This window comes from Sebastes umbrosus, chromosome 1, assembly GCF_015220745.1.
Source record: "Sebastes umbrosus isolate fSebUmb1 chromosome 1, fSebUmb1.pri, whole genome shotgun sequence".
NCBI lineage: Eukaryota > Metazoa > Chordata > Actinopteri > Perciformes > Sebastidae > Sebastes > Sebastes umbrosus.
Genome location: NC_051269.1, coordinates 12,610,422 through 12,682,510, shown reverse-complemented (window position 1 = coordinate 12,682,510; position 72,089 = coordinate 12,610,422). Strand labels below are relative to the sequence as shown.

The 72,089-nt window shown below is 40.2% G+C and overlaps 1 protein-coding gene and 1 pseudogene across 1 annotated transcript; both read left to right on the top strand.

Annotated features, from left to right (window-relative positions):
* The first annotated feature begins 38,490 nt into the window (after positions 1 to 38,490).
* slc6a1b (solute carrier family 6 member 1b) lies at positions 38,491 to 56,006 on the top strand. The gene is made up of 15 exons (XM_037769265.1): positions 38,491 to 39,072; positions 40,429 to 40,864; positions 41,157 to 41,288; positions 41,543 to 41,643; positions 42,128 to 42,237; positions 42,542 to 42,674; positions 43,433 to 43,567; positions 45,447 to 45,550; positions 46,055 to 46,179; positions 46,614 to 46,726; positions 47,009 to 47,140; positions 49,230 to 49,332; positions 49,514 to 49,614; positions 50,665 to 50,832; positions 53,437 to 56,006. The coding sequence occupies exons 2-15, from the start codon at positions 40,606 to 40,608 to the stop codon at positions 53,548 to 53,550; spliced, it is 1,830 nt and encodes a 609-aa protein (XP_037625193.1). The 5' UTR covers positions 38,491 to 39,072; positions 40,429 to 40,605; the 3' UTR covers positions 53,551 to 56,006.
* Positions 56,007 to 63,995: 7,989 nt separating this feature from the next.
* Positions 63,996 to 64,538, top strand: LOC119484642 (annotated as a pseudogene).
* Positions 64,539 to 72,089: the final 7,551 nt, after the last annotated feature.

Genomic DNA, 72,089 nt, shown 5'->3' with positions numbered 1-72,089 from the left:
AATAATGTATTTTCTTTCCCCCACCCCCTCCCAGGTGTGTTTGCTTAAGGGTTTGTTGATTACCTGGTCCCTAGGTTTGGCTCATTGTTCTGTGTGTGTGTAAGTACATTATATCTGCAGGCTTATTATCATTATTTGCATGAAATGCCTGATGAAGGTCGCTTGACCGAGACATATTGAATAAATTCACCATAAGTGTTGACAGTGTGCGGGAGCTGATTTTTTTGTTTTTAACTATTGCTTTACTTTATTACTTATTTTATTTTTTTATTTTATTTTTAGGTATTGTTAATTTTAATACTTATTTATTCCGTCCTTTTTAATGCACTGACGGGAGCTGAGAGAAACAATATTTTGTTTCCTTCTGTGTATGCAAATACAATAAATGACAATAAAGTGAATCTTGAATCTTGAATCTTTATCTCCTACGCACCTGTTCGTATACAGTAGTGCAAAGACCACGTTTTCTGCCAGCCTCGAGTACCAAAAAATGGGGTCAACACTCATGTTTTCATTATCCTTAGATCTTCACCTAAGCGTTAACTGCTTTGTCGTCATCCTCACAATTTCATAGTTCGATATGAATTACTGTTATAGTACAAAAGCTGGGTCTTGATTTTCTACCTGTGTGCAGCACGCATGGATGAATAAACCATGAAATGGTTAAGTGACTGCTGTGAAAGGTCAATCTCAGCTCTGTGTGAATGTAGGAGGGAGAGAATTGAGGTGGGCCACAGGAAACAAGATGGGTTGCATGGTTGAAATCTCCTTACAGTAAATGTTAATATTATTTGCTATATAAAGGTTTTTATAGTCCATCAACACCGAGTTGTATTTGTCTTTGCTTGTTCTTCGTGTTAAAGGTTATCTCTTTTCTATTTTATGTTCTTATTTTTGGTTTGAATCCTGCAGAGAAGTGAAGAGAGCACTATTACCCAATAAATACTGTGTGGCATGAGGAAAATATATTACAAATGATGAGCACAGGCATGAAATGTGTTAGAGTGACCATGCCTGTGTGTTCTAGTGTGTGATTATGAATCTGTTTAGTTGTGTATTACGGAGTGTATACACACACACGCACACAAACACACATATGTATGTTTATGGGCCCAGATTCGTGTGTTGGTTTAGCACACTCATTGAGTGGTCTATGCCCATTGGGTAGGCCCTGTGTTGCACAGTTCTGCAGTAATAGGTTTTGGCAGCTGTGTAATTTCTGTTGATTTATCCCTGACCTTGGAGAACTCTTCTTCTGCAGTGCAGGTGTCATTTGTAAGGCACACACACACACATACACGTGTATATTCCGTATATATATAATCTACGCACAAGAGCCAAACAAGCAAACTATTTAATATACACAGCAACTCAATTTTGCTCCCACACCTCACATATTCATCCATACATTCACCAATCTGCACACCCATCAGCTCACATTCATACATCAGCATACATCAGCCCCCACCATCCTCCATCTACACACATTCACACACACACATGCACACACTCGGTGTTAATAGGTCACCAGCCAATGACGACGTTTCCAATTTCACTGTCAAGTAATGTTGACTGGTTGAATGGGTCACTGGTTAGGTGGGCCACCAGCTCTGTGCTACTTTAGTAAAGGCTCGGGAGAACATTGTTCATCCCTCTGGGCTTGGTCTCCTACACTGTAGTTAAGGAGCCTAATTTACACTAAAACATGGACATTTTTATGTTAGGAAAGAAAAAAAGTACTACAGTACTATTTAATTTAATGTGTCTTGATTACTAAATATACAGTACAGACCATGCAATGTTAAAGCTAGACTAAATGAATGTATGCCTTCATTTGATAGTATAGATCCAATGTATCCTCATACAAGGGTTTGTATAATAACATTTCATTTTTGAGCGTTTTCCATGTCAATTACCGCTCCAGTCTTTTCAAAATAAACGTCTGTCTTCACAGGAAACCACTTGGTTAGGTTTAAGCAACAAAACTACTTAGTTAGGTTTAGGAAAGGATTGTGGTTTGGCTTAAAATAACACCGTAAGTGACAAATAAATCAACATTATCTTCTGGTTTCACACGGGATACGAACACTGGTTTCCTGGTCTAGAGTCTCCTCGACCTCCTCCCTATGTAGCATTTGTCGCTCTTTATACTCCCTGGTTCACAATTACGTGGATTACATATGAATTGATTTTGTGGGATATATACGAATTACAGTGCATTACTTTTCGTAGGTATAGCTACGACTATTGTATGATAACAGCCTGATAGATTAAAGTGTATATGTATGCACAGTATGTATTATTAATGTATGTTTTAGTTTTACTTCTTCAAGCTTTTTTTTTAGTACAAGTCTTCAATAATAAAAAGTACAGTGTGCATTAGATGTTTATGACTGTATAGCTTTGAAATTAGTTTCCCCGAGACACTTTACTGCCATAAAAACCCCGATGGCACAAACATTGGACAATCGCTATGATGGTGTAAGACTTTAATGGTATGAGATACTCATCAGGGCTGATTGTACTGCTCCCCTGGCTTTTCTCTCACTCTATTACTATTGCATCTTACAATCCTTCTTTCCACTCATCACACCTATCTGTCATTGATCATCAAAACAGTCAATACCCTCTTACTTGTGGTACCGCCATTATCCCACCTCTCACTGCTTAAACGGCATCTCTGTGTGTGTATCATGGAGACCTGAACAATGGCAGGAGAGGAGGAAAAACATCTTTGTACACAAGCTTGTTATTGAGACTGAAGTTGTCTTGTATCTCTATTCTCTTTTTATTTGGATATTACAAGGCATCCAACACAACATATTTGATATATTTTTACACATTGTTTACTATTTTCCAAATAAGACACACGCTACAAAAACTTACTATTGACAATACTAAGCTAATAACAAAATACATAAATTATCTAGGTAGAACTAGAGTTTTAGGTTGTTCAAATTCCACATTTTCAGTTCACTAAAATGCAGTAATAATAATAATAGTACGCAAAGGATGGATGTAAAAGGACCAGAGTCTGTTTCATTAAATGTTTGCATGAGAACCATCTTTTAGTCATCTACGTATCTTCTGTGATGAGCACACACAACTAAAACCAGAAAGAACTAGCATGGCACTCGGAGAGCGCAGACCTCCGCCAAGGTGCCTGACTTTAAAAACAGATCACAGCTCACAGCTGGCGGACCGTGAGGTGGTCGGCTTATTATTAACACGGTGTGTTTCCGTGTAACATATCGTGGATGCCTCTCTCTTTCTGGAGCCTTGTTATGTCAGTATAACGTTACACTGCGTTGTCTCTCATCTCGTCATCTACTGCTTTTTTCTTTCTCACCGTGAACAGCCAGCAGCTCCCGCACCTCGGAGTCTCGCCGCATGTCCACACAAGTATCTCTGCTCTCAGAAGGAGGGGGGCGTTGGTGTTTGGTTATACGTTGGTAGACGCTTCCACGAAAATGTTTTTCAAATGTTATTTTTTGCTGATGGTTCAACTGGACCAAACTGGTTTGTGTTGTTGCATAAATGTGCATGCATAATTTTATATGTTGTGCCTATATGAGTGTGTTTTCACATGATTTTTACAACTCTTTTCCCCCAACATTTATCAATACCTTCGTAAATGTGGTAAATCCCCTCTCGCCAGCCTTTACTGCTCTAATGTTCTTTTTATGGTGCTGCTCATGTTCCACCATCCAACCCTCACAGGAGCATTAAGGAGCTGTAACAGTCCATTGTATTTCAAGTCTTTAGCCCCAAGCGTTAATGATGCTTTCCAGCAACGTTGGACATATGTTTGTGCAGTTAAACTCTGATTTCAATTCAATTTTTATTATCCTGTCACACCAGTATGGCTTCGGTTGCAAATCTGAACCAATTCCCAGTTCCCTGCAACTCAGCAAACCAAAGTGTTTCTTTTCAGTTTTTACAGAATGGTTGGAGCTAGTATCCACTATACAATTAAGAAATCATTCTTATATCAGTCTGTAAGTCGATCAATCAATTTGGTGTTTGTAAAATATACAAACTGGGACACTTGACTTGCAGTTTTTTCTTGAGTTTTCTGTCTTTGCAGTTTGTTTCTTTATGCTGCGTATGTGTTGTCAGAGGGGTGAAGATGTTTTCTTCAATTGCTTGTGTTTTGTCTATTAGCTTGTATTTTCTTAAGTTGCAGTGTGATGACACACTCATATTTTCAACATCAATAATATGTATTTCTCATTTGACTCATTTAACTGCTTAAAGAGCCTTGGAGAGCTATGGAGCATATCAGGGGTAGCAGGACTTTGCCGCTAGAGTAGCACAAATAGAAAACACAACTGGATGAAGACCATATCCTTGAGGAACACCTCAGTGTCTCGAGTAACTAAACTCACAACAAACTCGAATCTGTGTGAATTTGGGTTGCCAAACTTTAAAGTGGCATAGACAAGTGTTTTTCTTTAACTTATCATTATGAAGTAAATGTTGATGGCACAATATAATCCATTTATCCATTACCTGTAACTGCTTATCCCATTCGGGGTCGCGCGGGGGCTTGAGCCAATCCCAGCTGCCATTGGGCAAAGGCGGGGTACATCCTGGACAGGTCGCCAGTCTATCACACGGCTGACACATAGAGACAGACAACTATTCACACTCACATTCACACCTACGGGCAATTCAGAGTAAACAATTAACATGCATGTCTTTGGACTGTGGGAGGAAGCCGGAGAACCCAGAGGAAACCCACGCTAACACAGGGAGAACATGCAAACTCCACACAGAAGGGCCCCAAGCCAGGTTTGAACCTATACGACCCTCTTGCTGTGAGGCGACAGTGCTCACCACTGCACATTATAATGGCTACACAACAATGACACCATCTGCGTTTAGATTGGTTCCCTATAAGCCTCGCTTTCACTGTGCAATTCTGTCTGCCACCTGGTCTTGATCTCCTGGGAAGATGAAGACTCGTTTAATGGCACAAAGGAAGGAGGATAGCGCTGGGGGGAAATGGAAAGCGATCCAGTTGTCTTTGCGACAGTGGCTCCAACAATAATACCATTTGAAAACGCTAGGTATCTGTTGCCACTTTAAGTTGTGTTTAGACTGAACGGGACGCAAATTTTCACCTTGCTTTGTTATTTATGTGAATTTGACCTCTGAAGTATTTTTTAAATGATTTATTATTTCTGTTTATTTATTACACTTAGTTAACATGTTTACATTAGGAAAAGAAATAAAACAGCATTAATGTATACAGCGTGTCTAGCTGAAGCAAATTTTTACCCCACAGCTAATTTGCGTCCCTTGCTAACCTCCTATTATATAAGTACATCATCATCAGATGACCTAAGGAGACCAATGGCAACTCAAAAAAAAGCCTATTTTGGTATGACCGGTAACAAGAAGACACACTGAGACAAGTTGGGGTTTGTCATTTGTTGTTTCTGAGAGGCATCTGAGCTCTGGGCCCTTTGTAAACACGACACACACACCAGCTGAAGGATTGATTGTGGTGGTGGTGATGGGTAAAGAGACAAGACAGGGTAGAATTAGACACATAGAGAGAGAGAGAGAGAGACAGAGAGAGAGAGAGAGAGAGAGAGAGAGAGAGAGATGATGCTATCTGTCCAAAAACACCTCTGGCTATTCTAAAATGAATCTCCTCATCATGGCTGTGACCTCTAGCCCCTGTTGTAAAGCACGGGGTAATTGAGGTTAACAGTGTAATTTGACCTTTGAAGCTTCTGTTGGAAGGTTTCTTGCTAAACTGTGGAAATATAAGAAACAGCCACCTTTTAAATATTCTTATCACCAGCTGCAGAAGGATTGTAATGTGAAGCAGCATATTAAATCCATGCCACTGAGAGCGAACATCACATGGAGGGTACAGATAAAATGTTTTAGAAAAGTAAAACGGACTCTAAACTGAGAGTGTTATGATTATGCCCTCTCTCTCACACCCTCACATAAAACGAGTGTTTAGTGTTAAAATAAGTTTCTCATGTAAATATCCACATCATCCAATGCGTCACATTTTGTGAGCCTACCCCATGCACATTCGCCTCCCTCTTTCTCTCTCTCTCCCCTAAACTACTCCATAGTCCGTGCATCCACCTTTCAGATTCTCTGGAGAACTGCTACAGGAGCCTGGAGCACTGCAAAGCTAACAGCACCACAACACTTCACAGACACACCAGTACACTCACAACGACTGTCGACACCTAAATTACCAATAAAAAAACATAGAAACACCCGGCCATGAATGTGAGGCGCAAAGCACACGTATCCACACTGACACATACACACACACACAGGCACCTTTTGGAGTTCAGGGACCTGAAAACATGCATGTCGATGAGTTTGGCTGCAGGCAGAGACACCTCCCAGTGAGTCACTGCTCCTGCCACTCGGTCCCACCGCCCCACACCTACCGCTTAGAAAGGTCACCATGTAAAGCCAGCGGCGAAAAAAAATAAATGAAGTTGTTCCTTGGGGTGACATCTGTCTTGAGGTTTGGATATGTGCTGTGGTTTGGGGATTGTGTGTGCGTGTGTGTGTGTGTGTGTAGCTGTTCCTGGTAATTTGGTTGTGATAACCGACAGTTAGGTTGATTAATTATGTTGCAATAGAGAATTTGCTTTATTGTGTAAATGTATCTGCATTGCTGGAGGAAAACACATGTCTGGAGGGGATTAATTAATGAAGCAGTAATGTAGCTTACAGCATGTTTAGATATGCACAGAGAGGTAGGCTAATAAGGACATAAACCTTTTAAATCTATGCATACGCAGAGTATTTTTTTTCTTCCCCAAGACATACATTTTAATGTGGCTGATAAACCAACCAGAAAGTCGTCAAAAGAAAATGCTAATTAAAGTGTGTTTCTAGCCTGTTATGCGAATATAAGGAGTTTGTTCATCTAGATAAACAGTAGGTGGCGCTAATCCTAAAGTCGGGCGCCATTAAACTAAGAGATAACATAATTAAAGGTGCTAAATGCAAGATTGAGAGCATTTCTATTGCCTCCGCACGGCTCTCAACATGGCTGAACCGGCGGCTCGCAGCCAACGATGCTAACAGCGCTAACTGTGCAAAATACAGCAACAGTGCTGACAGAGATAACAGTGTTTACCAGGTGGGGAACTAAAGGGTGGGTGCTAGACTTCCGCAATGACACCGTTGGTAGAGACGGCGTTTACAGCTGTAACGTTCGTATGAGAACAGTGCAGAGAAGCAGCTGTGAGCTAGCCAGTGGGGCACGCTCACATGCACAAACATGCACTAAAAGGCACGCACGACCGGCCCGGCTATGTCAACAAAGCACAGAGAAGCTCGTATTAAAACACACACAGAGAGAGAGCGACTTCATTCTCTGCTCAGGTAGACATTACTCTTCTATATCTTTACATAGCAAACAGTTGTTTGCTGCAATATTAATACTCCGGATATCGAATAGAGAACATTTAAAAGAGCACCAGTCACATGATGGAGATGCTCATAAGATGCTCATAAAGGTGGATGGAAACACAGTTATTGTAATGTACACAGGCATATGAGCCTGTCAACCAAGATTACAGGATTATTTAATATCAGATGGTAGTATCAATATTTCAGATTCTGCTCACAGTAAAAATGCCTCATATGTATATTACATGCCAGTGTGAAGATGTGCACCAGTGTGTGAAGGTGAACTATGACTTATATATGTAGGTAATGAAGTGTGATAATGTCAGACTTATGGTCCAGCAGATGATCTCATTTGAACTCCATATCTAATAATTGTTCTGTGTGAGAGCTGATGTAGCTCAGAAACCCCATTATAACTTATATTGCTGAAAATTATATTAATTTATAGCGTAATATAGTGACCTACTGAATGAACCCTACATCCTGTATTTACAATACTTCGTCGTAACGAGAGCCACTCAGCTGCTCAGCGGACAGAGAGAGACAGCAGTTCGAAACAGCTAGTAGACCCGGCATATTTTCACATCAAACTGGGTTTATTTCAACCAAAATGAGTTGGTGATTGTTGGAAAGACTAACCAAGACGGTTTTGGCGAGTTTTATTTTGTTTCTGTTGAGTTTGAATGAAATGTGTTTTACGTTGCTCCGCCTCTTAAACAGCTGATCTCAGCTGAGCTGAAACTACAGTGACAATGTAAACAAATGTCAAGTAGATGATGACTCATGTGTACTCGGGTACGGAACAACATTATCAATGTGAAAGCTGAGAGGCAGGGGAATGGAGAGGGGGCAATCGTACTCGGGCACGGTACATGTACCTAATATGAAAACACCCTAAGACCCATAGAGAATAAATGTTAATGACTTTAATGATCTCCTGTCTTTTCAACTAGCATCACCAGCAGGTCAAAGGTTTCACTTTTCAAGTAAAATATCTCAACATCTACTGGACGGATTAGCACAAAATGTTGTCCAGGCATTCTTGGTGACTTTGTTGATACTCTGACTTTTCATACTGGCCATCAATCTAAAGTCTACATTGTAGACGAAATACTAACAAAACATGTTCCCACCAGCCTCAGCTGTACTTTGTTTTTAATGCTAATTAGCAATTTATAATATAGTAAATATTTCCTGCTAGACATCAGCAAGTTATTTAGCATTTACAAAGCAAAATATGTGCCAAAATAATCAGATGCCATGTACATGGCAATGGAGCATATTGAAGAAAACACTGGAATCAACTTAAAGTAGTTTGGTATTTTCCTTGCTTTGCTTTATATTATAAAACATGTCACAATGTTGTTTATGAAACATTGTCCCAGCTGGTGAGAAGCTGCATCATTGAGGACTCAGATTGATGAGGTCTATCTCAGTATGAGTGAATGTTTCCATGGTGGCCTGCACCTTTTACACCCAGTGTCTCTCTTCTTCTGTCATTCTCTCCCCTTCCTTCCCCTCTATTTACCTTGCTGTCCCTCTCTCTTGATCTCTGTCATCCTATTTTTGTCTCTTTTCTTCCTCTCTGTTTCCCTCTATTTATATCTTACTGTCCCTCTCTCTGAATGAAGTGTGAAATCAAATTAATATCAAGCAGAATGGGTCTCTGAAGCATTTGGCAATGTGATAAGAAACTGCTCTAATTTTAGGATTTTAAGAAAAATATTCATGTCTGATTTATTGTAATATGTTCAGAAGTGCTCTTCTACAGACCTAATTGAGACAAACAGATATTTTGCTAAACAAACAAACAAATTAAAAACGTGTTCTTGTATGTGAAACTTTTAAGAAGATTTTTTAAGGGGTATAAATCTTGTCTTTTGAGGGATGAAACACTAAAAAGAACTCAGCTAGTTGCAGATAGAGGCTTTCTGTCCACCCACAGTGTCTGTGCATAATCCAACCATTATCTGAAAAAAAGAAGTGATAGTGTGTTTGCATGAGAGAGAAAGAGAGAGAGAATTGATAGCCTGAAGATAGAGTGCCTCCCACAGTTGTGCTCAGCAGCCATTCAATCATAATGCATACAGTACAACTACAGTAGAGCGACTGCATCATCGTATTTATATGTAAAACACTCTCTGAAGATCAGTCACAGTGTGTAGTAGACTGGAGAGAGCTGAGCTTTTCAGGGACAAATCTGTGAAACATTCCTGATTTCATTTCTACCAGCAACAGAGATTGTAGAGCAAGGGGAAATGACTAATTCCACATTAGAAGAGAAAAGCTAATTTGGGCGACTGACTGCTTCAAAAAGATAGGGTACGTGTCAAAAGAAAGTCATGCCAAAGTGAACTATCATTCCAAACCACCTTCTCATCAAAGGGGCTAAACTTTCTCACTGGATTAAAATTTTGATTCGGAATTATTTTCCACCTCCCTGAAAATCAGTTTGACTTCAGTTATGCAATTTGAGAAGTAACGGGCCAAAGGTACCTCCGGTCTCCGTACAGTGAACTGGAGTGTGTGGAAACGCCTGTCTGCCAGGTCAGAGGAAGCAGACCTGAATGGCAGCATCAAAGCTAGAGGAACCTCTCCTCCTCCAGAGGTTCATTTTACACTTAATCCATTTCTCTTTCTTGCTCTACCTCTCCCCCACTTGTTTTTTTATTCCGTTTCCGTCCCTCCATTGCCTCCTTCCCCCTTAAAACCGTTTCTCACCAATACGATGCAAAAATGCAGTGGGGGAATGTGGAAAATCTGCATGCAAATTGTCCGCATTGACAACTGGGTCCGGTGCGAATTATCCACGTTGCCGTCTTCCATTTCCGTCAATGAGTTTCCTCTGAAATAGTGCCGTGTCCACTCCACACAACAAAAACCTATCCAGACAGAGAATGTCTAAGGGGCTAACGTTCAATAGACAATACATAAACTAATCGGACCCCAAATTTGATGCTAACACTCGCCGTTGTGGCTAGCCTCATTCGGTGACCAACACTTCATTGTATCCAAGCTGCTGGACGATCACGAGCCATATTTTTGTCCTTTATCAAGTTGTTGAGGTAGTAGTGTTTGTCTCACATTATTGGCCGTTGAGAAGCAGGACGGCCCATTGCTATTAGAAACACCAATAAATAAAACAAAGGCCCATTGTTCCACGGATCTGGAAATACAAGCTCTCTGTGCAACAAACAGAAGCACATGGCTAAATATTGTGCAGAATGTCAGCAATCAGTTGGATTAAAGGATTTCATTGGTCAAACAAACAGTATGTTTCCGCAGGCGGAAATCTGCTGAAATCGAGGTCCGTCTGAATATTTTTCCCCCGCACGAATGTTCCGCAGGGACGTGCAAACATTCAGAAGAACCCACAAAATCAGTTTTTATAAATTTCCGTGCAAATTTTTCAGACAAAAATCCGTGTTCAATGTGAAACGGCTTTTAGTCTCTTTCTTTCTTACTCCAAATCTCACCCCACCTGCATGTTTTTCACTTTGTTTCTCTCCACTTCTTCCACTTCTACCACTTTTCCTTTCGTCAAATGGTGAATCACACAGTGCAGTTTTGCTCCATTAGTAGAGTCCTGTCATATCGCAACTCACCTATCATTATCAAATCAGAATAATGAAGGCTAGAAGTCATTTTTAACAATGCCTTAACAACACGCTTCCGTTAAAAAGAATGGCATTACATGTATACTGTAGTTCACTTCTTCATTTTCACACTGGCTTTGGCGTACGTCCCCTGAGACGGAGAGGAATCGAAAAATGGTGGTAAAGCACATTACCCAAACTCCCTATGCCTAATGGTGTGTCAACATGGATAGGCTATTACCGTATAATGATGTGCTTCATGATAACGAGTGGATTATTTGGTTTACTATGCCATGAGCGGCTGCACGGAAATAACACGGGATGAGAAGAGAGGAGGCTAATTCGGTCCTAATTCAATGCCCGAAGCGATCTTATCTGTTTTGTTCTTGTATGTATGAAGTGCCTCTTCTCTCCTGTGAGTGCAATATGGTGAAAAGCTATTTTAGATCCCGTGGCTGGGCGCAAGCATCACATCCTTTCACATTTCCTCAGCACAGATAGTGGAAAGGATATTCTTTCTGCTTAATTTTGCTCCACACTATCAGCAAGTCACTTCTTCTTTTCTTTTTTGTGATGTTATATGTTGCGTTTTCATTCATGTGTATCCCATGAGATCCTTAATGTGACTCTTTATGAGTACTCATCTTCTAAGGTTAATCACAGTGGAATGTGTTTTACCTCGAGAATCAAACCAAAAAGATTAGTCTTTCAGGGTTGTTGATAAATTTAAAATCATGCAATAAGGAAAAGCAAAATAAGGATATTTTGTTAAACAAAATGGTTTGTGGTATTTAGTATGCATCACCATGTCGGTCTGGCATACTTTTGAGTCATGGAAATGTTTCTGATTTGGAATAATGACTTTAGGAGGCGTTAATTAGATCTTGTTCCATTTGTCAGCACCAGCTGAGAAGCTTCTCACATCTTGTTATCTATAATGTAACTTCCTCTCATTCTGCCAGACAGGTAGGCAGGCTTCACTGGGAACCTTTGGGGATCTTGTGATTCAATTTGATTTAGATGGTGTTATGATTTTATTCTCGATTCAAAAAGTAGAAAAGGGGCACTATTTTCATGCTCTAGAGGCCTTTACACACCAGGGCTATTTTTTTGGTGCGATTAATTGACACGTCAATATATATATATTTTTTTCCAAACTGTTGTTTTTGTCATGAGTACTTTCACACAGAACACGAAAAAAGGAACGTCATTTTTTTTTCGGAACAAGGTTCATTTTTCTGAGCTTTTGCACCGTGAATAAAGGCATCAACCAATCACATTGTACGGAACGAACATATTCAATACAAATGCTCCATAGTCCGAACCAAGATGGCAAACTCTATTGCTCCTTTCAACCTTGACAAAGGCTGCGCAGACCAGATCCACTCCTTCTGGGTTTACCTTTCACAATAAAAGCCCTACTGCGTAACTGTTCACCAGAGGCAAAATCATTCAGAGCATTTTGCTGAAACTAAAACAGTTTACGTTAGTTCAGTCTATAGGACAATTTACCTTAGATGCTCTGGGCCAATAGGATCACAGTTTTGGCCATCTGCCTGCGCAAATCTTTTCAAACCTTTGATTGAAAGCAGCTGTTGCAAATTCACATCACTACCGTTAATAATAGTTTTGATGCAACATTTTTGCAAGCGAGTATTTCATATTTTCATGTTGTTTATCCGTCACGCCCCCAGTGTGTAAAGGCCTTTATTCTTGTACACGGTGTGCCAAATCATTCACTTGTGGTTTTAGTCCACTGAATTGCAATATGAAACAATTGCAATGATTTGTAAACATGTTTGTCTATGGGTGATAGCGTACTAGTATTCATAAAATAATTCACCATCATCTTGTAAAGCTAATTATAACAAAATGATTTCATGAATTGAATTGATTCAGAAACATAGAATTGTTATGTGAATCAATGTTCCCGCTACCCCAGTCCTCATGGTGATTTGGGGATTTTGCATGCATGTATGTATGTTTTAAGTGAGACAGCAACATAAATCCAAGGTTTGTTGAACATAAAATAACTCCAGGCCAAAATATTCCAGTAACCTGGCCTTGCAGAAGATGGCAGGACGATGGATATCTCTGAAAAGATTTCATTCATATTTGCAGTAATATGCTACAATGGCTTTACACACTGCGTCAGAGGTAGAGACAGCTATTGTAGTAATCACTCTCCTTGAGGCTATTCCATATTCGTCGCATCTACAGAGAAGCAACGGTGCACGAGAATGAAAAGATGCAAATGCTACTGACCGAATCCCTCTACTCCTACTGTATGTGCAGGAAGCTCGAAATGTCCTCTCTGCATGGACAAACGGGTACTCGACTGTGACGGCTTGCTCTGTGACAAATTGAGGTGAGGTTGTGTAAAGAGGGGCGGCTTTATCAAGGTATTGTTTCATCAATCACCAGTTCACCGCTTTGGTTGATTGTCAGAGGCAATATCACAGTTTCACGGTTTATCCATTCAGACCCTCTGCCGTTTTCTACTTTGTCGTTCCGGCTCACTGCGGTTTGTTTTATTTGAAGGATACGGAGCGGATATGACATCACGTTACTCTGACTACAAAAATTAAAGCGTTAACTTCCTTCTACCTCCGCATAGACCCAAATGAAGCAAATATATTGATTCTGGCATTGAAAAAAATGATTTCATAATCGTAAAAAAAAAAAAAATCGCGATATAAAGGTGAATTGATTTTTTTCCCACCCCCATTAGCTAATTACATTTTTTACCTTGACTTGGACATAAAGAGGTGGATGATTATCTCAAAGATGTTGGAACTTGGCATGCTTTGCAAATCGGATTTCCATCTTTTACAACAACTGGTCATTGTGTGGATATCCAAAATGCTCCCACACTGCCAATTTAAAGTCCATTTTTGGCAGACATAAGGCTGGAATGTCAGTTCCCTCTGACATTTTTACAGCTCTTCTTCTCAACGCTTCAGGTGAGATGCACAATTCTCTCTAACGCACACACAGACATGACTTGCAAGATTCGTATTCAGGACACCATAGATATCATAGCTTCTACAATTCTTATGGTTATGGAACCGCGGTTATGGCAAAATTGGTTAATCCAGACATCCCTAGTCCAGACAGGAGTCTCTCAACAACTATTTGATGGGTTGCCATGGAATGTTATCTGATGGGTTGCCATGAAATCATTCATGGTTCCCAGAGGATGAAGCCTGCTGACTTTGGCAATCCCCTGACTTTTCCTCCAGTGCCACCACAAGGTTGATATTTGAAATGTCTACATTACTATTGGATGGATTACTGATAAATTTGGTCCAGACATTCATGTCCACTTCGGCATGAATTGTAATAATGTCATCCCATCATCAGGTCAACATCATCATTTGTACTTTGGTTTTATAACCAAATACCTGCAAATGGTAACATGTAAACATACTAAACTAAGAGCTTCTAGTGTGACTGTAGATTCTTAGTCTAGTTATAGCACAGTTGCTTCTCTGTTACAAATCTACATATAAATATAGCACATACAAATGTGTCTTTGTCATCTATTGTTTCATTCTACACAGATCCCCAGGGAACTGAATTGTATTTCAAATCCAAGACGTGTGTCACAAGTCCAGCCTGATATAGACCATCTTTCATGTTTTTGCTCTGTATTTAATATCACTAACTCTCATGTCATTTCAGATCTAGCCACTCCCACCTGCCCTGCTATCATCTCCTTCCCATCACCTGAGACCCATGCCAGGTTTGGAACTGATTAAAAGACCTTAGACTTGTACCATACCTATCTGTCTCTTTATTGTACATTTGAGGAATCTGAATCAGATTTATTTGCCAAGTACGTGTGCATATACAATGAATTTGACTGTTTTGTTTGCGTTTCCCTTACTGTATTTACACAGAAAGAGAAATAACAGCTAGGAACAAGGACAACAAAGCTGAACAAATACAGGTAAAGAATAGACAGGACTGTTATGTACACAAGTATGTGAAAAAATAGATGTATATATAAATATATATAAAAAGCACCAATGACCAACAATAAAATAACAAATAAAACATCTATATACAAGTCAAGCCTGCCTGTGTTTTCTGAGCCATTACAATGTGACTAATGAAAACCACATTTGCAAAGTGATTTAGTCATCTTCAGGCTTCTTAACACTTATAAAATGCAACCCAATGGAAGTGAATTCCAGTTATCTTTTTTATTTTATCAATTTCAGATTATAAAAGTGCCTGCATTTGAACCCACTGTGCTCAACAAGCAATCATGCGGTAAGGTAACCTTTGTTTCTTAGAAAGATCCATCTGAGAGTGTAGATGTCAATCCTTCAATATTCATTTTCAATCGCAGCATAGATCACATGACAAACTAACGCATGGGAATTGATTTTTGATCATTCTATAATTACTTTAAAATTAAGGGCTGAAAGAGAGAAGAAACGATTCCCAATCTGAAGTTCCAGCAGCAGCAATTCACTGTCAATCACTTAGTAGAAATTAGCATTGAGAAATTGATTCTCTGTCAAACTGGGGAACATATGAATTGATCGTAGCCTTTCATAGCATCACGGCTGCTACACAAGAGGCTAGAGGCCAATAAACAAGAAGAAATTACATTACACCGTAGCTGCAAGCAGAAATATGACGACCAGACTCCAGTTTAAGTTTTTATTTATACATAAGATATATATAAGATTTTATTACATATGGATTCTGTCTCATAAATTCATAAAGTTAAATAATTGTTTAAGATTAAGTATCAGTACAGAAGCACTTTTAGATTTGTTTTATTCTTTTTTTGCATTTTTGCCACAATCGACTGAAATGTTTATTTTAAAAGCTTAAACAAGCCTACATTATTTTCTTTTAAATGTTTATTTAAGATATGTTGTTGTTTTCCATGATCTGAGGGAGCATGTAGATGTTGAACAGAAGAGGTCCGAGAATGGAGCCCTGCGGACCTCCGCGCCATTTTTGTAAGCTTAAGGTTTATAGCTGATCGGATCACATTGTGTCATGCCAATTTAATTAGTTTTAAGTCAACACAAGTATGGATGTAACAATACCAAAAATTTAGTAGTCGATATCAATACCAATGCAATTCCACAATTCTTGATACCAATTCGAAAAGAACAAAAACAATAAACACTTAGAGCTAGTGGAGGAAGCTAAACTGGTCATAATTCCCTCTCTCTTGTATATTTCATATTGCTGTGAAAACATCTCCTTCAAACAACTGTATTTATTCAAGTTTTTCACCAAAAACTACACTTTACAAGATTACATTTGAACACACTATGATAACGTTAGAATACTCAATACTAATACTAAATTTTACTGAGCAGAGCCTGAACCCATCGTAATAAAACTCAATGGAAGTCTGTTAACGTTAGCTGTTAGCTCCATTATTTAGCCAAGCCGGACTGTGCTGCTAACAGCCTTAGCGTTAACCAGCTCTGGTCCTGCCAATATCAACACAGATTTGTTGTTAACAATGTAGTGTAAGATTAGATTTATTTTTATAAAGACATATTTTATACAGTATACATATTGTATTCTGCTCTTTAAGTTAGAGATGGAACTATATTATTTGGCGCACCTTACGTGCTTGTAAGATGACTGATGATTAAGATTGGCGGAGGGATATGAAGTGATGTGCCACCTTTTAAGTTATCGGTGTTCAATTGTCCTACACTGAGTTGAGACATTAAAGTGGATCCTATTGCACAGACCAAGCTCTCCCCGTGCTCTTGCTTTACCCACAGCCCTACAGTAGTTTAATTAAGTAATAAGTAAGTTTCTAGTTAAGGTAGCGAGAAGCCTGCCTTACAGTAGCATCATCAGGGAACAAATAGGATGCATCCCTTGGACGCGTTTACTAGGTCAATTAATCAATAGGTACATTTTCTATCGTCCCCTGAGCCCTGGTACCTGTGTGATACTGTAGAAAAACGAGTACCGTCACATTTTCAGAATTTTGGCATCGACTTGGGACCAAAGTATCAGTTCTTGTGACATTCTTCCATGCAGAGACAATAAAGATTCTAAACTTGATATGGATAACCCGTATGTTCTGAATTTTGTCAGTAGAGAATGAGGCTAATTGATTGCATAGTTTAGTGGATAAAGGTTCAGGGTTTGGCATAGGAGGGTCTATCAGCCTGTCAACAGTAGCAAATACAGTGAATAGATTATTATTGTTTTTGGCAATGTCAGAGAAGAAGGACTAACTTTATTTCTAAGCTTCTAAATTATAAATGTAAAGTCCCTGTTTATAGATGTAATAATTAGTGCTGTCAAAGTCAATGCAATAACAACGCTTTAACAAAAATCGTTTTAACAGCACTAATTATCCACTCCCATGTTGATAAGAGTATTAAATACTTGACAAATCTCCCTTTAAGGTACATTTAGAACAGATAAAAAATGTGGGATTAATTTGTGAGATTTTTTTTCGCCACCTGCCTTCAGCTTTTCAACACTCTTTTTTGTTACTACCTTTACCTCAGTGGGGGCAATGGCATCAATAACATTTGTCATTTCAGAACTGAAACTCTCTACAAGCTCATTGACTGAGACCCAAGTGGGGGGAAGTGTGGAAGAGAGGAAGAAGCAAAGGAGAAGGGGATCTAAATACTGCTTTTGTCCTTGTAATAACATATCACCTGAGGATGTTATAGAGACAAAGAAATCACGATATAGATAATTTGGCCAGTGCCAAGCTGACAATGTTACTATAATAGTTTGAATTTATTTAGTTATCAACCATGAAGGGTATATTATATAACTCCCTGTATGAAAACAAAACTTTTTTTCCGTGCCTGTATACAGTAATTGTGTAGCGCAGTTATCAGCTGGGCCAGTTGTCCTCTTCTTACCCTTTCTAAATGGCACTGTGACGAGAGCTGTTACTCCAGGACTAATGATTCAGCATCACGCAGTCAGCTGTGTTGATTTAAGGTCTCCGTCCCCTCACTCCCTTCGACTTTTTGCTCTGTCTTCTCCATTTTTCCTCCTCATTCCTATCTCTTTCACTCTCCCGCCATCTTTCCACCTCCTCAATTATGCTTCCTTCTCTATTCTTGCCTCTTCTGTTTGTTTTCCTTCTTTCCATTTCTACTTGTTCTTTATTCCCTCTTCTTCCCTGTGCCATGAGTAAAGCATGCCAGTCAGAGCCTAGTAGGCAGAACTGTCAGTACTGTTCATGGTAACCTTTCAGTGATGAAGACATGCAATAGTTAAGCCAGCAGCAGCGCCTGGCTGTTGTTAATTCTCAACTGTCAGATCCCCCTCCAACCCTTCCTCCTATTCTCTGTTTGCCTCTGTTTAGCATTGGTCCTGCATCTCTTCATAAGCCATTTTTGTTTTACTTTGTCTTTCATGTCCCTTGCTCTAATTCTCTTTTGCAAAAATCCCTTTTTCATCTCTCCATATTATCCTGCTTTACTCTTTCTCCTTTATCATCCATTGTATCTCTGTACTGAGGACCACAAAGGGTGAATGGGCGTAGATATCCCCAGCATAGGAGAGATTTCTTTTGCAGTATCTATAGTGCTCCTCCTAAAGATTCACGCTTCCATAAATACAGCAGATTAAATCAGACATGTTTTTGAAAATGCGCTGCTGAGCACTAAAGTCATTAAATCCTCTTTACCGTAAAGGGTCAGAGCAGAAACCGTGCGGTGTCATGCATGTGGAGCCGGTAATGAACCAGTAAACAGGAACAAGACCCACGATAATTATTCTCCTCAATCACCCCTACCTCTTACAGTTGGACCAGAAGAAGACATGTCTTGTAGCTGTGCTCAAACAAGAAATGTGCAATACAGACTAATTTTCAAGCAAATGGTGTGACAACAACTAATGAGCCTTTGGAGAACACTTGATTATTTATAGTTTAGTAGATAAAATCATTATTATTTATTATATATTTATATTTATTTATTATATTTTAGATCTGTTTATCCTTCTTTTCTATTCTATTCTATTTGACACATAAAGGTACAGTGTGTAGGATTTGGCAGCATCTAGTGGTGTGTTTGGAGAGCCAACTGAGTAACCCTCTGCTCACTCCCCCTTTCCAAGACTGCTGTAACGTGAGCCGCCGAGTGCAAAATCGTGGTAATGCCGTTCGCCCTGCTCAGAGGTCATCCTTACCATAATAACACTACTTTAGGATCATCGGAAGTCAGACGGCGGCTGAGGGTACCACGGTTTTGCACTCAGTGGCTCATGTTACAGCAGTTTCACAAGTGTGTTGGAGAACTACAGTGGCCTTCAGGGACGTTTGTCCGTTCTAGGCTACTGAAGAAACATGGCGTGAACAGGACCGCTCCCTATGAAGATATGAACGGCTCATTCTAACCTAACGAAAACACAACATGTTAGTTTCAGGTGATTACACACTAATGAAAACATAGTTATGAATATTATATTCTATTTCTTCTAAATAAACTTTGGTCTTCACAGGAAACAACTTGGTTAGGTTAAGGAAAAGACCGTGGTTTGGGTTAAATACTATGTAAGCGGCGTAATTTACAGAAGTTACGTGACAAATAAGTCAACATTGACTTCTGGTTTTACACCGGTCTCCTGGGCAAAAGTGTGGTGTTTTTTGACCCACCCGTCCACCCTGACCTTTTCTCTACGTGGCGTTTGTCGCTCTTTATACTTCCTGGTTCACAATTACGTGGATTAAATATGACATTATTTAATTTCCAATTTCATTGGGTTTGAAATATTACCAGATAGGCGCTTTTGCTATTCGCTTCGACACCAAATCTTCCGCCATCGTCTTGTACATCAACTCTCTCTCGTTCTGTGTGTGTGAAATATTTCACCTGCTGCTCTGTGCAGAGACTCCGTATGGAGCAAACACTTTCACTTTTAGTTTGTAGCGTCCGTCGTCTGACTATATTTTGGTGCTGATACGCGAAAATGAACTAAATGGGTTTTATTTCTGTAAAAAAAAAAGCAAAACTACGGTGGAGGCGGTGGGTACGTAATGTAGTCAGTGTGTGGCTCGCGACCGTGTAACACCGGTAACACCGACTACCACGGCAAGCCCAACTACTACTACTACTACTACTAATACTATAATATGTGGGGCAGCACAGTATTGCAGTGGTGAGCTCTACAGACCTTAAACAGGTTATATAGGTCCTAAATGTTGGTTGTTCCAGTGTACTCCTGTGAGAATCACCACAGTTGTTGTTCAAATAAAACCATCTCTAATACCTAACAGATAATTTGGGCTTAAAAGAGTTAACTTGCTTAGTTTCAGATTAATTTAAGGGCTCAGTGTTGTAATATGTCACAATATATTATACTTAATCTGGCTGCGTCCCTTCATAAGCCTGTAGGTTCTTCAGGCAAGGTTAGCTCAGTCCCCTTGTGTGTTCCGTTTCAGCAGGTGGTTCAGCCACGAAACACCCGCTGGATCCTTTTCACTTGTCATTGTCAGTCTAAATCACAAGTTAGCCAAACAGACAACCATCCAGAGAGCCATGTCACAACACATCTGCTCCTCATAGTAAATGTCTATTTAGAAACACCGGTATGAAGAAATGCCCGTCTTTTCGTCAAGACAGCCAAAAGATACAGCAGCAGAGGGGAAACGGATTTCACCGGCGTTGACAAAGATCTTGTGGTTGTCTTTTGGAACCGATGGTAAGAAAGTGGCGCAATGTAACATCTGTTTGCCACGGGGCTGCGATGCGCTTTAATGCACCCTGTCATCATTCAGGGAAGATCATTGCGCCTTTGTCTCGTTGCTCCTTCATTTTTATGATGTGGTGGCTGGTAATTGTTAACATTAGCATTACCTTATGAAAACTGTACAAAAATCAGAACATAGAATCAGAAAATAATCACAACATGACTTAAAATCAAAAAGTGACCACTATATTATAAACTAGACAGATGATAAAACTCAATTTCTTCATTGTTTCTTAAGAACAGTTAATTTTTTTCATCATTCAATTTCAATTTCGCCTGTGAAATGAATAAAATCAAGTGAAGGTTTTATAAGAATATGTCTTGTGGGGCTCTGAAAGTATAAATAGATTTTGAAATATCCATATGGTAAATACTGAAATAGGGCAGAAAGACGATTATCAAAGAAATAAGTGTCACGCCAATTTTCTTTTATCTGTGTGTGATCTCTTTTTGCCATCAGGCTATTACACATGATCATCTTTGATCACAGACTCAGGGTTGTTAAATCGCTGATAAGATTAAAACCTACCGAAGATCCAAGTGCTTTTTCTCTATGAATTCTTTCCTTTCACTGCTTCTTCATACGGAGTTAATTTACCATTTCCCTCACAAATACAAAACTGCAGTGCACTACATATGCTGTTTCTTTCAGTACCTTCAGTTTTATCCAGGAAGAAGCTTGACGAAGACAGACCAAATTAACTTAGTGGGCATATCCATCGCTACTACGGCAAAACTTGTTTAACCAACTTAACCATCTCATAATCAACGCTGCAGGGGAAAGGTTTTGTATTTAGGCAAGCTGCAGCAGAAGTTAAAGAAGGATCTTGGACTGAAGAGCACTGACTGCCACTCGGGCTGAGGCTCTCTGAGGTGAAGCATCAATTCAGGCTGCAGCCAGGAGCATGTAGCCTGAGTGAAAAGCCTGACATTAGCGTTAAAGATAGGCTACAAGATTGAAGGAGACAGTTAAAGACAATGTTTGGATTGAAGGGCAAGAACTGAGGCAAAGTCTTAGTCCTGGAGCGGAGGAGTAAGGGAGACAGTGCAGGAAGGCTGTATCGGATATGAAGGAGGAGGCTGAAACCAGAGGATGAGGCTACAGGAGGTCTCAGAGCTGCTGTGCTCCTCCAGCTCCTGTGGGCGGCTGCTGCTACTACAGCAGCTGCTGAAACAGGCCTCAATTTCATTTTATAGAAACACGATTATGAGTCCTCAGATGAGGTTTTTGGGGGTTAATTTGAATTTGGTTTGCTCCATCAAATGCTTTATGTTGTTTTGCAGCTTAAAGCCTGTGGCTTTCATGGTCTTATGGCTGCTATACCAGCAGCACTGTATACAATCAAAACAATCTGTCAGTCATTTAAGCAAATTATACGTGATTGTTAATTTGAACAGCAGATTTGTTTTTCTTTATTTAAAAACAATAATGTTTTTGGAGAATTAATGTCCATACAACAGAATAAAAAATGAGCGAATGATATACAATACAATAATTATCATGTATTACGCTTAGTATGTGTTATTTTCTGCAGTTTGGGTTCATTCCATATAAGCAGGAAAAAAATAAGGCAACAAAACCAATTGGCAAATATTGGGATAATAAAGTGACTGAAAACAAATGCAAAGCAAATTTAACAATAGCACTGTGAAATGTGATTAATAGAATCAATCAACGATATTCAACTCATCTGACGTACAGAAGAAATATCCTGATCGTGAGTTATGGCTTTGATTTTAGTAGTTATGAAGTCATTATTCATTGAATGTGCCCTGACTGCACCTGACATTAGTGCAATAACTGCAGCTGCCTATATTAATATGCATGTTGTGCAAGTAACTAGAGCTGCAACAATTAATCGATTTGTGTTAACTATTAAATAAATATGTAATTATTTTGATAATCGATTAATTGGTTTGAGTAATTTTTAAGAAAAAAAGTAAAAATTCTCTGATTCCAGGTCATCTTGGGCTTTGGGAAACACTGATCGACATTTTTCAGCATTTTTTACATTTCAAAGACCAAACAACTAATCGATTAATTGAGAAAATAATCGACAGATTATTCGACAGTGGAAATAATCGTTAGTTGCAGCCCTACATCTTATTTAGTTTGGTTCAGTTCAATTTTGGGATATCAAAGGTTGGAGAGTTAAGAATGTACATTTTATTGCCTGCTTTGATAATTGAACAGAGAACAAAAATCCAACTGGAAAAGATTCATAAAGGCATTACTATTGCAGAGAATTTACAGTATGGTTTCATTTGTATTTGTATTTTGTAACCATTTCCTTATCCGAGTTTTCCTATGCTGCCATTTATATTTGACATTTCAAGGACAAGCTTTTAAAGCGTAGAGGAGGAAGGGGCAACACTTGAAGGAGACATTAAAATGTCTTTTTCATGTAGAGTTGGAACATTTCGTCTTATATACGACGCCTTTTCTAATCTAATACTGTATAGCTCAGATCTTTTACTGGACTGGATCTGTACCGTTCAAAGTGACGCATGTTGGCAGCCCAGGCTAGGGTTTGGCATTTAACTCCCATTGGTGCCTGCTAAAAATGCACATTCACATGGTGCTAAAAGGGACTTAAATCTGCCTAATTCCGTTGGACGTTTCCGGCATTTAGACGTTACACACTCTGCTGCAAAATAATAAACAACTTTTGCGTGTGAGTAGGTATGAGATAGTCCAAATGAAGAAGCATTGCGGCATTATACACCGTTTCCTAAAGACAGCTTGCATGCTTATAAATTAAAAAGTAATTACACACTCTGTGCTGGAAGGGAGCTTTCTCTCTTGGGATATTTTGCACCCATCACTTTTGCTCTTTTTAAAAAGACGTACACAAAAATATGAATGCAAAAAAAGCAGCTTCTAAAGCATTTTCAGCTCTTCCTGTGCAGTACTCCACACCTCTAATCTTTTGCCTTGTTTGCCTAGCTAGACCATGAGTAGTCCACAGACGGGTGTAGGTTAGTTCAGCATAATTGGCCGTGTAATGATCCAATCACACACCTCCTACACTCCACTAACTCCTCAAGGGAGGACTCAGAGCTTCCCTTCCCGCAGGATTGCTTTATTAGACAATTTAGAAAGTGACGAGTATGCTAAGGTCACATTGAGTTTAAACATTTTTCTGTGATATGTTATTATGCAAATGCAGCAGCCTGCTGAATGCAATCAGGCGTATACAGTTCCTGTCTCCCCTTGTGGATCACATCACAACCTGACACACCTGGTGTTCAAGTGTGTGTTTGCTTGTGCTTCCACATTTCACCATGCTACACCTGCTTGAGAATAAGCGCAGATTCATCCACGGAGGTTGACTGAATTATGGATTATTCAACAGACAGCCAACGGTGTGTCCAACTGAGCAGTGTGTCGGACATGCAGCTGAAGAGCACCATGACGGTGTCCCTGGAGACTGCACTATCAACATTCCTGGGCATCCTCTACTGCACCTACACTACACCTTCTGTTGTAAAAGGAATAAGCAGCATCATGCTAAAGGAGCTCTTTGTAGGCCACTGACAGAGCAGAGAATCGCTGACATATGTCAACGGAGAGCCAAAGTGAAACCAGAACTTCGGGTCCTGTTCTAGAGGAAAGAAAACCTCATTGACATTTGTAATAATGCAAACTAAAAATCCAGCCTTGGAACAAAGCCTGTCTAGATAAATGCAGTATTTAAGAAAGAAACAATCGCACACCATTTCCCATAAGCCCCAAACTACTGCATGTAAAAATGTTGTGGCTTGACAAATTAGTCCATTGTTGAGCTCAGACATGTGTAATAGAGATGTCATGGTGAGGAAATTTTCCCACCAGTTAATAAACATGTGACATCACCGGTTTTACCGATTACACCGGATATTTTACAAAAAAAAGATGACGCTCAATATGTGTAGAGCGCTTACTTTGATCTTTAACGTTGGATGGCTGTGTGTCTGGCCTCTCCAGTCCAGCTTTGGCTGTGGAGAAACTGTGATTACCTTTTTCATGTTATGGTTCACTTATAGCATTGAGTTTAAATCCAAAATATTGCGAAATAGGCAGTTTTGCTTTTCGCTTTGACACCAAATCCTCCGCCATCGTCTTGTCTGTTTCATCCCGTGTGTGTGAAATCTGACTCCTGCTACTCTGGGCTGTGACTCCATATGGAGCAGACACTTTCACTTTCAGTTTGTAGCGTCCATCATTCAACTATGTATGGATAACATGGCGCTGATACGTGAAAATGAACTAAATGGGTTTTATTTCTATAGAAAAAAGCTAAATAACGGTGGGAGCAGTGGGCAAGTAATGTTATCGATGTGTGCCCGAACAACACTGTGTAACACCAGTAACACCGACTACCGCGGCAAGAATTGTCTGTATTAACAGCAAAACAAAGCAGGCCGAATGGCGTATAACTTATTAGACAGCAGAGATTAGAGCTTAAAAGTTGGTGTCGCGCTGCCGCACTATGAATTTTCATGGAAGCTGTTGTATTTTATATCGTCACAAAGTAATCGTTGTTCAACTAAAATCATGAGGGTTACAACTTTTAATAGCAGGTATGTAGTGGATACCAATTGACCATATATTATGGGAAGTAAACCTCAGGAATATGCTTAATTTTTTCCGAAAGACTGATGAAAGAAATGTTGAATGAGTGTATTGAGAAGCTAAACAGAGGCTAGCCCCTACGCGATGTCATGACTTCAGCTCTCTTTATCAGCCCAGTCTACCTTGGAATATACTAATCTTGGATCTGCAGGACAGCGTGTACATCCAGTGTTAACATTTTTTGACGATGCAGTAGGTAGTGTACCTTAAGGGCAACAAAAGGTCATGGAAGAGTGGTCAATGTGTGAATATAACGAATTCCTTGTATTTTTCACTTTTGCTCCAACAGTTTGCTGCTGTAATGACAAAATGTTAATTGTAGCTCACAATATCACACAGAAAACTATTTTGTATGTTACATAACACATCTTAACAGACTTGTGGATCAGCCAACTAATTTCCTGTGACTCCTTATCCCTGCTTTTGATTTTTTTTTTTTTTCAAACCATCTTGTTTGAAAGAATGAATACAAAACCAAATAACTGTGCTTTGCTCTGAGAATAAGGAAGCTTTCCTACAGTTTTGGGTTGATGAAGTGTAAAGAATAAAAATCCTCATCAAGACTTGCAGAATCCGATAAAATCTGCTGATGTTTCACGTTGCTTAAAAGGAATACAGTCCTATTGACAAGGCTTTGAATATACTTTCTGATTGTGTGTGTGTGCACAGTTATATAATGTTTATATTTCTGTGAGGAATTTTACAGTATGTGTGTGTGGTGATAGGAAATGGAGGAGAGCAGGTGTCAGCAATCTCTCCATGCGCCCCTACTTATCCCCTATTCACCCGGGCCGTTTCCAAGGCAACGAATGAATGGATTGCCACATGGATGATTGGTGCCAATCCAGTAGTCATTGGCCTCATAATGGACACCCACTCAGGGAAATAATAGTAAATTAAGACTGAGCAAAGCCTTGTACGTATGAAATACATCACTGAGGGATTTATAACTTCTCGGTATCCAGTTTTCACCACTTTTAAAACTTAAATTCAATTTCAGAACAATATTAGACAAAAAATGTTAAATGATTGGAACTAAGAAGGTGGGTACCTTGATTCATTACATATTACGTATTCATTTTGATAATCATCAATATAGGGAAGTTTAATTCAAGAAAACTGCATACAAACCGTGCATATTTAATGGTTTTAAAGTACATTTGCATATGGACTACCAAAAGAGCACAAGGGGGAATTATAAACAAAAACACATTTGTGTTTCCACACAGTTTCTGAGTTACCTTGCAAAAACCTTATTGTATTTCTTAGGACTAGCCACATCCATATATGTTTTATGAGTGCTATCAGCTTACTCTCAGCTGGTAACAGTTTTACAAGACACAATCCATTTCTACACAACATAAATACAATAAGACCTTTAACCACATCAGAGCAAATAATAGCTACTTCTAAAACTAAAAATCGTAATTATTGACAGCAGAATTCAAGCCTCTGCTTATGAATGGCATTCAGCACCACAGTGGAGTGGACAGCTCCACCTCAGTATAACCACGGTTTACTATTAGCCCAGGGTAATAAAAAAAATCTAAATATAACAGTCAAGGGTGAAAAAATATGCATAATTTGATATTATCATATCCTATAAATATTACATCAACATTGGTTGGATTTATCCCATGCAGTGTCCTCTTTACACATCATTAAGCCAACAAAAAGCATCAATGACCCCTGCTTTAGGCCCAAAAACATCAACAAAGTACAAAAAAAAAGACAGCAACAATGGGGCAATGGGTTTGAACTACAAGTTCAGGGAATTTTAACTCAAAGACCAAATTTTTTGTTTGATAATTATTTTATAGATTCAGTTCAAGATCTGGTTCAGTTATTTTTAGCTTAAGAAGGTCATTATATCTGCAAATTATAATCTCCCTGTTTATAACATCTCCGTGTCTGAGTCCTCCATAACCAAAATGTTTAACCAGTTTAAAAGCTCCAAGGCCAAAAATGTTTTTGACTGTGATCCTTTGTAAAGAAATACAAAAATATCCTCTGTTCTCCCATCACTTATCTTGTAAACTTGTCAATAAAACATTGCTATTTTCCAAATCAACAGTAATAAGCTCTCAAGGTTGGCGATCCAACCAATGTTACCAATGAAAGACCTATTAGTATTTTTCCAATTATTTCTAAAGTAAATGAAAGAGTCATTTGTGACCAATTAATAGCCCATCTAAACCATGGCCATTTCCCACTGCACTGTTTCAGGATTTCCGCTAGATAAGTTGTTAGGACCGGCGGACAAGTTTCTTTTTTTCAGCAGGTAGCAAGCAAGCAATACATGGGCGAGTGGCTTGGGTCTTGAGGAGTTGAAACATTTATTCACCGACAGCCTAAACTGTACACACTACTCTGCTACATTCACAGCTATAACGTTACTAATAAGTTCATACTCACCGTCAGTCACGCACACTCTCTCTCTCTTGACCGCACACTGACGCTCGCTAACGTCACGGACTAGATTTGTTAAAGCCTGAAAACAGAGCCATGAGGAGGAGCAGGAGTCTAGTTTTCTCTCAGAACACTTGAATTACAATATGCTGAAAGGTTATTATGGAATTTTTGTCCAATGATGCCAAAAATATACTGACTACTGCCACTTTAACTGGGCTAGAGTTTTCATGTAGTCCATAAATACCCAAAAGAAAACATTACCAAGAAATGCAGACTTTCTAGGTTCTCACAGGTTTCCTCGTTTAACCTCACTCGAAGTTCAGTATATGCGTGAGCTGAAGACTTGCTAAATCTGAATTTTCTTATAATGTTCAAGAATGTATACAGCAAACTGTAACACCAACAATATATTAATTTACAATATCCAGTATTCAATCTTTAATCTCAACGAAAAGTTTACGGCCGGTGCCATCTTGGGTCACACACAACACAGGAGTCTCACAAAGAGAGGCAATAATTGAGCATTATGGCTCATATTAGAATATTTCTCTCATAGAAATAACATAACATTAACAAAATTACATAAAACGTGACCATACATTGTGTGTGTGTCACAATTAGCGTGCCAGCACATAAATATTGATGCGTTTACCTGCAATGCCATTTTAAAATGCAGTAGAGTTAGTGTGAAAAGTTGAGTTGTTGTGAGTTAAACTGCAGATAAGAGTGTTTTTTTTTATTTGATAAACAGACAGAAAATGTACCCAGAAGAGTGTCTGGAGACTGAGTATACCTTCCTGTTTTCCCTGTCAGATTCTTGTTTGGTGTTCTTGTGCAGTGTCCTTCACCGCTAGACTTTCTTCTGCGTTGATGAACAAGTTCTTGTGCGACACTCTCTGATGAGTGCTTTGCTGATCGATAAAGTGTTTGTCGGCAGTGTAGAGTGTCAGAGTAGGACTTGCTGACAGGTACCAGTTAGCTGCAATTCAGGTCTGATAGAGGTACTGTAGCAGGCTCCTGGCTTTGGACAGAAAAGGCTTCACTTTATTAGAAAATAAGGATAAATACCACCAACAGTTGAAAGTGGTTCACAGGTATAAACAGAGTGTATTTTGATGTTCCCCTGCTGCTACTTTAACTTTAAATGTAACTGACACATTTAGGTGCATTTAGATGAGTGAACATCGGCTTAAATAATGTATATTGCCATTTACCTAATATTACAAGTTTTTGCACATCAGGCCCACAGTACGGGTAGTGTTTGACATAGTTGCTGGAAAATTGCAGGACTTTTAATCTGTGCTGGTCATTCAAGGTGTGATACCAGAAAATGATCTGGCAATTTTCCAGCACCTGTAAGATCTAACTTACTGGTAAAGCCTTGGATAGCAGGTACTTTCTTTTCACAATACCTACAGCTGTTGGCCTGGGGCTATAATGTCATTGTACTTATATGTTTTCTTGCCCCCAGGTTCTTGTCAACAGAACAGCTAAAAGGGCTCATTGATTATGGTAACGACATATTAAGACACTTTGTCGCTGGAGCGTTCAGGGAGGACGGTAACAGAACTGCTTTTGAACCAAACGTCTTAGAAGGGTGTTCAAACAACGATCATGCAATGTTGCAATGTTTGCTGGTGTGTCTGAGCTTGAATGCATTTTTTACTTTGTGAAGTGGTGGTCGGGTGTTAAGTTGCTCTTCAAAGAAGAAAGACAAAGAAATCTCCTCTGTCTTAGAAGAGAGCTATGCATGTGCACAGATTGCCCCATTTGTCTTTAGGGCAGTGGATTGTAGTGGTCTGCAACAGCTTTGCCAGAGAAAATCACTGTCCTTAGTGTGACAGCTTGTCTCTGTCCCCATATGTGACAATTAGACTCCAGACAGATGCATAACTGATGACCATGTGAGGATGTCTATTAAGACAGAAACACACAATCTCTCCACCATCCATCAACAGATCAATCCACCCCAAAGAAAGAACTAAAGAGGTGGAAAAATACTTTTATGGCAGTGCAACAAGATGCCTTTATGTCATTAGGTGTCCGTTTTCCTCTGACTTGACTCCTCATGAAATATTTGGGTAACACTTCCTTTTACAGGTCCGCAAATTTCGTGATAATTAGCAAGTAACTTATTTGAAATTTCTTTGGAATTACTCCCAAATTACCCCAATATTTACCTCAAAATGTATCAAAAATTACTTTATTATTAACATTATTTAATAATTATATTCCGCTATTCCCCAATAGCTGATCATTTATTTAATACATTTCCAGGAAAAGAATACAATTTATTTCCATGTCTGCTGATTAATAGATAATAATTAGCAAATAACTTATTTGAAATTTCTTTTAAAAACCCCTGAATCATTAAATTAGCTACCAGGTTAGTGTAGTTTCTGTAGACAATAAGTCACACAATGGTGAGATTTGTGCCCGATCAGAAGTGTCGTATATTAGTTTTTGTTTTCCACCTCCGATGAAGAGCAGCACACAGCCGCTTCTCAAGCCTAAAGGTCCTATTTTAACAATTATAGGCTATTTTTTAGCCTATAATTATTAAATAATGTTTATAATCAAGTAATTTTCGATACATTTTGAGGTAAATATTGGGGTAATTTGGCAGTAATTCCAAAGAAATTTTAAATAAGTTACTTGCTAATTATCATCTAATTACCATGAAATTTGCAGACCTGTAAAATGACATGTTACCAAATATTTGCTCTACATCCACAGTATCATGCTGATGCGGATGAAGCATTTGCAAAAACATGTCTGTGAAACCAGTCCCACTCTCAATGGTGATCAATCATATCAATTAGAGAGCTATGTGAAGGTGTTAAACACTGTATTGATCTTTTCCAACATGCTAAGTGTGAATGGAGAGGTCAATCGCGATGCAGAGTAGAGTAGATAGCCCTTTGTAAATTCCTTGTAACAGACACAAGGAGACGAATGGATCACAGTCTAAATCACCTTCCTGTTTTTCAATACAAAAGAACAAAAACATTAAACATTAGTTTTTATAAAGGAAATGCTACCACTCTCAACAGCGCTACAAAATCAAACTATACCGTTGAAATGTTGCAATCATTGACCATGAAACATTAACAGTCATTCAATCAGCTCCACAGTCTAAGGCCCACCCTGCCTCTTATGTGGTCCTTGTCTAATACCCTTGTCATCAAAGCGGTCCAGACAGATGTGGTCAAACGGCGAAGACCAACCAACCAAACAGCCCACAGCTCTGTTGCCTAGCAACATGAGTGAATATTTCATTTATCACAGCAGGGATTTGCATTTAAATGGTCATGTGATTTGAACTGATTTAGTTTCCTCCTCGGTTTGCTCTTCACATTCATATGTTTTGCCCAAAAACCTTTTCACCTTTGACCTAAATTAATGATGTAATTCAGTCGCAGTCGTCGCATCTCACATTAAAGTTATCCTTCAAACTGCCCAGGAGCAAAAACAGGCTAAAGGATAAAAGCAATCACACCTTCCACTCCTTCTCTCTCCATCCTTCCCTCTCCTCTGTCAGCCATACGTTTGAGGGTGCAGGTGGCGGCGGACGCAGATTCTCTGAAAGCTATTAAGTCTAAATATCAGCCCTGACTCGTGGATCACATTCTGTCTGCCTCAATTAACTTGACTAGGGAGAACAACCCATAGAAACGGTTTGGGGGACAGAGTTGACACCCATAGAAAGGCCACATCTTCCCATTCCATTTAATTTCTCATGCAGAGCCTCTTTATTACAAATACATGAGATTCAACACAAACCAGTTTGAGTGGAACATCCCAGTTATGAGTCCTTCCTGAGTCCAGCAAGCTGGTCCGTCCTATGATTCATATTTCAGCTACAACGCCATCAAACTCAGTCATCCAGCATCTAAAGCCCCCACACACACTCGGACCTGATGTTGTACCAAACAGCAGATTGATGTGGAACATTAATACAGGTGCACGAGCAAGAAAAATGTCCGGCGCTATAAATTATAGTATAACCAGAGGCCAAAGCGTATTGATATTCCCATAACACAACCCACTGGCCCTCTGGACAAAAAGAACAGCATTTTGTTTTGATTTTTAATAGCAGGTCAACGATTCTTCCGGTGCTTTCAGCCAAAACCGACGCAGATCAATGGTTTGACATTGAACTGTATCCTTTTTGAGAGAAATATTACATGCTGGGGTGTTTATGTTTTTGTTTATTTGTTTATTTTAAATTCTATTCAGCAGTTGTGATGGAATAATGTGAGAAGCGAGAGAATGGGTGCTTCTTGTGTTGATTCATATTTATCATTATGATGTGTTTTTGTTTTTAAAATTGGGTTATTTTTCAAAGTGAAAACAGTCGAATGAAACATCAACTTTGTCCATGTTTTTGCTACCGTGATGGATGCCCATAAACACTTTTATCTCTTTGACAATATTAATTCATTCAGATGAATCAAAATGTTGATTTCAGTTATAACTCTACTGATTTTCATCCCTGCAGCAGCAGCAGCGCAGCAAATATGTGAATTAGAGGCACTTAACACACTTAATGACCTCCTGATCATTATACAGCAGTAATAGTGAAATCATGATGTGGGGCAAAGGGCACACTGTACAGTGATGTAACCTGTGTGTGTGTGTGTGCGTGTGTGTGTGTGTGTGTGTCAGAAGCTGTACTTGTTAGCACAACATAAACAACACGCAGTACATTCCTCATACCTGCCACACACTGTTGTAGCTACAACGCCTGTCAGACACGTAGTTAATACAGCCGGCAAAATGCTGGCACAGCAGTTTCGGGGAAAAAAACGTTTGGAGATGTACAAGTTAACAAATGTCACAGGCTACATGTTGTACTTTTTTGGTTTATAGACTGATGTTGGAGCTCACACCGAACTACTTGACAGAAGAAGACTATTAAACCCTGAAACTATTCAACCTGGAAACACTGTCACTTTATGTACTTCCTACTCCACATCTGAACTAAAGTTGGAATGACTTCCTGTTTTGAACAACTTCACAACATTTGACTGATGATGATTTCTGCATTTCAGAAGTTGGGAGAGCTTAATTGTTTAATTTACTGTAATAATTATTATATACACACAATGACACAGTGTAGTTAATATGACATAAAGCCGCTCTGTCATCAGTCATTGAAAACAAGCGTTTCTTTCTTAATTGACCTTTTACCTTGTGCACTCAAAATGCCATGTTGCATATTCATCAGCTGCACCTTGGTAACCTGTCGCAACCTGTGTCACTGATGTTATAATAAATCATGACAGGGGGTCAAAACACTGTCACGGTACATTTACAGACAATACATCGCTCATCACGTGTCTGAACACATCTCCACTGGCTTGACACTCTTCTGATACTTGGACCATGACAAAACTTGCATGAATTTACAGCCATCAAAAGGAAACGGACGTATCAACTTACAACTGCTTTTTGTTTTCGCGTTATCCTTCATTCTGGCATTTCTCCAAACATGTTCTCAGAGAATCAGATTCAGTGAGTGTTTGAATCTTCACGTTTATATCACAATGCAGTTATTAAAGATGTATCTACATTTAAGTATAAGCTGGCTTTCGCAGGAACATTTTGGCTTCCCTTCCCCTCCATACTCTCCCTCTGCGACTTCTACATTCCTGCCCGGCTGTGAGAAGAGTGAGGGAGGCAGGGAGGGAGGCCAGTATTTGTTTTACTTTGCCGCTGTGTTTCCACCCTCTCTTTTTTTAGAAATGCACCCTGGGTTCTTTTTTGTGAATCACCCGGCAACAGACACATCACTTTGTCTCCATCTTTTCACTGCGAGCGGAAATGTTGCACCGAGGCTCTTCTGGAGAGGCCAGGCAGCGTCCTACCTGACTGACTTACCAATGAAGAGCCAGACACATTCTATGGGCCCGCAGTGTTCCACATAACTGGTCCTGACAACAGTCCCTCCCTCTCCCCACCGCCCCAACATAACAGAGGCTTTTAGGATTAAGAGACATGGAAAAGCTACAGTACAGGGCTCCGTCTGTCTGTTTGTTTGTTTGCCAGTGTGTCTTTCCGTTTACCTCTCAGTCTTTATCTCTCTTTCATATGCCCAAACACACACATTGATTTCCATAAGCTCTGGAGTGCTAAGCCAACATACAACAATGTTTAAAAAAAATGTTAGTTCACACTATGTATTTGAGATGCTAAAACACACTTTGCATTGATTGGCAAACTGAATCTGGCTTGGAAAATGTCTGCAGACGATTCACTCATTCAATGTTAAAAGGTCAATGTTGAAGCGGTAAAGTGCGGCCAACTGGCATAAAAGTGAAAACAACTGTCCCATTCATTTTTCAATCAGCTTTTATCTACTTTTTTTGGATGTCATTTTATATTATACTATTATTGGTGGTATTTTCCGCAAGATTTTATTTGGTCCCTGTGTGTGTTTGCATAACCGTACATGTCTGTTTATTTGTTATGTTTTAATTTTTAGCTACAACAGCAGCGTGGCTATAGGAACGGCAATGTTGGTCTGTCAGTCTCAGCCCACTACTCTGGTCCAGACAGAAACATATGAACAACTTTTTAGACTAATTGAAATTTGTTACAGACATTCATGGTCCCAGAGGATGAATCATGACTTAAGTGATCCCCTGACTTTTCCTCTAGCGTCATAGCAAGATTGACATTCGTGGTTTTGAGTGAAATCTCCAGATCATAGACTGTATATAAAGATGGATGACGCGTCTCCAGTTCCCCCCAATGTACAAAAGTAAAGCCAAAATATCCCAGTTATGGGCATACTTGCCAACCTTGACACCTTAAAAAAAGGGAGGATGTCAAAACTAAAAATTTGAGTTTCACAGACTTTGTTTCCTGCATTCTGGTGACTTTCAAAGATTGAAAATAACAAAATAATAAGTACACTCCAACCGCATTTTTATGTTAAACTTTTGATTTGACCTTTAACTCCCAAGAAAGAAAACTGAATAATTGGCCCCTCTGGTGTGAACTTGGCGTGTCAATCTCACAGAATGCTGGACGCTACAGTGAATAGGCCAGTTTGAACTGATGACTTTTGAGGTGGGATTTGAATGTTGTAATAGAGTCAGACTGTCGGATGTGAGGAGGGAGGGAGATCCAGAGCCTGGGAGTAGTGCAGCTGAATGCCCTAGCACCCATGGTGTTGAGGCCTGAGGTCAAAAGACCAGCTGAGGATGAGCGCAGGGAACTGGCTTCTCTCACTTACTGAAGGTCCCTTTCAGACACAATGCTACGACGGCACCACTACGCTCTGAAACCCATTTTCCAATGGCTTGTGCCGCACCACGACAGCTTTTCGCTGCGTCGAGCAAAGCCCAACTTTGGGCGCTGCTATGGCGAGTCAAGCTTAAACATGAGCTCAAACTGCGCTGTGTCATGAGTGTGGACTGCTTGGTGTAGCTCTACAGTCTAAGATAACAAAAAGGAAAAATAAATTTGAAAAATTGCAATAGCGCGGAAGAAATTCAGGAGAATTGTGACCCCGGGAGGAAACCGGGAGAGGGCAATGAAAATCTCCTGGAAAACTCGTGAGGGTTGGCAAGTCAGGTTACGGGAGCTGCCATCCTGAGATTTTTACGTCATTTGGAGTCAAAGTCTGCGTAGTGATCGGGAAGCTAGAGCCGCGGTATCTAGGTCCCGCCCACACACCCGCCCGAGCCAATCACGAGCCAAGCATGGCCGCAGGTTGTTAGCGTGAGCCACCTAGCTGCTATGTTAGCACCACGTTAGCTGTTTGGCTAGAAAGACACAACAACTAACCATAATATCTTTATAACTACATTTATGATCAAATAGATACATGTTCTATTACACAGACTCTGGACGTTTATGGAAAGTCAAAGTTACATCTCCTCTCTTGTACAATTCCTGAGCCTCCGGCTCCACGACTACTTTACTCAGAGCAGCTGTCAATCATGACGTCTCACCTCGCGTCTTATAGCATCAAATAATCAATTAAAACCAAACTTAACAGAAAAATGAACAACTGAACATACATCAGTGTGATAAGAACTACCTAAAATGACAGAAACCAGCTTTGGGGAAAAATTATTTGACGTGATACTTTGACTTTTTAATTTGGCTCATGTCCCATCCGCTAACATGGAGGGGGTGGGCTTTATGGTCTATACTGCAGCCAGCCACCAGGGGGCGATCAAGATGTTTTGGCTTCACTTTTGGGGAGCTGTCATGTCGTCCATCTTTATATACAGTCTATGGTCTCGACAACTAGTACATGGATTGTCGTGAAATTTGGTACACACTTTTGTGCCCCTCTCAGGATTAATTGCAAAAACTTTAGTGATCCCTTAACTTTTCAAAGAGCACCACCGTCATGTGAAAATGTGCCCAGTAATTTGGTTTATGACCAAATACCTGCAAATGCAGCATGTTAGTATGGTCATTGTGAGCATGTTACCATGTGTGTGTTAGCATTTAGAGCTACTGGCATGGATTTAGACTCTCCTCATAGCTATGTACGTTAATCCACAAGAAGCCATTCCAGTTTATCAACATACAAAATGTATTTCACATGGATTCAAATGCTGCTTGAGTTTTCTAAGAGGTAGACGTGGGATGCTGTTATTCATAGTCATAAAATAGTCGCACACAAAGAGCTTCGCTGTATGTATGCAAAGCCTCGTAGAAATACTGAAAGTGAGAGGCAACATAAGGGCTCTGTAAATATGCCTGCATTATACAATGCATCTGTCATCATTATCACTGTCATCATCATCTGCATCACCATTTTTGTCGTCCTCACATGAGCAATAATCTGCTTCTATAGCTTCAGAGCGCCACTTTTGTCCCCCCATGTCTGAGCGGTGAAACTGACAGGGGGCCAGCTGTCTGCCTGTGTGTTTGCCTGTACTCTACTCTCTATTACTACCACCTCCTTCTGTAATTACAAGCTCCACTGCACACAGGCTCACCATCAGGTGGGGCCGGGGCCACAAGCGCAGCTCCACCAGCTCTCATCACTGTGGCATTTTGAATTCCCCTCGTGTGTGAGAGCTGCAGGCCCACGGGAGGCTTTTTTTTTTGCACATCTGAGGTGCCACAGCCCGCAGGCCAATCAGCCAGTTGGGATTAAAAAATGCAAAATTTTGGTTTTGTATCATTTAGAAGGTTAGATCACCCCTCATTGGTTCACCATCTGGGCGTTCTTTGCTTCCCTGTCAGTGGTGTGGCTTTCTGTTGCACTGTATCAGCACTGTGCAGCCTACAGCGTGGCGGACGGAGACAAAAAGAACAAAAGATGGTAGGGGAAGATTTGGGCAGATGAGCACAGGGGGGGAAGCAAAAGAAGCAAGGCGTGAGAGAAATAGGGATGGTGTGGAAAAAGGAGAAGAAATGAAGCAAATTCATAGGAAAATATAGAAATGGTAGAAATGTGTAAACATTTTTGACACACTCCGGAATTTCATGCATCCTAAACAACGACATAAGCCATGACATTGCATATGATGCCACTTGACATTAAAATGAAGCTGCTTTGGCACCAAAATATCACAATAAATTGTCATCTGACAGCTTTAGGACGGTGCAACAAACTTGAAATTTGGGAAAACCATCAGAGTTTCAGTCAGGCATTCCCAAAAGGCAGATGTAGAGTTTCTTTTAACATTAACACTGGTTTAATCTTTGCTCGTTTTCACGACTCAAACTTTAACTGTTAAACCCGGCGAGAGTCTAATCTTCCCAGTGAGACCCTAATAATTTATCTCGATGCGGGAGTTAAAGTCTGCGTTAAGACTGCTCATTTGGGATGTTCCACAAGGGTATTTCATTTTGGAAGACAGCTGGCTAAGAAGATTATAAGCAGAGTTTTCAATTTATCTCAAACACCCTGACTCCCTTTATTGGCTGGGGCCCTCTTATCATGTTTTGCCAGGAGCTAAAGCAGCCATTGGCATCTTCCTCTGTATCTGCTACTTTGGAAAGTGGCTGCATTGACGCAACATTATACTTCTTATTTCAACCCATAGTGTGGCCTTTTACACAAGTTTCATGTTTTTTTGTCAGATGGGTCTTACTTGTCTGTCTGTTTATGGTAACAGTATGTCTATTGTATGTGTATTTTTTCTCAAACTGAGCTGCCTATGGATGCAAAATGAATTTCAGTGTAAACTGACAATAAAGTTGTATCGTATCGTATCGGATCGGATCGTATCGTATTGTATCGTATTGTATCGTATCAGATGTTCATCACTAAATGTGTAAATATGTGATCAGCATGGAGAAAAAAAATACACATCATTTTTTGTTCACTAAATCCCAATTTTTCTTGAGGGTGTGCGTCTCTTTGAAGTCAAATGTTACACGGACCTGGTTTATTATTCACAGATTTGATATAAAATGTGTACTGTTTAAAAAACAAACAAACAAGAGATTAACCGTGTTGCCTTATGATGCTTTTCACAATTACGCAAGCGAGTTAATAGAGAGCGCAGAGTACTGTATGTGTACTTTTTCTCAAACTGAGCTGCCTATGGATGCAAAATGAATTTCAGTGCAAACTGACGATAAAGTTGTATCGTATGGTATCGCATCCTATGGTATCGTATGGTATCGTATCGTATCGCATCGTATCGTATCGTATGTTCATCACCCAAAAGTTGGATGGATAGAAGTTTAGGAAAAAAAAGTCCCACTTAAGTTTGCACAAGTGTCACTCATGGCAACTTGATGAAATCTATTTATTATGTTAAGTAAGCATCAACTGGCCCCTGAGTGAGCCAGAAAGGATGAATGAGGGAGAGAGGGAGAGAAAGAGAGAGAGAGAGAGAACTTGCTGATGTAAAAAAAAAAAGAAAAAAAAAAAGCTGCCTGAGTAAGGATATAAAACCTTGAGACAAGAGGATGCTCCTCTCTCAAACCCGCTGCCATCTCAGTGGTGGAAATGTTGGAGTTGGAGTTGGGGAGGGTCGACTTTGAGGTGACATTGACGCTATGTAGATGAGAGTGAGTGAGGATCCTGCGCTCCATGTTACGTCCCTGCTCGCTCCAGCTCAGACGGCGGCAGCAGCAGCTCCTTCTTCCTCCGTCTTCTCTCCTCTCCTCTCTTTCAGCACCACTCCTTTCAGGACAGCACCTCGCTCTTGAAGACGCACTTGCTCGCCGTCCTCCACTCTCAGGATCGTATATTGGCTTTGCAATCGTCGGATGCAAAAGTTTCCACCTTGGTTGTATTCTGTGAAAGTGCAAGGAAGTAACTTTTTTTTAAAAATTCGGATTTTTTTCCCATCGGGGAAGCAATCTGGGAAATAAAAGGATTTTATTGTGAGTATTACGTTCCACAGTATGCATTTCATATAAATCAGGGATATATATTTGTTGTTTGTTGGAGAGGACCATGGTTTGTGGAATTTGGCATCTATATGCAGATGCGCTGAATTTGGCAATGCGCGCTGCACTTCACTTGATGGCGACGCAAGAGACTCACTCATCTCATGAGGGTCATTAACGTGTTTGATCCTCCAGTCTTGCAGCCAAAATGTTTTAAATGTGATAAATGTAAATGTGTGATCAGCATGGTAAAAAAAATACACATAATTCTTTGTTCACTAAATCCCAATTTGCCTTGAGGGTGTTAAATGTTACACGGACCTGGAATGTTATTCACAGATTTGATATAAAATGCACATTTTTTAAAAAAACAAAGCAAACAAGAGATTAACCGTGTTGCCTTATGATGTTTTTCCACAATTATGCACGCGAGTTGATGGAGAGCGCGCTCCGTGTTTCATCCGTTCAGTTATCACGATAGCAGATTTTGCATTTTTAAAAGTAGAAATAAATTGAAGTAAATAACATACTTTTTTTAAAATGCAGAAATTTGATAAAATCTTGTTGTGTTAAAGCTCAATTTGTTTTGCATTAATTAAAGTAAAAATAAATATTTTAATATTATAACTTTGCCCACACAGATATTTGATGAAAATGTCTACTCAGACACATCCAGTGAGTTATGAGCCTCTCCAGGTGATTCATTGGACATTACGGTCGCGCCTGACTCCTAAATGTGTTTAATTGCGCTCCTCTTGTGCCGGAGCAGAAGGAAGTGGGCCATTGAATTTAGAGCATAATGACTCAAGGACAAGAGCAGGCTCTAAATTTCTGCTAACATGCATTCACTCCGGGCAATTAAAAGTGATTCTTATTGCATGAGAAGTCTTTATTTGATCCCGTGGGGTTCACGGATCGTGGGGCACATTTCTTTTTTTCCCTCTCCACCCCTGAAGAAATGTCATGCAATTAGAATAGACGCATGCATAATAATCGTGAACAAAATGATATTTAAGTAGTAATGTAAAACTTCTTTTTTCAGCACAGGCTACTACAATACCCACATTGATAAGCAATTTTGTCACCTATTTAATCTTAATTTTTTTTTCTTCTTCCAGAAAACAAGTGATTATTCAGTTAATGGAGAACATAATTAAACTTTCATTGAATTTACTTTTTTTGTCAAGGTACTAAAGAATTACAGTACAATTACGCAAATGATCCCTGACATTCGACTTCATAAAATATTTCAAACAAGTAGATTTGAATAGGGAGCAAACAAAATCATTTCATCTAATTGATTTTTTTTTTCTTCAGTGAATTTTTATATTTATTTCATGATGTTTTCAGGGTAACTGGACCGCTGCTGAGCTGCTCCTGATCACACTCATTACCCCGATTCGTCGTCTCTACTCGGCAGTGTATCTGGGAGCTGGGTGCGCAGGACGGAGAAGCTGCTGTTTGCTGGACCGGTGCTGAAACCCGCTCCTCTCCACTGGTCAGGACTACCCGACGCGCACAGCGACCATGGCCACCAACGGGACCAAAGCCTCGGACGGACACGTCTTAACGGAGACGGTGAATGACGCGCCCAGCACCACCACCACCACCACGCCAAATGACAAACCCAAAACCTTGGTGGTGAAAGTGCAGAAGACGAAAAGTGACATCCCCGAGAGAGAAACGTGGGGTGGCAGATTTGACTTTCTTCTCTCTTGTGTCGGATACGCAATCGGACTGGGAAATGTCTGGAGATTTCCTTATTTATGTGGAAAAAACGGAGGAGGTAATCAGGAATTTCTTGGCAATTTTCCATTTATCCATACACCAAAAGGAGTGCAAAGATGTCGACATCAAAACCTGCCAGTTTGCCCTTGGAGGTTTTTTATTAAAATAAAACTAAAGCCTATTTCCCCCCATCTAAGCCGTGCGTAATTGCGCACAAGCGAAAGCCTGCACGTTGATCAGTGTGAAACCAAACACTCCTTTTACCAAATATCCTATCTGGATTATGATGAATGTTGATAGTTAATGATTTACCTTCACTTACACACCTTTACCTCTCACCTCTCATTCAGGGGCCTTCTTGATTCCCTACTTTTTGACCCTCATATTTGCTGGCATGCCCCTGTTCTTTCTGGAGACGGCTCTTGGTCAGTACACTTCTATTGGAGGGCTTGGAGTGTGGAAGCTGGCCCCCGTTTTCAAAGGTAAAAGACATTTTTACGTTATCTTTAAGCCCTTAAAATATACATTTTAGGTTAACTGGATGCTTCAGGAAAGACAGGTTGATTAACAGACAAAGGCAAAGTCAGAAAAAATTGGGCTCCTTGTAATTAAGCAACAGAGGTCAAAGGTTTGTCCTCAGTAAAAGACCAAAAAATCTTAAATATATTGTTATTCTCGTTTTATGTCAACATAAATATGTCAGCACAATTTAACATCATGCCTCCGGTTGTTGCAGGTGTGGGTATGGCTGCTGCTGTTCTGTCCTTCTGGTTAAATATCTATTACATTGTAATCATCTCCTGGGCTATTTACTACCTGTACAACTCCTTCACTGCTGTGAGTATTTCATATTTATATTCATGCTGTTCCCTAATAAAACAATACTAATAGAGGTGAAAAAATCTTGTGTAGTAGTGTAATGTCATACTGAAACATCTTTCACACAAGTGCCCCTTTAAATCAGAACAAAGCACAGATTTTTTTTGCCCAGGTTGTATATTTTTTTTTTTACATAGTAACCCTGTTAGTTATGTGGCAGGTCCTTTTTTGCCAGCCCCTCTTATATAGGGGTGAACAGCTCTTAACAGACTATGACATTTATTACTTCCTTTCCCACATAATTAGCACCTCACACAAGGTATTGATAAATGCATTTGGCGATGAGGCATTCACTCCTCGGAGAAAAGCATGAAATCTCAATGAGTATCATGGTCTTGGCTGCTCGACAGCCAGAGAGAATGGGACCCGGCGGTGGGAGAGTGGTCCAAGTAAAAAGAGCTGTCTGTGTGATTTTTCTCTCTTTTTTTTCTTTAATTTTCAGGATCTGCCATGGCAGACTTGTGGCAATCCCTGGAACACAGACCGCTGTTACACCAACTACAGCATCCCAGACACCAGGAACCTCACCAGTGCTGTGCAGGAGTTCTGGGAGTAAGAGTCTGTATAGTTCACAAGGATGCTGCTCTGTTGCGAACAGATTTAAGATAAGGTCACAATGAAGATCAGGGTTGGAGTCTGATATGGCCATTTGGATCCAATAGTTCAGCAAATTCCTTAATATCCATTTATCCAGATACTTCTAAGCTTTAGGGGTGAGAAAAGAAAGCCAGGGATGGGGCTTTTTGTGAGTATCCAGGCACGTGTGTGCATATTTGAGTGTGCGCCCATGCATGTACGAGATCGAGGATGCATTTGTGCATTGCAGTAAGCCCAATCTACTCCTTATTCCCTGCAGACGTAACATGCACCAGCTGACCGATGGTCTGGAGAAGCCCGGGGAGCTCAGGATCCCACTGGCTATCACACTCGCCATTGCATGGGTGCTCGTCTATTTCTGCATCTGGAAGGGGGTCAGCTGGACTGGCAAAGTAAGTAAAGGGAGGGGACAAGACTGAAACGAAACAAAATGGAAAAATAAAAATCCATTTTTGAATTGAATTTGCATCATCTTTATGCTTAAGGGTGTAAAATTGGCCGAGTGACGTGCTGGATTACTGTTCAAATGTAGGGATCACATGAGTAGTACTCTGCCAACCCCTCAGTGTTTCTTTAAAAGGCAATACAACATTGTAAACACTATTTCCCTGTAATCCAAAGCACGACAAGCACCTACACGTTCCACAAAGTGATACAAAGGCCTGAACTTAACTGCTGTAAAGCAACTGAGCAAAAAAACTACAAAACCATAACATCTGTGATCACATGTTTTATCATATTACATTAATATCAATGTTTGTTTATTTTACGTATTGCAGATTCATCATTGTTTTTTTATACATAACAGTGTTATTGACAGTTTCTCTGTTAGTTCATTTCTTATGTGGTAGATTCTCTCGCGAATGATCTGAACTGTTCTGACTTTGATAGCACAAATTAATTCAGTTAAGGAGGGAAATAGTGCACTCAGAGTGTGCTGAACCCAACCGTTCTTGGGTCATCTGGCCTCCGGGGAATGGCAGACTAGGTCACTGTGCTGTACTGTGCTGCACACAGTACTGTAACACTGTTCAGGATGAGTCAAACAAGTTTCTGTTGCCTCGCAGGACAAGTTAAATGATGCTCACTACAAGTGAGAGTTTAGATAGACAATATTCTTTTTTTCCAACTATAACTTTGTGTCCCACAGGTGGTGTACTTCTCAGCCACGTATCCTTACTTCATGCTGTTCATCCTGTTCTGCCGTGGCATCACTCTACCTGGTGCATTTGATGGAATCCTCTTCTATATCACACCAGACTTTCAGAAACTGAAGGAGTCCGAGGTACGCTCTCTGTTTTCAACCTAAAGACTGTTTCTGTTCAGGAATACACATACATCTTTGTTAAGGTGGCTGCAGAGGATAAGCTGAGCACCAGTGGGAGGTTTGCTTTTTGGGGCTAAGTTGTACAGACTGTTTATGGGTTACCGTAATACCATAGTAGAGGTCTCTTACTGTACCTGCATTTAGGCGAAGAGTACTATAATTAGTCATTAAAGGCAGGGTTGACGATGTTACCCAATATACACTATTTGTTATATTGGTTGAAATGATCTTTACGCCCAGACAGCGATCCATTACTTATGAGCTCTGAAAAAGGACCGGAACAGAGTTCAGTAGCTGCTGTAATCCTGTAAAAGCGTCTACCAATCATTGCCTCGAGGTCCGCTTGGAAAGAACCAATCAGATGCCTCCCTGCTCGTTCTCTACCCTTGGCGTGCACCAGCCTGAACTCAAAGCGCGTCGCCGCTGCACCTTTACTGGAGAATGGAAGCGAAAACTCAGCCAAAAGTAGCACTGTCGCGGTTACTTGTCATGAGGTAGCGTTGTTGAGTTGAGGTCCTCTCTCCGCTCTGTGTCTGTGAAGTAGTTATGATGCGGCGACGCACGAGTATGTGTGTGGGGGGGCGTTTTAGACGGAGCTCCTGAGGCAATGCTACATTCAAATTATGCTATCTTTCAAACATCGTCAACCCTATCTTTAAGGTGTGCACAGAGTACAATCTTATCCAAATACAGTAGATTCTCAGTGAGTGCACAGTATTGCAGTAATACTTATTTATTAACACTGTTAATTGCATGGAAAGAAAGACATCCTTTCTTCAATAGAAGAAAGGATGTCTATTAGTACTAGGGCTGTATTGGCAAAAATCTGGTGATACGATACGTATCATGATACCGGGGTTACAATTCAATATATTGCGATGTATTGCAATACTGTAAGCAAGGCGGTACGCTGTTAAACTACTTCCTGTTTCAGTTTACGTTGTTACGTTGGAGTGGAGTCAAATGTCTGAAGATAGATTACAACCCAATCTAGCTGTTGGGGGTTTAAACACAACACAAAATGAACCACTGTCTGCCCTGAATTGCTGCATGTAAACTATTAATTAAAATCAACAGTGTTTTGAGAATCAATACAGTATCACAAACATAAATCGATACTCAAGTGTATCGATATTTTCTTAGACCCCTAATTAGCACACAGCCAAAAAAAAAACATCTATCAGTGTTTGCTCGAAATATTTTCCCTTAAGCAGCAGAGCAATACGCTTATAAATGTTGAACTACTGCGATGGCTCTGTATATTTATATTTATTAAGCTGTTGCAGGCTAATTATAAAGTATACAATAGGTCTCACAAGGGCTGAAGTGTGCCAGTGGTATTTAGGGCTGATGCATTTTCCTTCAGAAAGATAAAACCCTATATGATAGTATTGATCTTTTTTTGATGATGTGTTATTCGGTAATGATTGTGAATAAATTACTCAGCCACCTCATTAAAGCTCGAGAAGAACATGAGATGAAGCTAGATGAGGTGTAGAGAAACGTCATTAGACAAGGCAAGGTCCTCTGAGTTAAGTCGATCAAGATGGGATGCAATGGGATCAGAGTGGGATCAGATTGCACCAAGTCTAACAATCTCCCAGTTCCTGCCATTAGCTACATCAAAGGTTTACAAGATGCATTTGTGCACATGGCTTAATCAGTCCAGCCAGTTAAATTGGCTGAAAATGACAAATGAGATCATATCATCAGTAAAATAAAATGAAAACTGGCCATTTTTAAAATAATTAATTACTCTATTTAGCATCAACTTTGCACAAGTTAGGTGTCTAAATCTGGTTATTTTAACCTCTTTTTTCGAATCTTTGTGTGTCAGGTGTGGCTGGATGCTGCCACCCAGATCTTCTTTTCCTATGGGCTGGGATTAGGCTCTCTGATTGCTCTCGGCAGCTACAATCCCTTCAACAACAACGTATACAGGTAGGTGATTATTCACACATGAATGAAATACCAGTTTAGAGTGTCTAGCACCGGTCACTCACATCTTTTTTTTTCAATGAGACTGTGCAGATGTCTCTTCCCGGGATTATTTTTGGTTTCCTGGCAACATAGTTTCTGCTTTGCCTTCTATTTTGGGACTATTTGAGCCTCCAGCTGTATCAGTCGTTCCATTATTTTGGCTCTATCGTCTGTTTTACACTGCACAGACGTTCGGTTTGCCTCAGCCTCTGTCACATTGTCGGATAAACACCGGTCTGCAGCCCCACTACATCTATGGTTCCAACTATTTTGAAACTGCTGGAGCTCACTGCCATTTTAAAAGAACAGGTCAATATGAATGCACTCAGCTGCTGTGTTACCGCAGGATGCAAAATGGCTCTCCGCCGTCCCTCCCCCCTCATGCCTCTCGACAATGTGTGACGGGTTGATAAGGAATTGATATCGGCGTGACAATGGCTGCTTCGTGCTTTGTCTCCCCTACAGAGATTCAGTCATTGTCTGCTGCATCAACTCCTGCACCAGTATGTTCGCCGGCCTTGTCATCTTCTCCATCGTGGGATTCATGTCCAACGTAACAAAAAGACCCATCGCTGATGTGGCAGCCTCAGGTAATTGCAATCAATGTTGAAAATCGATAGTGACAATCGGCACAGGCAAGAGATACTTGCGACTGTGCAAAAATTAGCCCTTGAAATTGCTAGATGTTATTCTCTCAGTTGAAAAGGGAGGATTTTAGTTTTTCACTATAATATGTCAGTTCTGATTTCTGGGTTATTAGAAAGAAAAAATTGCTCAATGATTTTGCAAAACTCTCTGTCCTTTGTTAATACTCGAGTTTGACATTCAGGACTCAAACTTTGTTCTTCCAAGGACACTTTGGATTTTTCCAGTATTGCAGTTTTATTGTGGCATGAGTATGTGTGTGTTAAAAAATGGTAGACAACACACATTTAAATTAACTTAACATTAATTTTTTTAACTGTTTTTTTTTTTTTTTTGCCATTTTGTTTTTGAACTGATCTTATTGTTGATCTTTTGTCAGGACCTGGCCTAGCATTTTTGGCTTATCCTGAGGCCGTGACCCAGCTGCCCATCTCTCCACTCTGGGCCATACTGTTTTTCTCCATGCTGCTGATGCTGGGAATCGACAGCCAGGTAAACATAACCCAACACAAATGGTCTCAGTTGTGTTTTTTGGGCCATATTCATAGAGCAAAGTGCTGATGTTCCAGCTTCTGTCAAGCAATGCTTGAACAAATGAAAGTTAAAATGAAATAAATTAATTAAAATGTCCATATTTAATGTGTGTTTAATGTAATGTGTCTTGCTGTTACTCTTTCATTCATGAAAGTTAGCTCTAAACCGTAGAAAATGTTTTTATCGTGACAACAGTGTATTACGTAACACAGTTTTGACGTGACTCTGTGATCTCTCCAGTTCTGCACTGTGGAAGGCTTCATCACCGCGCTGGTTGATGAATTCCCTCACATTCTCCGAAAACGCAGAGAGATCTTCATTGCAATCGTCTGCCTTATTTCTTACATCATTGGACTGTCCAACATCACACAGGTAAATACTTCTTTATTGTTGGATAATAAACCAACTCACAGAGATATCACTGGGTAGTTAGTAGAAAAACACTCACAACAGCCTCCCACTAAGTGACCAGGTTGATATCTGTTGCCATATTCAGAGTAATCACACTATGGGGATTTGCCCTCCTTTCATAATATTTGGAGAATCCAGTAGAAACGCTGACTTTGGCAATGTCACAGGATAATAAAACATTTTCCACAGACTTGTAAGCATCCCACAGGACACCATTGGTGTGACCTCAGTAGCTGACCCAGTAACCTGCCAAGCTGTTTACTCAGCTTGGTTGTTAACTCAGCTCGCCAAGTGGCCCTCAGATGAAATCCACAGAGCATTTAAGTGAAAAGGTCATGGGGTTATACTCCCTCTGAGACTGTAGTTACTAGCCAAAGAGGTTCAGGTCATTTAGCATCATGTTTCAATCTGCAAACATGAAACAACATGAAACAAAGGTTCACAGCTGTGATTTAATTCCACTTATTTACCAGCAATGGCTGCTGGACCAAAGGATAATGACATGGTCAGTTTGCCTGTCCATTTGTCCATCTGTCCAACACTTTGGTCCAGTTGAAGATGTCTCACACCTGCAGGCCCGATTCACACGGTGCCCCAACAGTGAGTCCTAAAGGTTTTCATAAATCCTACTCTAAGGAGCAGATTGCTATGAAATATTATCACTGAACACATTCATGCTCCTCAGAGAATGAACCATTTTGTGCACATCTCTCTCTAGCGTCCCCCTAAGGTCAACATGCCGCACAAAATATCTGATTATTCAACTGGCAGATTGCCGTGAAGTTTGCCAAGATATTGAATTAGGTCTGTCTGTAAGTCCAAATTTCCTAAGGGTGAATGCACACCGTGATATTTTAATACTATTTCAATCTACTTAGTCAGTTTTAAACCTATAATGATTCTAAAGAAACATTGATCACTGTACATGATCATTAGAAGAAGCTGTTTACTAAATTTGTATTATTTATTTTGTATAAAAACTACTAGTTGTACCTGTACTAGTGCAGTGCCCATTTGGAGCGTGTGCCCATCCGGAACGGGCTGATTGCGGTCCCCAGAGGTTCTGTTTGCAGCCTTGTCGAGAATGGCTGTTTGCACCCGCTGTGTGTGAAGTTGATTGGATGAACGGTTCTCGAGATATGTTAAGGGCAGTCATAAATTACACAGACAGACAGACAGACAGAGATTACTTCCATTCTAGATGATGCTGCTTGAGTGCAACCTATTGGCCAAATGGCACCAAATTGGTCATGGTCACTCACACATCATATCTACACGTGTCCACCAAATGTGGTCGCAATTGCACAAAACGTCAGCAGATATGACATTTTTGGTAATATAAGCCCTGCCCACAGCATTTGAGCTAACTTTGAGTGGAGCTATAGCAAAACTGTATGGAACACCAATAATCCAAAAAAACAAAAAATACAAGTGAAGGAGCCAAAAGTCAACAAAAAGTCGGCAAAGAGGCTTCTGTTTCTGCCTTCAGTACTTGTGAGCTAAAAATGACAGAATCACTGCAGGCCAAGGTCATGTTGGCCAATGACACTCGAAGACCCGGCATTGTCCCTTTATTTCTGCCAAACTGGATATCCATCACGCCACATGCATAGCCCTGTGAGAATGAGGCAGTTAGCTTAATCGCTGCTCCGGGCGGGCAGTATAAAATATATCAAGCCACACAGAGTATAGGAGTTGACGAACTGTAGCAGGTCCCTTTGAGCTGGTCTCCACAATGACCTGATAGCCACGAGAGATGGTGGACAGACATGAAACGTTTCGAGGAGATGCTCGATCTACTCTCTGGTCCTGCCTGTGCAGAACACTCACAGTTTCCACAAGGAAGCCAGCACCAGCTCTGTTCTCACGAATGAAACATCACTAACGCTCACCAGCCAGAGCCGCCGGTGCTCGCGCCCTTGATGTTATTCCACTTGACCGATTTAGTACTGTCCTGCACATCCAATACTATAATTGCTTCTTTAACGTTTTCCCCCTTCGCCTTCATCCGTCTTATCTTCTTTTCTTTTGTTTTTCTCTCCTTTTTCAGGGTGGACTGTACGTGTTCAAGCTATTTGACTACTACTCAGCTAGTGGAATGTGCCTGCTCTTCCTGGTCTTCTTTGAGTGCATCTCAATTTCATGGTTTTATGGTGAGCCACACACTTTTATGTCTAAAACATTAACACACACTTATTGGGGGCTAAAATCGTAAGATCTAACATCTAAGATCCAGACTGGAAACATATCTGAGATCGGAATTATGGAGCGCATCTATAGTCACACAACGTAATAACTAAATCTGTATTCATCGTGCTTTATCTTTGGTTCCAGGTGTGAACAAATTCTATGACAACATCGAGGAAATGATTGGCTACAGGCCCAGTATGTGGTGGAAGGCCTGCTGGGTCGTTTTCACTCCACTCATTGTGGCCGTAAGTGTTATCTGTGGGAAGCATGCACGTGTCCAGACATCACCAGGGGAAAAAACACCCCATCAAGGACAATATTTTGGTTTATTAGGTCTCAGGTGAAGCTATATATTGAGAATGATTTCTACAAAGTGGTGCAGGAATCCGAAACCCGGAAATGAGTCAGCATTTCAGCACTTCCGGTTCCCTCGTCTGGAAGTCAATGGTTTTTTTAATGGGATTTTAGTTAGATTCCTGAAATAAGGTCTGTGGTTAACACAAGCTGAAGTGATTTTAACGTTTTGTTCTACAATATAAAATATGTCAATAAATACCGCACTCATGAATATTGAAGCCTTTACGTGTCTTCAACAAGGCGGTTGCTAACAAGTGGCTAAATGAGACTACAAAACGTTATCACGCCAACTCATCCGCCTTTACAGCCTCATCTTGTATAATCGCGTTCATGCAACCTTGGTGTAGTTTGTTTATAGCCGAACTTTTTACTTCTGGTGATTGCATTCACATTTAAAAAATCATAGAAGTAGTGTTTATTTGTGGAGATTATCTTGCTGAAGAAAACGTGTAAGTATCATAAACATGTGTTTGCCACAGAGTATATTTTCTGCAATAATCCAAAAGCCAATGGATAAATCCCATTGGCTTTTTATCGAGGGAACCAGGGTGATGCTCACTTCATGGTTGGCCCACAAAAATGCGTCATCCCTGCACCACTCTATAATCTTTATATTTAAAACTATGCAATGTTTTTTTTGATGGTTGTAAAACAAAAGCAGTTTAATTACTTTTACTTAATAACTTTTACTTGATGTCATGATTGGCTTAATTAACTGTGTGCTCCTTACTTAAACATCACAATACTATCTCACCGTATCTTCATATTACATATTAGTGTTTGTTGTGCCCACAGACCAAGACATCCAAGACCAAAAGCTTATTCTGAAGTTTTACTATCATGATCATATCCTAGAATTTAGACTCAATAATAGTTAAATGTCTAAACATGATTATGATGAAGGCGCTGAGATCTTTTTCCTTGTCCCTCTTGTCCAGGGAGTCTTCTTGTTTAGTGCAGTGCAGATGGTTCCCCTCACCATGGGGGACTACGTGTTCCCAGCCTGGGGCCAGGGGGTCGGGTGGTGCATGGCCCTCTCCTCCATGACCCTCATCCCTGGATACATGGGCTACATGTTCCTCACACTCAAAGGCACATACAAAGAGGTAAGATCAATGTGGATTCAGTCAAATACCTGATACAGTTAACTTAAATAATACTCTTTGACCTGTTTTTTGATGTTATGTTATTAAATGTACACAATGTACACTGGTATATAATACTGAGAGTTTTGGTTAGTTACTGCAAATACGATAGCCGCAGATTTCCCAGAGCACATCACTGCACCCGCCTCAGAGCATTTCACACATCTATTAGCTGTTTTGAATTTTAATCTGCAGTCGGCAGCGAGGCAGCCTCTGTGTTAAGAGTTTCAAGTGGATTACTTGGTGTGCAAGGTTTTTGGCTTAAATATATTATTGCATACTGTATGGTAGACCAATCCAACACAGAGACACAGTGGTGTATTTAGAGGGTGCTGATGTTTTGTGAGGATAATGTAATAATGTCATACAAGCCCTGAGGATTTTACAGTCGGTTTTAACCATGAAGGGAAGTTTGAATAAACAGTTAAGGTCACCCTGTAGATTTTTTACCGAGAGCCTGGCTCAGAAATGTTTACCAGAATATACTGATCCAGGATTTATATCATCCTCACTTACATTTACATAATGTTTAGCAATGAAAGTAGTACCTGAAATGTAATTTTGCAGTAAAAAGACTCTTCCCATTAGATGTTAAAATGCTTAGCTTAGCCCAGAGTGATTTTGCTCTGTGCTTTATAACTGCACTGTGATTCAATTCTTTTGTAATGAGCAAACACATCGGCTTGCTAAGTAAAGACTTGATAAATTGCCATGAAGAGCAGAACAGTGATAAAAGGATTAGTAAAATAGAGTTTCTAATTAGTTCTGTTGAACAATTTTAGATGCCTTTTTGCCATACCAGCCAAAGAGTTCTCAGTAAATGACATTCATTTGTATGCAGCAGAATGGTACGCTGCATTTTTTATTGATCTGATGATCCCAATCAATGACATATAATACCTTTTCCAGCATGTCATTTACATTAAGAGCGTTCTGATTTGCAGTCATCCATAATGCGTTGAACAATAACCTTACATCCATACGGTCCCTAGTGACAGATACACGTTTATAGCTGCCGCTGACGGAATAAATGGGCCGTAATTGCAGGCAGTGCAACAGAGGCTGTCATAGGCGATGTGCAGGTGTCAGATCCTGCAGTACCAGCTGATGGCTGATTGTCTAATTGTAGCAATCAGCCAGCTGATTAGTGCTCTGCACCCAGGCGGATGCCTAGTTTCAAAAACACTCCATACAAATGATACTGTGCCGCAGAATCCCAGGTCCAACATTATCCATAGTTCAGAGAACATTTAAAGATTTACCAAGTTTGGGATGGTTTGATTTCGTTTTGTGGGATCAGTATGTTTGGCCCGATTTGACTATTATCAGGCCATTAAATAGGCGTTATCAGTCGCTATAAGCACCATAGATGTGGGTCAATAGGGGCCTGCTACACCTACTACATTGTAAAAGCGAAAGCTAAACTTAAAAGCTACATGTTCTAACATGTAAAATTGAATGAAATGTTACGTTTGGAACACAAACAAAAAGGCTTTTTTAGGTTCAGGCAACAAACCCACTTAGTTAAGTTTAGGGAAAAACATTGTGTTTACGCTTACAATAACTATGTTTCAAAAGTGAGAGTGAAGCTTAACGCGTTGGCCATTCACGGGATGTGAACCCCGGCCTCATGGGTGAAAACCATAGACTGTATATAAGAAGTAGGCGTAGAGTTCGAGTTCCAGTTCGGCATTTTGGTCGTCTCCATCTTGGTTTTTTTTGCAACCAAAAGTGACACAAGAGGGTGAAGCTAAGCACAGCCAAATGCTGAATAAGACAATTTAGGCGACCAAAAATTTTCAAATTAACGTTCATGAACTGAAAACACACTGTGAAAGGGTTAAAGTTGTAAGATGAAAATGCTGACAACTCCCAGTCTGGACAATGCTGTGGTACCGACCTGTCAATCACAAGGTAGCGACGCCCTAAAACTGAATGAAACACTACAATTTGAACACAAACAATAAGGCTAACCCTGTGTTTCGTCTCCGATCCATCGCTTCCGACCTCCACCCCATATGGCGTTTCACGCTCTCTATACTACAGCGCCTGACTTCCGCTTCTGCTCCTGTCATAATTACTATGGTCGCTAGAGGTCTCTGTCGTGTTCTTTCGGTGATCTACGATATGAATAGATGATAAAATCTACTAGTGGGTGCAGTAGGCCGCTAATGACCCTCATCTATGGTGCTTATAATGACAGAAGGCTATTTAATGGCTTGACAACAGTCTAATCGGCTGAACATTTGTTAGTGTCATGAGAATAGGCTTTTATTTTCCTTTATCAGCCATATCTCCGGCTGTATTAATGTATACAACCATACATCACATCAGGGAAACTGTATAAATGTCTTTTCTGAGAGTAGTAAGTTTACACTCAGAGACTACGCATTCATCAAGCACACAGCTGTGCAGCTGGTGTGTTTTGTTACGGCTTATTGGTTTAATCACAAACTTTGCAGCTGTTTGGTCCCTACTAATGGTGTATGACAGCGTCTCATTGTAATTTCAACACCATCAGTGCATTTTGTTCAGCTGTGTGGTATCTGTGCTTCTCCCTCTCAGCGTCTGCGGATGATGTTCAAGCCTACGGTACTGGTGAAGGCTCAGGAAAATGGCCCGGACCAGCAGACAGAGAACCAGAGTCAGAACCCGGCCAACGAGGAAGCCTACATCTAGAAACTTCTGCCTGTCTCTCTGTCTCGACGGCCAGACTGGCGATCTACACAGAAAAAAACATAATCAAGGTTGGGAACGACCACCAGACTTCCACGTCTGCTTTTATTCACCTACCTCCTGGGGACACGTGAGACCAACCTGATTACACAGTTATTTTTAGGGGTTTTTCTGTTTGTTTATTTGTATAATACAGAGTTATAAAACGTACGAGGGAAAACAAACTACCCAGCAAAATTGTTGTGATATTATGAATTTCATTATGCAAAAAAGTTAGTCTTTTTAGAAGAGGAAATGTGACTTAGGAAATTACTGTATATTGATTATATAATTTAAATTTGGAGGCCCGTGTTTATTCAATAGTATTGTGCTACTTTGAAGATATTAATTAATCTACTAAACTACAATTACTGTACAAAGAAACATATTGGTTAAATGCATTTTGCTTGTACATGAAATAAATACATTAAGATGAATGCAGTGTAGTAGGTGAAAAAAATGCAAATTGAAAGTTTGTAAAAATTGAATATTGACCAATTTATGGCAAAGACAATATGGGAATGTGCAACAGGTAAGGCCAAATCTGCTTGTATGTGTAAAATATAATTTAGCCAGACTATCACTCCCTTGCAGGATCCTGCAGTTCGCCTGAAATGTTTACCACCCACGTCTGGGGCTCCTTTGAAAAGCACAAGTACAGTACGGCATTTTGAAGCGTCCAACTTTATTTGTTTTGGCTCGATTGAAACTTGTGACAACAGCAAAAATAACTTACATAGGATACATAGCAAGAGACTGTTATAATTGTTTCTTTGTTTTCTAAAGAACAATAACTTTGTATGTTGTCTGAATCTTTTTTGTAGAATCATTTTTAGGTCATTTTCTATATGTGAGAGTGAGAAGGACCAAAATCATACTCGCGTTAGAAAGATTGGTGCGGACATTTGACCCGCTGAATATATATCGAGCATCTTCTTTTGTCTCTCTGAAGAGCAACAGTAGCAAATACAGCATCAAGCACAATTTGGATCTGTAAACTACCACTTTTAACAATGTGTGGTAGCCAATACAGAAATCCCACATTTGCATTGTGCGTACGATATTTCTGCCTGAGATTATTTGGAAAAAGTAGATTTTCCTTCACCTGACAACCAGTAAAACCAGTAAAGTGGAAAGACGGAGTTGTGTTGCAATAAGCCAATGCTAATTCAGATCTATATTTTAAACTGTGAGAATGAATAAGCTGCATCGGAGACTGTATGGAGGATTTCTATGATAGCTACCACTATTCTGACTGGAACCGTTTACTTGTATATCTATTTAGTAACCCTCTCCTCAGGAACAAAGGTGGACGTGACCAAATTATCTCAGATACAACCATTATACACTGAAACAATTAATGCTACATTTAAAAAACACAACTATCATCAAATTTCTGCCATTTTCTCCCATTATTCTACTTGGGCACACTCGAAAGCTGATCCAAATTGTTGCCTCTTTTCTGTGTGCTATTCAGATAGCATTATTTCTCTCAGTGCAAATGAACTGTGATGGCCGTCACTCAGTCATTTTAGTAGAAGTCCTAGCGTGTTTCTATCCTGTGGCGAGTGCAGATTTCCAATATCACACTATAGGAGAGAGAAACTCTGGCTCAGTCAGAGGACAAAGCACTGTTACCACAACAGTACATAGCCAGATGCTATATACTGTAGGCCAACACCACTGAAACTACTCCTTTTCACAAGGTAAAGAAAAACCTATTATTACATATCAAGTTTGCTCGGCAATATAAAACATATGTAAAAGCTGACTGTGCGACAGACCACAGATATCACTGTATTACTATGAAGGAGGATCAAGAAGATTTGCTTCTGTGGCAGCTACATGCGACAGGAATCAGGTTGAATCAGTCCCTTTTGTTTTCTTTTATCTATATGTTCTCTTTTCAAAGATATGTGAATTAAAATGTGCAATGACAAAGGGTTCCGTGAATTTTGTATAAAGTTACCATACTGCAGTTTTCTCTCTTGAATGATGTTGTAAACTGGACTGTGTAATACATGTATCTGTGAATGTCAACGTACAACCTGAGTTTTTCTTTTTCTTTTGTCTAAATGTTGAACAAAAAAAATGTGATATTATTTGCTGTTTTCTGCAATAATATTATTATCTCAGAAACAAAAGCACATATCTCTCTCTACTGTAAAAATTATAATTACAATAACAGAATAGAGTAATAATAAAGATGATAATAATAATAATAATAATAATAACAATAATGTAATAGAAATGTCTAGTCAGAGAATATTGTTTTGTATATTTCTAGCTGTTTCATGGGCCTAATGTAAAATATTCTATGTAAAAAAAATATAATAAATGTCTTTAGATGGTGTTATATGAAAAAGCATGATTGCAATACATGTTATCTGCAAAAATAAATAAAGACCTATAGATTATAATATCTGTGTCATGTAATCTTTCTATAACGGGAGTAGGCAATATATACGACCATACATTTCTAAATATATACAAAAAAATGTTTTTGTTTTTTTACCAGCCAATACTAAAGAAAATACACAATAGATTAATTGTGGAAAGTACATATACCATTTGTATTAGTTAAATGGATGTGACTCTTTGAATAAGGTATGGAAATGCTCTTCTGCATTGTTGAGTGAGATGGATTTGCATGACAATGACCTGCTCAGTGTTATGCTAATGTTTGATTTATTACATACTGTAATTGGAAATGAATACACATTCAGCTAAATCACCGCAAGAGATGTCCTCTGTAAACTTAGCTGATAGTTTCTGACAAAATGTTTTTTGCCACAGCTATATCCTTGTGGCACCTGCTCTGAGAGCAGTGCCAGCACAGACACTATGTCTGTCCTGGCTGACAGCCAATCCCTCCCAGTCACAATGCACCATCCATCTCCTGCTGTCATGCAGTAGTTAGCCTACATTTGTTATAATCCGAACAGCCAAATCATCACAAAATGCACGGTGAGAAACGAGTACAGACTTTGTAGACATCTTTACTTCAAAGAATTTATGGAAAGGAAATAAAATCCTGGCGTGGCACATAAGATAGGGAAAAGCATGACTTAAATAGCACGTCTTAAAATAACATGTCTGGATTACATGCTTGCTCAGTTGTTAGAGGGAAGCACAGTAATCTAAAATATGACGAGCTTTGTTTTTGTCAGAATAAATCTATTTGGGCTCTTTTACTTAACATATGTTAACACATTAAACACTAATGACAGATTTTAGTTATTGTTTTTGTCTTATCCATACAGACCAAGGTCACACCTCCTCCAGTCATCCTAGAACCTTGAATATCTATGGTTTTTCAAGCACATTTCCTCGACGCAATACTGTAGTTCTTTTGAACGTCAAGTGGGGCATGTTGTTAGTCTGTTGACTTAGAAGGCATTTTGGTGTCAGGGGTCTGGCCTCGTCACTCCCCAAAATGACACACCAATCTCAACACAACAGAGATTGAGGAGTTATCTTAATAGCATCTCCACCCTGGGAAAACCTCAGTATGCTTCAAATTAACTAAGCGTATTCTTGAAACACTTGAAACACATAAAGGGCGGGTCCATTTTTATTATTATTATTATTATTTTAAGTTTTTATATCATTCTGTAGCTTTGTGGTGTTCCTGATGTATTCAAATTTTGGTCAAAGTACGTATGTTTTACCGTCTTTTTTCCCAAACCATTCTAAAAACATTTTCCCACGTGACCTGACGTCAGTTTCTGCATGATGACGCTGCTACATATACAGTATACAGCATATACATCCTTATAGTTAGTGTATTAACGTTACATACTATATTTTAGACGGCAGTTGGTATGCTCCCAGTTTGGAGAAGCAGACAGAAGTAAAAAGTCAGAAAAAACATTAACAAACTAACCGATCGATGGAGCGGTAAACCAGAACTTCTGCGAGGTAGAATTACTGTTTTTCTGAATGTAGTCTGGTGGCTTTGACAGCAATATAATGGCTTCAGTTCCTCTAAATATAGTATACACTTGATCTTTTTTAGATGGGTCTTTTTTTAAGCTGGCTAAAATAATTTTTTCTGCTAATATCGCTCTCTTCAAAACCACATTCACAAAAACAGTATTTTACCTTGCAGAACGCTGGAGTATACATACAACCCCACTTCACTAAATCCAAACTAACCTTTCAGTTATTTCCAAACTTAGCACAGCTAATGTTGACTCAGCTAGCATTCATATTATTCATAACCTTACATTGGTAACCTACATCCCTGCTTTTTGTTAATGGTTGAGTGGCCGGAAAATAATGTGGGTGGACCCGCCCTTTAAATTAAAACATTTGAATTCTGGTTTTGGTCTTAACCATACACAGACGTTTTTTCTGGAGTCCTGAATATCTTTGCTGTCTAGAGTATTCCCTTCGAACAATATTGAAGTTACTTCACACTAGCTTTAACTTTAGCTAGCAGTTGCATTGAGACAATTCTCGTGGAACAGATTTGAACATGCTGAATAGAGTTGAAATTCAGTCTCAAAAAGGATACACCAAACTCAATTCAGCAAAAATTAGGGAGTGACAATATAAAGACTCCCCCCCGGGCCTGAGTATGCTTCAAACGAATGACATGCTTGTTACTGTAATGTCCTCCAATGTCTTTGGATCATCAAATAAGCTTTATATGTTGTACCACATTATCTGTGTAATACTTTTGCTTCTTCACAGACTTACTTTGTCTCACTGTTTGTATGGCTTCAGGCTTGGTCGTCTTGTACATCTAGTAGGACGTCTTTAACCTCGAAGTTCTAACCTCGTCCTCGTATAACCAGCTCAACACAACAGAGACTAGGGAGTGACAATAATAGTATTTCCCACAGGGAAACTAAAGGCTTCACTATGTTACAAACTGAGTGCTTGTCAAATAGTATAACAACATCTGAAACCCTCTCTCCAACCGTAGAATTGCGGCCAGCTGTGTATGACAATTTTTTAAGGTTTATGAAACAGACAATCCTACAAGCAAGTCCACTCTACGCAGTGATTGGCCAGGGTGTAAAGGTGTGAAAGTAGGCAGAGTTTGGACTTCTCTGTCAAGCTCTTTTTTTTGTTTTTTACACAATCACTTTTATCACTTTTTGTGTATACAACAGAGTGCAAAACCATGAGTGCTTTTGAGAAGAGACAGTCCAAAAGTGTGTGCCGTTGCCCTCATTTTTACGATTTATTATGGCAAGACTACAAAGACATGCAAAAGACACAGAACTCTTGGAGGAGGCGTGTAAAGAAGCCAGGAGGAGGTCAAAATAAAATGGAATAAGCTTTGCGATTGATTCTCCTGCTGAAGTGGAGTAACTGGAGAGGAAAAGGCTGTACCTGTTTCAACAAGCTGTTTTAACTGTGCCCCTTCCCTCTCTATGAGAGCCGACTTCTTCCCCCACATTTGATTGTGGCCATTCAGAACAGTTATAAAAACTGTTGCTTTTAGACATGGTCAAACATCTGTATCATCTACTTCATTTGAAGTATGCCAGGGCTGATGAAGTGCGAGCATTGGCAGCTTGAATAGATGCTCCAATTCAGGGTATGGTGGATATAAAATGCAGCAAGTACTGTGTGTCACGTGAGAGTATAGCAGCAGACTCCAGTTGTCTTCCTGGACTAGCTCACAGGCTTAACTCCATTTCAGTGAGCCTAATCACGTGGAACAGATTATGCGAATGCAGAATATGTATAGAGTTTATAATTGGCATCTTGGCTCTGACATCATCATTCCTTGCAACCATATACAAGCTCAGCACAGCAGAGATTGGGGGAGTGACGATGATAACGTCCCTCAGAAAACCGCATTAGACAGAGAGCCCAACAGCAGATATTATGTGGAATCTTCTACAGTATACGTGCAGCCGTTGCAGCTATTTCCCTGAATAACGCCTCAGTCCACATATCTAGTGAGCACTGGTGCTGGAAGCATAGTTGTATGCGTCGGCCAGACACCGCATGGCTGTTCTCCTGCTGGACATCTCAGAAAATGAGGGGAACATACATCTTGTGAACTGAGATGAAACAATCTAAACCTAGCTATCGAGTACAAGTACAAGGGATCAGGTTTAGTTGGAGTACAGTAGACATAATCATTTTCGTAGGTGATTTTAATCATGTGACTAACTAGGACTGTCATAAAATAATATATATACAAATACAGCCTATTACATAGACTGTATATAAGAACTGGATGTAGTCACCGTGACGTCACCCATTTGTGGACTGCCATTTTGAAGCCTCGGGTTCAGCATTTTGGCTGTCGCCATCTAGAAGTGACACGAGAGGGTGGAGCTAAGTACAACTGAACGCTGAATAAGACATTTTTAGGTGACCAAAAGGGTTATAATTCATTTTCATTAACTGAAAACTAACTGTGGAAGGGTTAAAGTACAAAGAAGAAAACATGGACAACTCCCAGACCGCTGTGGTAGCGACTTGTCAATCACAAGGTAGCCACGCCCTAAAGCATCCTCTGCTTTATGGTCTATTTGACTCTAAATGGGACCATAATTTACTAAATGAACATCATGCTGTATTGAAGAAGACTTGAAACTAGAGATTGAGACCATAAACTCAAGTTTACAATGTTTACTGAGGTAATAAATCAAGTGAGAAGTAGGCTCATTTTCTCATAGACTTCTATACAATCAGACTTCTTTTTGCAACCAGAGGAGTCGCCCCCTGCTGGCTGTTAGAAAGAATGCATGTTTAAGGCACTTCTGCATTGGCTTCACTTTTCAGCGCTCCAGAAAAAAACACTGCCTGTTTGGTGTCACACCTGTGTTTGCTCAGATCCCTGTCTTTGTTGTGTCTCAGGTCTTTGTATCTAGGCATCTCTTTGTTTTGAGTTAATTATTCATAAGCATAGGAAACCAGTGATGCAAGTTATTGAATGGTGTGTCTGTATGTTTGTGCTTGAGTGCAACGACAGTTAGTATGATATCTTACAAAAAGTTATTTCTCATTTTTTGTACGTTCTCCTACGAATGTCCAGCAACACGAGCGATCAGTGCCTCTGCGTTGCAGAACCTGCTGGTTTTGGCTACAAAACTACTTGGTTAGGTTTAGGAAAAGCTCGTAATTTGGGTTAAAATTAGTACATTAGTTACGTAAAATAACTATTTTTGTTACGTATCTTACGTAGGTTAGTTAAGTACGTAAGTTACATTAACAAAAGTAAGGTAAATAAGTCAACGTTGCCTTTTGGTTTCACTCGGGCCACGAACAGCGGTCTCCTGGGTGAAAGTCCTGTGTTTATTTGATCTGTCCATTGGTCATGTCTAGAAGGTAACCCACAAATTGCTAAAACTCTCGCAAAACTCGCTGCCTGACGACCTATCCTAAACCTAACCATTCGAGGTCAATGCCTAACCATAACCATGTCATGAGAGTTTCGCACAATCTGGGTTGCCTTCTAGACACGACCCCGTCCACCCAGCCCCGACCTCATCCCTCTTTATACTATGTCACCTGACTTCCTTTACGCAGCCCTGCATGTCCTTGCTTAAGTTTACCTAGCTTATATAAAAACTATAGTGCTTTACTTTTTGTAGGTATAAGTACACACACTGAATGAGGACAGCCTGTTGTGTGTGTGAGGGCGCGAGAGAGGAATTTAGAAAGAGAGAGAGGGTGATGTTATACCTGGTCAGACACATCCTCAGTCGTACTATAGTGGTGATGACAGTGTGTTTTTGAGCATGTGTGAGTCTGTGTGCATGCATGCATGTGATCCCGCGTGTCCTTGTGAGTATGCATATATATAAGTCTGTGTCTGCTCATCTGAGCATGCAGCGGTAGTAGAAGTGTTAGTTGTGGCGATGACACAGACGTGAGCGGAGCCGCTCTGACAGCTCCAGTCTAGCAGAGGTAGTAGCAGCTCAGAAGTCAGCTCGAGGGCCCCAACAACACACACACTGTGGAAATGGTAATCTGGTTTCCCTCCCTGCCAGCTTGGCCAAGGCTCCCAGTCGCATGCACACTCTCCAACCGCATCACAATCATCGGGCGCTGACATGCGCAGCACGATGGGGCAAAAGAGGGAAAAAAATACTGTTTGCTCGTCTTATAGCTGCAAGGCTGTAGTTTTCCACAGTCGTTTCATGTGAAGGATGCTGTGAGGTTATGCAATTGACGTTGCAACAGGGGACAGCATATAATAATGGCCAGTTTATAAAGCTTTGCTTCTAAAAAATTATAATAGTTATAATAATAATATCTGCAGTTTTAGAGTTAGTTAGCATTTCATGGATCAAACTGCAACACGGTAGATCATCTGTTTGTTTCTCGCTTTCCAACCGACAGTCAATATAGCTTTTTTTAAGCACGACCACGATCTTTCCCTAACCTTGACCAAGTGGTTGTTAGTGTAACCATGACTACAAAAAAACCTAACCTTAAAGGTGCTAAATGCGAGATAGGGAACATTTCTATTGCCTCCGCAAGGCTCTCAACATGGCGAAGGCTGAGCCGGTGCGGCTCACAGCTAACAGTGCTAACAGCGCTAACAGTGAAAACAACGGCAACAGCTGACAGAGATAACAGTGTTTATCTAAACGGGAACCGGAGAATGGGTGCTACGCTTCTGAAACGCTGCCATCGGTTGGAATGGCGTTACCAACTGTAACTGCCGTATGAGAGCAGTGCAAAGCGACAGCCTTGAGCTAACCAGTGGGGCACACTCACATGCATAAACATGCACTGAAGGTACGTGTGGCCGGCCCGTCTATGTCAACAAAGCACTGAGAAGCTCTGATTACAACACACACAGAGGGAGAGTGACTTCATTCTCTGCTCAGGTAGACATTACTCCTCTATATCTTTACATAGCAAATGGTTGTTTGCTGCTTTATTAATGCTCTGGATATCGTATAGAGCACCTTTAAAAAGGAGTCATTTAAACCCTGTAACATCAACAAACACTAAACATATCATGTCATAAAATGATTTATTTTTCAACAGGGATCTGTCTTGGTTTTGGAAAGGACAGACAAATGGTGTTGTCCTGCTGATAAGGGTGTCAGATCAGAAAACGCTTCAATGTGTCATTCTAGAGAGCATTGATAAGCAACGCAACGTATTTTGTCATTTCATTTGGAGGAATTTTTCATGTCTGCAGCTATTACAACACAGAACCTAAACTTTTAAAGGCTATCTAGTGTACACTGCCACGCCTTTCCTTCACCTATATAGGATCCCTTTTTCTCCAGCTGACCAAAGCTGAATCAGAATATTAGTGAGCCTTCATGCTTTCCCTTTGTTCACCTTTACAACCGGCTACTGATAGCGTATCTGCTCCCAGCAGACTCACAGACAGACAGACAGGCAGTGAGAGAAGCAAAAGCCCTTATCACTGCCTGCCATATGATGGGATTAGCTTGAGTGTTGTCTAACAAAGCATTAATGAGCAGTTTTAATTGCCTGCACGGCGTACCCTGCCAAACCCTGCCTGAACTACACACACTCTCACACACACTACAACAGAGTGTTGTGACGCATATTTGTCCCGTCTGAAAAGGCGTCCAAGTGATACTGAATTTGTATTCATCACTGGAGTGCAAACCATTATTGCTGTCATTCCAATACATTGGTGTACAAAGTGACAGAGAATATGGCTTTGAAGATGTTCATTTAACCTCCATTCACTCCCTCACACAATACAGACTTAATTGAAATCAATAGATGTTTTCGATTATCTCGTGGTGCCGTATTATAGCGCGGGCTCACTGTAACCACAGGACTTCAGCACTGACCTGAAAAATCCCTCTGTTTACAGCAGGGCTGAAGGCAACGTCTTCCATTTGATTCAACTTCAACTCTACAAAAATACAAGAAATACAATTATACTGTATATCAATATCAGTCATGTCTGATGGGTGACTGGAATTTTAATTAGTTTGTGATGAGGTGCCAATCAATAAACATCTCATAAATACAGGTGGTAACTTGGTCTATCTTTCTATTTCTTAAGGTTACAGTGGCTATATGCTCTGCAGACAGAATACTCCACAGTAAACACTGCATTTTCTACATTTATACTTGTTATTATTTGTTATTATATATTTTTCTTTTGCGTAGACCCCAAAATTTCTACAGTTATTGGACAGTCGGGAGTACATTCTTCACCACATGCAAGGTAACAAGATTGAGAGCTGATGCTGAGCATGATGATGTTTATAAGACATAGCGTTCATACCATGATCACCATCTGAGTTTAGCATGTTAGCATGCTGAAATTTGCTAATTAGCAATAAACACAAAGTACAGCTGAGGCTGATGGGAATGTCATTAGTTTCGCAGGTAATTGGTCATAAACTTTGGTACAAGGAACTTTTTAAGTGGTTATGAAATTTAGTATGGATGAGCAAACGAGACCAGCAAGAATATTGGCTATTTCTATATAGTTGTTCCTAATGCCTGTCATCGGGTCCGATTCCCTGCAACATCAGACGAAACGATTAACGGCATGCAGGTTCACCAGAAACTTCTTGAGCTCAAACTCCGGCAGGGCATCCAGCAACGAGAAGTCCGCTGCAGACAGACCCAGATCCGGCTTCGTTGCCACCTTCGACTTGTAATCGGAGCTCCGGCAGGAGGTAGAGAGCTCCGCGTCGGGCAGCAGTGATTCCTCCTCTAGCCAGGAGTTTCGCCTCACTGCTCAATCAGTCCCCAAAGGCAAGGTGGTGGTCAAGAGGATCTTTCACGTGGTCCATGGTGACCTGGACATCGACTTCTTTGGGAGGTTCCACTATGTATATCGGTAAACCTGAAGCTCACCACCCGCCTCCTGGTAGCCAACATCGACACCACACTGCTGGATACCCAGGCCATATTGCTGGGCCCGCTGGAGGGAAGGGAGGCATGGGAGAACCAGAACCAGGATTGAACGGGACAGACTGTCAGACCCTGCTGCAGTAAAATGAGAGGTTTTCTAAAGGGAGTCTGGCCGGTGCAGATGTATACGACACGAGGCTGTGGTGCTCATGGAAACACTACTGCTTCTGTCCAGAGTGGCCGCCAAAATCAACAGAAAACAAAAGTTCCTATTAGTAGCTTTGAGTATTGAAAGAATCAGAAGTTTGACCTGATGGTAACACTGGAGGAAAAGCCAAGGTATCACCAAAGTTATTACAATTAAATGGCAATCCATCTAATAGCTGTTGAGATATTTCAGTCTGGACCAAAGTGGTGGACCAGCTAACAGACCGACAGACTGGCATTGCTATCCCTAAAAATGCTGCCATTTTGTAAAAGTCAAAGATGAATTACAGGTTATGGTTAGCTAACGTTACTTGCGGCTATTTAATTACAATGAAATTACGTAATGTGAATAACACTGTAATAAATGACCTCGTCTGTGAACACGATTTCTGCCTGAGTCACGTTAGCCGGTTTTCATCGGCAATGATGGTTGTTTAACGGTGAAGACTCCCATGATTCAACGCTACTTCACAACGTCATCGAAGTACGTCTTTTGTCATTGTTTTGATTGAGAGACCCCTAGCAGCAGAAATTACATACTGTGCGCTTAATCAGGACCAGCCTACCCATTTTGTACAGTCGCCTACCTTTCTAATGACAACAATTTTACTTGTCAAACACTTCAGGAGACACAGTCCCAGGATGTGGAATCAGTCACCATGATACAAACATCCCAGCCTGGTCAGCAGCCACCGCAGTCCACCAATCATGCTAATAATTAGGCAGATGGTGGCAAACTATGCTGCTGGTCTTACTGCACAGCACAGGAAAACACAGCATGTCTCTGTAACAGCACACACTGACCCAGAAAAAGGCCATAAGTATCCCACACTGCTCAATCAACACAAGGTTTTAGCACAGTCAAAGGTGACGAAAAAGTTAATTGAGGCAGTCCTCTTACAACCCGGGATCTGACTGTCCTTCTGCATAACAGCTTAGAGAGAGCAAAAAAACAGAGGAAGACCATCTGTGGACAAAATGCTGTGAAGCACACATAAAGTAAAAATAGGGGACGAGAAAAGCGATACCAGGTAGTGTTCAAACTACAACAAACATTTATAAAGTAATCATTTTGCATCAGCTTTATGTGCAGGTAAGCAGCAGTTTGAGGCTTGAACCAAATGGTGTTCTTCGGACCCTCTCTGTCTTTTAGTGATGAATGGAGACAGAGGAGGCCTGTGTGACAGAACAGGGAGCGTGACTTCCAGCTGGAAACAGCTCCTTTCTCCTGGCACAAAAGAGTAAAGAGCCCCAAACAGAGCTCAACGCTCATTGTCTTTGCTCTCTTAGTCTCAACTGCCTCTTCCCCAAATATTCTTCTCTTCCCTTCTCTTTTTCTCTCTTCGGTAGTGTGAGTGATTGCCATGCCAGAGCCTCAACCAATGAACCCATCCTATCCCTTCCATTCTCTAGCGTGTGTCTCCATGCCACATTTATCACCAAATGTACCAGAAAAGCAGCCCCCTTTTCCTCGAGGCATCTTCTTCTACACTGAAGCGAGAACACAAAATTGAAAAAGAATATGGAGGAAACATATATTGCACCTGCAAAGGTTGATACGGTAGTGTTTGCAAGCTCTGTGCTTTGTACACCTACCAACTAGGGACAGTTTACAGAGATGCATGCCCATAAGAAAAGCCCCATTTCTGATCGGAAGGAGAAACACACCTACTTTTACACATTATGAAAGACTTGTAAATAAACAGATTTTTTGCATATGTGCAAATATCACAACGCTGACCTTTTCAAGAAGGTGGTTGTAGAAATGAAAGAGGGAGGCTGTGTTCGCACGGTCAAACAAGTCGTTAATCATTATCAGTATCACTATGCACGGCTGCATGTAAACTGTGGAAAATGCATTTTCATTAGCCATGTAAACAGCTTTGTAGGAATATTTCATTATATTTTATTTATTTTCTGAGTATTTTGTGCATGTAAATGTAGTCAATGTTGAAGGACACCTTGTGCTAAAACCCTATGATAAGTGGAAACAGGAGGTATTCACTGAGCCTGAAAACCTCATCTTACTATTGAAAAAGGTCTAATTAGCGTTCCCTTTGCTGTCAAGAGCCATCACCTCATCAGCCCAGTGCTCTCTAACTTAGCCAGGTTGTTAATGGGCTTGGGTCTCTCAAGAAACATCACATGCTTGACACTATTTTCTGAAGAGTGCTACCCACACGACTGACTAAAAGGCTAAAATTGCATCAAAAGTATGTCTGTGCATGGTGGAAGGGGAAACCAAAGAGAGAGAAATGAGTTCAATACCATGAATGTGAAAGGTGCTTGTTTGAGATTCAGCCACTGTCGTCGCCGTGGGAACACTGTGAAATCTACCATTACAAGTGATTCACATGTCCTGGTTTTGTGAAAGGTTAGAGCACCACCTCACAGCAAGATGCAAGGGTTGGAACATACTGTAACATTTACTTGATGTGACAAAAAAGGGCTGTATATTTTAAGTTTCCCAGAGCCTCTGCACTCTGGTAGCTGGCTGTAAAGGATGCAAAATAATACTTGTAATTGTTGCTTTATACATCCCCTTTTTTAGCAATGTGCACTGTTATCCCCATATTTGAACAATATCATATTTCCCCGCTCTCTATGAGGGCCGGCTTTTCACGCTGGCTGTTCAAAACAACTATAAACATTGATTTCTGACGTGATCGGACAACCCGTCTTATGAACTGGTTCTGTTCGAGCATAAGCCCATCAAGTCCTCAGCTATGCTATCACCTCTTTGAAGCTTAGGCACAGCGATGCTTTGAGCTAAATGCTAACATCATACTTGCCAACCCTCCTGATTATCCCGGGAGACTCAGTTTTTCATTGTCCTCTCCTGGTCTCCTCCCAGGGTCACAATTCTCCCATATTTCTCCCGATTTATGACAAATTTTCCCATCTTTTTTCCCTTTTCGTTATCACAACCTGTTTCTGGCACTGTACAGCGTATATAAGCTCTACTGTTTCCACCCGGACAATAATACAGCTACACCTAATGTTGTTTACTGGCAGAAGTGAGCTGCTCACGCTCACAACACAACTCGGTTTGAGCTGCGCTTGCTGCACATCACAACGCACTTTGCTTGACGCAGGGAAAAGCCGTCGTGGTGTGGCGCAAGCCATTGGAAATAATGGGTTTCAGAGTGCAGTGGTGTCGTTGTCGGGTTGTGTCTGAAAAGGCCTTCAGAGACGGAGAGAGAAACGGAGGGTACTAAGAGAAAGAAATGCTCAAGCACGGGCAAAAAATTAATGAATAAGAAGTGATGAATATTAGTTTATGCCAGAGATTCACAAAATTCATGCCAGAGGGACAAATTATTCTGTAGTCTAATTAAAAGTATTTAAGATTAAAACTGCTGTTGCAGTGTGCTTCTTATTATTTTCATTCTTTAAAATTCACCAGAATGTAGGAAACAAAGCCCCCATGCTTTGATTTGGAAATCCTCCCTATTTTTGAAGTCTCATGGTTGGCAAGTATGGCTCAGTTTAATACGCTAATTCTTCACCATGTTCATCATCTTACTTTAGCTTAGTTAGTATTTGCTCATTAGCATTAAAAACAAAGTACACCTGTAGATGATGGGAATGCCATTAGTTTTGCAGGTATTTGATCAAAAAACAAAGTATTGGAGAAATCCAAGTTAAGATTTTGCCCTGATGATGGTGCTAGATGAAAAGTTAAGGGATCATCAAAGTCATTAGGATTCATCAACTAGGAACCACAAATTTCTGTGCAAAATGTTGTGCCAATTCATGAAGTAGATTTAGAGATATTTCTCTGGAAAAATGTTTGACCTGCTGGTGTTGCTAGATGAAAACCTAGGGGATCCCCAAAGTCAGTTGGATTCATCCTCTGGGCACCATGGATGACTGTACCAAATTTCAGGACAATTCATCCAGCCCGGTCGGAAGTCGAGCCATTTTGTCTTCATGCGCCACTGAGCAAGCGTATTTGCCAACTCCCATGTTGATAAGAGTATTAAATACTTGACAAATTTCCCTTTAAGGTACATTTTGAACAGATAAAAAAATGTGTGATTAATTTGCGATTAATTATGGACAATCATGCGATTAATTGCAAATAAATATTTCAATCAAATATTAGCCCTAAACACTTTTGTGAATGTCTTTATTGGAAATATAATGTGTATTTTTTCATTATATACAGTATATTCAGTGTATTTTGCTATTTTTATTTAGTGCACTTGACCGTGGCTTTCTTTAAAGGCACAATTAGTTCACTAGCCTGTTGGTCTGAAAATGTAATCTTTTTCCTTGACACACATTACTTAACGTCTTCATGGCTAAAAAAAAACATCATAAGCAAAATGTTCCTCTTCTCAATAGCTATACATTTCAAACAGTGTAGATGAAACCACATAAATTATCCAGAAAAGCAAGAGATGAAACATGTTTGTTATAGTGCGACTTTTCAGCCTTGATCCTTGTCTGCGACTCATATAAAATGAAAATGTCATTCAATGTTTCTGAATAACGTCCGTTTCAATTCAGTTGAGCCGCACAAAGTAGCCTGTGCCATTCATCTCCGCGTGAGAAATAAGCTATAGGTCATTACGCAGCTGCACCTTCTCACTGCTTTTCCTAAATAGGAACGTAGGACGAAATGGTTCACAATCCTCCTGCTTGGTTGTCATGGAACGTCTCGCAATGTCTCCACAGCCCACGGCTTACTTCCCCCCTCTCTCTGTCTGTCTGTCTTGATCACTCTGACTTTCTCTCTCCATGCCTTCCATTTCCCCATTGCTCTTTTCTCTCCCTCGCCTTGGCTGAGATAAATAGGAGGTATTTAACTCTGATGTGAGAACATAATGTCTCTTGCTCAGTAAAAACTACATTTGTCAGTGCCACACTGCTTTCTGCTCGGGGTAATTGCGCGCCATTGTCTTGCCTGGAGATATTCCTGCCGCAGACAAGGAAGCGAGGTCGGTGGGAGAGGGGAATTTCGTGCCATGCGGAAATGAAAAGAATGTGTTGTTCTAGTATGTGACACATGCGGTGGCCTGTAAGATTAATTGTGCCATTAGCAGATGCAACCAGTTCCACGCTATTTGGATCACGCTGATCCTTAACGTCTTCATTTTTGGTTGTGTGATTCGTGGGTTAAACATTTCTTAGAATGGCTTAAGCTTGAAGGAGAGATCAATACATTTTATGGTGGTTTATTGTATGTGGTTTCTCAATGTATATATCTACTTCTTGCTCAGTGTTAAATGTTAAATATCCTCCCGCCTGATAACACGGTAGCAGTATGTATGTCGCCATGATCTGTATTTGAGCCAAGAAGAAGGATGTGTTTCCCTATCCTTGTACATAGTAAACACAATCCTATTAGCTGAAGCATGCATCTGAAAACACTAAGACAACAACAGACTGGAAATCTCTTAAAATAAGCAGTATGCCCATTGAGTGCTACTGTATGTGGAGTCTTCAGCTGCTACTTCTGTTTTGTTTGCCAAAGAAATCTGAATATAATCTGTGTACTGTAGTTTTTTGCCACACGGTATACTGCAATATTCCTGTCTGAGGCGTTAAAGATCTTGAAAGTCAATAGAATATCACAAAACGTGCAGATACCATGTTGAGTATAGCCTCATGAAGATGGGCCACAGTAACATGACAAACAACCTTTTGGATTCCCCCTACAAACTTTGAGAAGTTACTCTTGAAATATTATTTGCGCTCTATAAATAGCCCCCTCAGTGGGTTTCCTGTAAGGCTACAGTAAAGTGCTCTCTTTGTAATCAGGACTCGGTTGATGGGCTCGCCTCACTGATGATGAGGCTTGTGAAAGCGCCCAGTGGGGAATAAAGTGCTCACCTGCTTGGAGTTGTTCACTCTTCCGTCACACAGCTATCCTACAACCCACAATCAGAGCAGGCTTTTTTTCATACACTGTTCATAGCTGTACCTATGAAAAGTAATGCGCTGTAACTCATATATATCCCAGGAAATCATTTCGGATGTAATCAACGTAATTGTGAACCAGGAAGTGTAAAGAGCAGCAAATGCTGCATAGGGAGGAGGCCGGGGGGAATGGGTTGGTCAAAACACCCAGAGAGCAGAAGTCAACGTTGACTTATTTGTCTTTACTTATCTTCTGTACTTAAGTTACGCCACTTCCAGTGTTATTTTAACCCAAACCACAATCTTTTCCTAAACCTAACAAAGTAGTTTTGTTGCCTCAACCTAACTAAGTTGTTTCCTGTGAAGAGGGAAGTTTATTTTGAAGAGACTGGAGCAGAAATTGACACGTGCGTCACATGTTGCTGGACATTTCGTAGGAAAACGCACAAATAATTAGGAAAAACTAAGTATAGGCTGATCACAGTCCCCCTGTACAAAAAATATTTGGGAAGAAGAATAAGTGGACATTGTGACCCTAGTTCTGTGAGCACAGGCGGACTATTCGATGAACTCCATAAACCAGCCGAAAGTTGTATATACTGTATAATAGATATATAAATGGTAATCGTACCCAAATCTAGTGTAAAGTGCCAGGACGAAAAGGTCAGAGGTTCCCGCTTGTGCTCATAGAACTATAGTTCTAGGATTACAAACCTATGATCTATTTCACACAGGCTTTGCCCTGATTGTCCTGATAGTTTACAAAAAGCAAACCACTAAGACTTCTCCACAGCTGACTGCCAGCTGTAGGCTCATCACTTGTGACATTATGAAACCAGGTCAAGCGTCTCATGTGCAGGAGTAACGGCGGAAACTCTCTGTAAACAGCTAACAGCCGAGACATGATGGACAGCTCCACCTCTTGAACTAGGTGGACTTTTAGAGCCCTGATAGATGGGTACATAATTTGGCGATACTCAGCTTGGAAGTAAGCGCTGCCTGAGAAAATACCTTCAGGGGGAATGAAAGTCTCCCGGGCATTAATGGATTTATAATTACGTTGGTTAGTTAAATGTTGTGGTTTTTCACCTGGGCCCATAACAGTGGTTCTGAATTGGATTATTTTATGTAGAAATGCGTGTTAATTAGTCAAATTCGTAAGCACTTGTCTGATAAGGCCTCTCTTTCAAAAAATATTGCTGGAAGATGATGATTAACCTACTTGTAAATGTAAATCAGACAACAAATTAAAATTACTTTTTTTTCTTTTGGTGTTGTTGTACAGTATAATGTCTTTCCACTTATGCACAACATGCTGTGTCCCTGGAAGCAAATATTTAGACATGTAGATGTGAACCAAAGTGCATTGGGGCTGTGAAGCATCTCTTTGTGTCCAGAGCTTGCTACCTTCCCAAGCCTCCCAGTCATTCAAATGGTAAACTAGCAGAACCGACTCTTAATTCATTGGGCAGCATTAACAGTCCACTCCAGCTCTCACCACTCCAGCCTGACTCACTGTTTCCCACTACTTTCTCCAAACAGAGAAAAGGAAAGCATTTACCATGAGAAAAGAGACAGAGAGGACAGTTAGAGAGCTGGATGTGGCACGCTTAATCTGTAATCTGTCTCTGCCATTTTTC

Bases quoted from the DNA above. Each gene is read 5' to 3' on its own strand.
- slc6a1b (XM_037769265.1), top strand. From the start codon at position 40,606: ATGGCCACCAACGGGACCAAAGCCTCGGACGGACACGTCTTAACGGAG. The intron at 46,180-46,613 runs GTAATTGCAATC...ATCTTTTGTCAG, and splicing joins CGCTGATGTGGCAGCCTCAG to GACCTGGCCTAGCATTTTTG. The intron at 49,333-49,513 runs GTGAGCCACACA...CTTTGGTTCCAG, and splicing joins CTCAATTTCATGGTTTTATG to GTGTGAACAAATTCTATGAC.